This window comes from Diaphorina citri, unplaced genomic scaffold (genome assembly GCF_000475195.1).
Source record: "Diaphorina citri unplaced genomic scaffold, Diaci psyllid genome assembly version 1.1 scaffold1217, whole genome shotgun sequence".
Taxonomy (NCBI): Eukaryota; Metazoa; Arthropoda; class Insecta; order Hemiptera; family Psyllidae; genus Diaphorina; species Diaphorina citri.
Genome location: NW_007378646.1, coordinates 17,054 through 87,909, shown reverse-complemented (window position 1 = coordinate 87,909; position 70,856 = coordinate 17,054). Strand labels below are relative to the sequence as shown.

At 38.9% G+C, this 70,856-nt stretch overlaps 4 protein-coding genes and 3 long non-coding RNA genes across 9 annotated transcripts in view; 2 read left to right on the top strand and 5 right to left on the bottom strand.

Moving 5' to 3' along the window:
- Positions 1-693, bottom strand: part of LOC113469754 — a 1,837-nt gene extending 1,144 nt beyond the window's left edge. The window contains exon 1 of the long non-coding RNA XR_003393080.1: positions 429-693. This is a non-coding gene — a long non-coding RNA (uncharacterized LOC113469754). The remainder of the gene's footprint in view (positions 1-428) is intronic.
- Positions 694-2,533: 1,840 nt separating this feature from the next.
- LOC103514750 (homer protein homolog 2) lies at positions 2,534-14,789 on the top strand. Its single transcript, XM_026827636.1, has 9 exons — positions 2,534-2,750; positions 3,744-3,892; positions 5,252-5,307; positions 6,022-6,226; positions 6,259-6,407; positions 6,867-7,060; positions 11,072-11,253; positions 11,967-12,112; positions 13,959-14,789. Exons 1-9 carry the CDS (start codon positions 2,725-2,727, stop codon positions 14,142-14,144), a joined length of 1,293 nt encoding a protein of 430 aa, XP_026683437.1. The 5' UTR covers positions 2,534-2,724; the 3' UTR covers positions 14,145-14,789.
- A 5,269-nt stretch (positions 14,790-20,058) lies between these two features.
- LOC103514748 (PX domain-containing protein kinase-like protein) lies at positions 20,059-24,800 on the bottom strand. Its single transcript, XM_026827635.1, has 6 exons — positions 24,788-24,800; positions 24,259-24,507; positions 23,528-23,748; positions 23,180-23,275; positions 21,983-22,331; positions 20,059-20,309 (listed from the first exon to the last, which is right to left on the bottom strand). Exons 1-6 carry the CDS (start codon positions 24,798-24,800, stop codon positions 20,059-20,061), a joined length of 1,179 nt encoding a protein of 392 aa, XP_026683436.1.
- An 8,536-nt stretch (positions 24,801-33,336) lies between these two features.
- LOC103514747 (choline-phosphate cytidylyltransferase A) lies at positions 33,337-67,058 on the top strand. Of its 2 annotated transcripts, none has more exons than XM_026827642.1 (5): positions 33,337-33,512; positions 33,940-34,030; positions 40,911-41,132; positions 43,409-43,695; positions 66,733-67,058. In XM_026827642.1, exons 1-5 carry the CDS (start codon positions 33,376-33,378, stop codon positions 67,031-67,033), a joined length of 1,038 nt encoding a protein of 345 aa, XP_026683443.1. In that variant the 5' UTR covers positions 33,337-33,375; the 3' UTR covers positions 67,034-67,058. The 2 variants fall into 2 exon arrangements, with proteins under 2 accessions (XP_026683443.1, XP_026683442.1); XM_026827641.1 differs by lacking the exon at positions 66,733-67,058 and adding an exon at positions 45,811-46,318 and having other exon boundaries at positions 33,339-33,512.
- LOC113469753 lies at positions 46,260-66,758 on the bottom strand. Its single transcript, XR_003393079.1, has 3 exons — positions 66,629-66,758; positions 66,490-66,549; positions 46,260-46,627 (listed from the first exon to the last, which is right to left on the bottom strand). It is a non-coding gene; the product is annotated as an uncharacterized LOC113469753 (long non-coding RNA).
- On the bottom strand, positions 48,770-51,455 carry LOC113469752. The gene is made up of 2 exons (XR_003393078.1): positions 50,697-51,455; positions 48,770-49,828 (listed from the first exon to the last, which is right to left on the bottom strand). It is a non-coding gene; the product is annotated as an uncharacterized LOC113469752 (long non-coding RNA).
- On the bottom strand, positions 52,912-65,989 carry LOC103514746 (V-type proton ATPase subunit B). Of its 2 annotated transcripts, none has more exons than XM_026827640.1 (8): positions 65,798-65,989; positions 63,430-63,584; positions 62,319-62,451; positions 57,204-57,303; positions 55,169-55,247; positions 54,335-54,481; positions 53,851-54,030; positions 52,912-53,129 (listed from the first exon to the last, which is right to left on the bottom strand). In XM_026827640.1, exons 1-8 carry the CDS (start codon positions 65,874-65,876, stop codon positions 52,950-52,952), a joined length of 1,053 nt encoding a protein of 350 aa, XP_026683441.1. In that variant the 5' UTR covers positions 65,877-65,989; the 3' UTR covers positions 52,912-52,949. The 2 variants fall into 2 exon arrangements, with proteins under 2 accessions (XP_026683441.1, XP_026683440.1); XM_026827639.1 differs by lacking the exon at positions 65,798-65,989 and adding an exon at positions 64,633-64,841.
- Positions 67,059-70,856: the final 3,798 nt, after the last annotated feature.

Here is a 70,856-nt window from a genome sequence, read left to right as displayed (position 1 = left end):
TGAGTAATAGATCAGTTGCGCTTACTTGGGTAATGTTTCAAAGTCATAGAGCAGGAAAAATGAGGAGAAACGGAATGTTTCTTTTTCTTCTACAACTTCTATATACCAAGATAAATTGATTTAAAAAATGCCGGTAAATCATGAACTTTGATGTCATGGCATACGCTCCCGTAGGCAATGACATCATAATTCATGACTCCCACTTTGTTAGTGCACAAGCATTTCTGTGCATTTTGACGTGAAATGGGACGTCACAACTCTTTGAACTTTTTCATTAGGATGGCAATTAAAAATTGAATTTTCAACCTGATTAGTATTATTATAGGGTCAGGTTAAATACAAAAAGGAGCTTTTCTTTTCCACGGACGTGACTTCTGCATAATTACCGGACATTTAGCTGAAAAAAAGAGATTTTACAAAATACTTACAGCACTATCAGAGAACTTTTGGTAGTCCAAAAGTCACCTTGTAGGTATACTATGGTCTTTTTATCTTCTTCCAAATATTGGATGTTTCCTTACTTATTAGTAGATTTCTTTATCCATGGCAATTTTTGCTTGATAGCGACGGATATTTCTTCAGCTTTAATGTAATAAAACGTCAAATTAATCAAAGAATTTCCCAGTAAAAATGTAAATTTCAAATTGCATTCCTTTCTTTCAATCAAAAATTCAAAATCCTGCACTTTTTAGTTTTTACTTTACTTTTTCAAGTTTTTTAAATTTTCAAATTTTCGCGCTCAGTTTTACCGGTGCGACCCACTAGAAACACCGGACAGACCGAATCCATGGGATTTTTATTAAAAATCCCTTTCTCAAAAGGGAATTTTCCCACACATTGGATTCATTGGAATGGAGGGGTTGCAATTTTTTTTTTTGGGGGAAAATATTATTAATAAAAGGTCGTTTCCTACGTAAAAAGTTGTGAAAAATTCAAACCTGAGGTCAAAACTCCGAAAAGTAACTTTAAAAGGTCGAAAATTCAATTTTTAATTGCCGTTCTATTTATTGTGACGTCAGACTTCAGGTAAAAATGCGCAGAAACGCTTGCGCACAAACAAACGAAGCTAGAGTCATGAATTAACCATTAGATGAAAATGATAACAAGCTCATTATGAAAGCTATAAAATCACTGTCCAAAAATAGTATTCATTCAGTTGTTGACACATGTCAAAAAGAGAAGAAAAAAATAATCAGAACTTGGAAAAATTTGGCTTTCGTATGAACCTGACAGTAGAGTGGTTGGCAATCCACCTTGAGGAAAATTTCATGAGACCATTGAAAATTTAACCTGTCTCCTGTCCACACAGAGTTGATCAACTGTCAATTGACTATGTGTGGACTGTGGACACAGCTTAGCAAGATTTTTCTCTTTGTTTTATTTTTTTCTGTTAATGCATACAGTGCTACATTACTAAAATGGATGCAGCACACAAGGGATCAATATCTCGGTATCTAGAAGTCGTAGAAGAAAAAGAAAAATTCCATTAGTCCTCATTTTTCCTGCTCTATGACTTTGAAACATCACCCAAGTAAGGGCAACTGATCAAATTGATTGCCACGGACTTTTGATTGAATGATTGATTTTGAGAGCTGATTGCTGAACTCTGAACGGCCTAGCTAGTCACGGGTTCGAATCCTGCCACCCCATGTTTTTTTTCTCAAGGACCTATAAGATCATCATTATTATTTATGGTTATGCCGTTATGATCTAATATTTTGCTGATTACGGAGGCTGAATTATTATATTTAGATATCAATAAATATTTATGGATCAATAATATGTATATATAATATAAACTTAATAATATAATGCATACGTGGATTGCGTGGACTTTCGCTGCCGTGCTGTGTACTAGGTACTGTTCGTTTTACACATTCAGTTTCAGTACAGTGAAACGTGATGCAAGTTTTCTGTATATTATGTACCTATCTATCAATCTGAAGGACTTGTCTAATAGCTTTCGACTTCTTATAACTTAAATTTCCAAAAAAAATAATCTTCCAAAAGTTCCAAAATGTCTTCAAAAATTAAAAATTTCGTAAATGTTTGATAGGTATACCTACAACTTTCATAAACTCATACAAGTCAAAACTCAAAACTGTACTATGGATTATGGAGGAATGGAGAAATGATCATTTTTGTTCAAAACAAAAAAGGGAAAAATCTCAACCCTGGGTTTTGTTAAATAAAAAATCCCATGGATTCGGTCTGTCCGGTGTTTCTAGTTTTCAAATTTTCGCGCTCAGTTTTACCGGTGCGACCCCGTTTCAAATCCAGTTTGCGATAACTTCTCACAGGTCGAAATCAGCTGACCACTTCTAATCAATGCACAAAAATTTTTGTAAACAAAACGCCATCTCAAAATCCTGTAGGAACGAAAGGGAAGAACGAAGAAGGAAGAAGGATAGCAATGTTTCTAGTGGTGCGACCCCGTTTCAAATCCAGTTTGCGATAACTTCTCACAGGTCGAAATCAGCTGACCGCTTCTAATCAATGCACAAAAATTTTTGTAAACAAAACGCCATCTCAACTCAAAATCCTGTAGGTCCTGTAGGAACGAAAGGGAAGAAGGATAGCAAACACCCTTTGAAAAGCCATTAAATTTAAGTTAATTTTAATATTTCTAATCTGTTCAACCCTAATTAAAGCTTTCACACTGGTCAATCCATAGTTTTAAGTTAATGTACAGATCTGTCACTCAGGACGTCTTGGGATTGTAGTATGACTTCAGGAAAAGATACTATGGGGTAAGTTTTTGCTGAGTATATTTTCACACCCTTCTATCCTACAGGAGTTTTCCTCGAAAAACTCAATTTGTAACACTGCCCTAGGCATTTTCTTTGTGAACTACCCGTGTGTAGTATGTAAGAAAGAAACCGTCTTTGTGGGTTGAAACATAAGTGGGTTATTTAGTTTTGAGTATTGATTACCCTCGACAACCATCTGTGGTTCGGTTTAACACAACTGAGAAGAACAGCCCAGAGCAAACACGGATTAAAGATTTTACCTTATTTAACAACAAATTAGGTAGTTATGCAGACATTTTAATGAAAATCCTCCCATCAGTCCCATCTGTTGAGCAATCTGGGTTTACAACAAAACTTCCAACGAACTAAAGTATGACTGTTTTTCTTACCGTTTCTTTGCATGTTCTAGTCAGGAAAACGGCAACAGACACTCGAAATGACTATTTAAACACAGCACTGTCTTTATAAGGAAAAGAAATGCACAGAATCATGAAAGGTAGGTGTTTCATTCTTAGAAATAATGATGAATGAAGATACTTCACATCTAAATTGGTGCATGTAGGTAAGTAGATGCTTACCTAGGATTTGTAAAATTACCCTTTCAATTTATTTACTTGTAAGTGCAATGCTTACAAGTCTGTAGGTATCTTTTAGGAATGTCTACCTTTTGACAAATGACTCCACACTCCTGCTCTCCATTTTTCACTCTTTTTGCACAGAAAATATTGTACATGAAATGATTATTATTATTTTTTTCATAGGATGTAGCTACTTGGGTATTGCATGTGCTTATTTAGATTAGAATATACTTTGTTTATCCTGCCAGAATGAGACTGAAAAGTTCCTTCTGCAGTCTAAACAAGATCCTATTTAATTATTTCTTGGGTAAATTTTACAATAAAATTACACATAGATATTAGACCTTGTTTAAGTTATAAAAAAAAGGATAAAAAAAAATATTCAATGTATTTTATGTATTATTGTCTCTTTCAGAGAGCAGCCCATTTTCACATGTAAGGCCCATGTGTTCCACATAGATCCCAAAACCAAAAGGTCGTGGGTATCTGCTTCAAGTTCTGCAGTCAATGTATCATTCTTCTATGACTCGACAAGGAGCTTGTATAGGATTATTAGTGTTGAAGGTATGTCCGTATGTAGTAATAGTAAAATTTGTGTATTACTTAATGCCTGATTAGGACTTGGTCTGGCTGGGGGACTTTAAACAGGAAGCATACCGTTAAAAAAAAAATAGCAAAAGTTGAGTGCAAAGGGCATCCACTCATAAAATTTTGTAACCAACACCAAATGTTAGCCCAACCCATAAGTAATCATCTTTTTGCATGTTCTAGTCAGGAAAACGGCAACAGACACTCGAAACGACTATTTAAACACAGCACTGTCTTTATAAGGAAAAGAAATGCACGAAAGTCCACTTTTTTAAAAGGAAAATCGGCCCGAGAACACAGGAAAATTCGGGAAAATCGAGAAGAGACGGAGAAAACTGACCACTAACAACTCGGAAAAACAAACAACTGAAATTCCTACAGTGTGAAGTTAGCGCAATGCATTCAGCAACGCAGGATGCGCGCGCATTTACTGCTGGAAGTGGGGGAAAGGGCCCGTTTACAAGAACACTTTTCGACTAGAAAATACAGGGTGTTTCGAAAATCATGGTCAGGTCAGTTTTGTTTTCTGATAGGTACCTTAAGGCTGTGAGACTAAAAGATTTATGAGAAATAATGATTTTTACGAATAAAAAATATAGCCAAAATTGGATCCGTTTTTTTTTTTTATATGGAAATAACTGATACCTACACAAAGACAAAATGACGGTTACAAAATCTGTAGTATACAGTATTATCTAATTGGTTACAGAAGTGATAAGAGACATGACTCATGAGCTCATGACTCACATGATAAAGAGGTGCTCTGTGAGCATAATGGGACATCTTGTTTAAAGCTTTTTTTTAAGGTTTGATAGAGGGAATTGTAACAATGGAGGTCTTGCCATCCCAATTCAAAGAGAGCCAACCAAATGAATCGTTCCCAAGAAGAACAGCCTATGTGAAAATTTTCGATTTTTTTTTTTTTTTTCTTTTTCTTTTTTTTTAGAATTGGGGCCTATGTGATCTCCTCGTTTTAATGCACTAGTAAGTTTTAGGGGGAGAAAATGGGAAGTCGTTTTTTTTTTTCGACCAACTTTGCGAAGATTTGAGTAAAATTCCAGAAGAACAACGGCCTATGTGTAAAGTTTTTGCCTCGGGGCAGGGTGTTTTTGCATGCAAAGTAAGTGAGAGTTTCATGTAAAAGGGCCTATGTGTAAAAAAAACATAATTCTGGGATAAATTTTACATTACTGTATTAAAATATCTCTCCTGAAAAGTAACGAAAATAACATAGGCCATTCTTCTTGAGAACAATTCAAATGTTTGGAGAGCCAAGCCAAGTGATAAAGCTTCTGTTTAGGTCTTTAGGATAAAGCTTGTCCCAGTGTGGCAATTGAACCCATAACACAGTGTATGGACTGGGCTTCTCGGCCGAGTCCGAACTCAATAAGGTAAATATGGGCTAAGTTTAGAAGTGTGTCTGTCCAAATTATTTGGGAAAAATATGACAGGAAAAGTTATGAGAATATGCCCCCTAAAATGGTTCACAGAATTTACAGAAAGATACTTACTATTAAACCCAAGCCAGAGGGTTGTAATCCAAGGTTCTTGGACTTCTTGGTTTGATTCTCAAACAAATCAAATCATGGTATCTTTGTGTTAAAGCAGAGAGCTTTCTCACAACTTTGTGGGTATCACAGTATTACAAGTCTTTCATTTATTCAATCATCATATTTATTATCGCTTGTCTCTTCAACTTGTAATGCCGTCACTGGTTGCTACTCGATTAAAGTAGCTACTCAGTTGTCCTCACGAGGCTGAGTGCACCCCGAACTCCAAGCACAGACGCAAAAAAACCTCGGCCCCGCCGGGAATCGAACCTGGACCTCCTGCGTGCAAGCCTAGTGTGATACCCACTCGGCCACGGAGATTGCTGATTCTCGAACAAATGAAAATCTCCCGTAGCAAATCTTTGTGACAAAAAACCTAATACCAGCATCTCATTAGATGGTAAGGCCAAAAACTCCAATTCTTAAGAGTAAGACGGATGCTTTTAAATACTTTCCTTTCATAGATGTTACATTTTACTTACATTACTATGTATTTTTACAACAATCAATATATAAAATAGACCATTTATTTTATTATTCTCTTTTTTTTTTCAGTTCATTGCCAAATTCCAAGAGGTGAAAGAAGCCACCTGTCTTGCATCGAGCAAAGCAAACAGCAATGGTGGCTCAGCGGGTAACACAGTGACTTCAAGTGCTAACGCTAGTCCGGTGACTGTGCGGGGATCCTCGTGTCAGTCCGACTGTCTATTGGAGCCTCCGTCTTCTATAACTCCTACGTATGCTTCTTCCGATGACCACAGTCACTTGCATCGAGCAAAGCAAACAGCAATGGTGGCTCAGCGGGTAACACAGTGACTTCAAGTGCTAACGCTAGTCCGGTGACTGTGCGGGGTTCATCGTGTCAGTCCGACTGTTTATTGGAGCCTCCGTCTTCTATAACTCCTACGTATGCTTCTTCCGATGACCACAGTCATAGTCAGGTAATAACCAATCTTGACCAATTTAATTCATCTGGATCTGAAGTTTGAAAATAAACAATCAGATTGCTCATGACTGGATTCACAAATTCCACAATCTAAGGAAAAAAAAGTTTTTTTTTAGAGAGATTTGAGAGAGGGAACTGTAACTATTAAGGTCTTATCATCCCGAAATCGAAAGGGAAAAGACACGATAGGAAACCGGAGAAAGCCAGCTGTTTCAATATCCCGAATCTGCTGCCTAGGCAGACGTGCTACCAACCCAGCTAACTAGACTTTCAGAAAAGAGTTTTTTACCACCACCGTTCTCGGAACGGCTGGCTTTCTCCTATCCTCTCCTTTTCTCTTCGATTTCGGAACGATAAGACCTGAGCAGTTACTGCTCCCCCTATATCAACAAACCTCTTGAAAGTATGTTCAGATGGGAATAAATTTGGGATTTTCCTCTCCTTTTTTTCCCAGACGGCCGAAAGTCCGAAGCACCACACTCCCGATTGCAATTCGTCGGCGCCCACCGCCAACAGTAACTCCAACTCGACCGGTGGCGGCACAACGGCGGCCAACAATGCCGCCAAACCTCCTGTGATACCGGCAACTGCGGCCGAGAATCAACTCAAATACGAGAACGACAAACTCAAACTAGCACTGGCACATAGGTAAGAAAAAGTTCGAGTGTTGACGTCACACGACTTTCTATTACATTATGAAAGTACGGAGTCGACCTTTTCGATTTTTTTTTTTTTTTATTTTTTTTAAGGGCTTTAACTTTCAGCCAATTCTCTGACTGTTTAAAAGGTACATTATGGCAAGTGTTTGAAAATTAACGTAAAAGTTCCTTGATTATTCGAAAAATCGGTCTAATTTTTACAAAATTGTCACAATCGTGTCCTTGGGAGCATACAAAATATCACTTCAAAAAGCCAAATGGCTAATCCTTAATCCTGTCTTCCTTTTAGAGCAACCAGTTGCCCATCCTATTCTGAAGATCAAATAACTTTAAAGTAGTAAAGATGAGCTTGTGGATTTGATTACAAAACATACCGAGCTAGGAACGCAGGCACTTTTCACCTGTTTAAAAACCGATCCTAAATACATCGATCCTATACTTTATGTAAATAAAGTTTGATTTAATTGTTTAATAATAATAATAATAATACATCGGGTAGTTTTCCTTGAATTTACCTAAATGATGTTTTTGACAACCATCTGTGGTTTGGTTTAACACAACTGGCAAGAACGGCCCAGAGCAAACACGGATTAAAGATTTTACCTTATTTAACAACTCCTGTCTTCCTTTTAGAGCAACCAGTTGCCCATCCTATTCTGAAGATCAAATAACTTTAAAGTAGTAAAGATGAGCTTGTGGATTTGCTTACAAAACATACCGAGCTAGGAATGCAGGCACTTTTCACCTGTTTAAAAACTGATCCTAAATACATCGGGTAGTTTTCCTTGAATTTACCTAAATGATGTTTTTGACAACCATCTGTGGTTCGGTTTAACACAACTGAGAAGAACAGCCCAGAGCAAACACGGATTAAAGATTTTACCTTATTTAACAATAAATTAGGTAGTTATGCAGACATTTTAATGAAAATCCTCCCATCAGTCCCATCTGTTGAGCAATCTGGGTTTACAACAAAACTTCCAACGAACTAAAGTATGACTGTTTTTCTTACCGTTTCTTTGCATGTTTAATGTAATACCAACCTCAGTGGTGCAGTTGTTAACACATTGGACTTTGGATCTAGAGGTTGGTGGTTTGAGTCCAAGTCATGTCATAAAATTTATCTAGGTGAAATAATCGGGGAACAATGTTTGTGACAAGCATTTAAATATGCTTAACACAATTAAAAAATTCCTTAATGCCTGATTAGGACTTGGTCTGGCTGGGGGACTTTAAACAGGAAGCATACTAGCATACCAGCATGAATTTCCCTTGTTAAAAAAAAATAGCAAAAGTTGAGTGCAAAGGGCATCCACTCATAAAGTTTTGTAACTAACACCAAATGTTAGCCCAACCCATAAGTAATCATCTTAGGGCTGATTGAGGGCTGACAAAAACACCAACCCTGTCTGTACATAGGAAAAGGTGAAGAACAAGAATAGGAATAATATGTTTTCTTGTTTTGATTTTGCAGGCACCAAAGCAGTCATCAATAGCACAATCACTTCCGGGATGACCTTCACAAAAACCTCGCAGAAGTTTGGACAATGGTCTGACATCCGGGCAAACACAGTGTCCCTGGTGCAGGCTCAGCTAGACACTCTGCTCGCGTCGCAAGACGCGCAGCGTCGAATTATAGATACCCTGAACCATCAGCTGGCCGGGCGCGTCGCTGAGTTAGCGACCATTCACCGCGAAATAAACACGGCGCTGCAAACTTGATCCTCCAATCAGGGCTCAAGTAGAGCTCCGCCCCCGCATGAGTGGCTGTAGATATGTAAGTAGCCAATGAGAATAGAGGATTATAAGTCCCGCCCCCATAACTTGAGCTGAGCTAAGACGAACCAATTAGAACACAGAATCACACGGCGCTGCACACTTGATCCTCCAATCAGGGCTCATCTAGAGCTCCGCCCCCTCATGAGTGGCTGTAGATATGTAGGTAGCCAATGAGAACAAAGGATGTAACTATCCAATCAGAACACTGGATCCTAAGCTCCGCCCCCAGATAACTAGAGCTCAGCCAAGACGGACCAATTAGAATTGAGAATAAACACGGCGCTGCAAACTTGATCCATCTAGAGCTCCGCCCCCGCATGAGTGGCTGTAGATATGTAAGTAACCAATGAGAATCGAGGATTAAAAGCCCCGCCCACTTGAACTCAGCTCAGTTTGGTAACTGAGTGACTAGCTCAGTTTGGTAACAATGGTAACTGGTGGTCTTAAGGTTGGAATCAGAAAATCGGCTTTTTTTAAAACTGTTTCGAGCATTTTTTTAAATACGTGACAAATGTAAACAGATTTCTTTTAGCTTAGCAGGGAATGCTCTACCATGGCCACTTACAATGGCACATTTTTCCTCCAAGTAGAAGACGCAGAGGAAAGTCAGCTGTTCATCCAAGAGCTGAGAGTGTCCACAGGGGCTCCGGACTCTTTACTACACAATCTGGATACTCACTCGCAAGCCGTATCCTTCCTGGATAAGGATGGAAACTTGACAGTACTGTCCACGGGATCGGCACAGTTTGGACGAATCCTCAACGAAAATGAACAGGTAATTGCTTTGTACTTACTTACTTTTTCCGGACACGTAAAGTAAGTAACTGCTTTGTATTGATTTGTTGAACGATACATAAAATCAAATGAACATATAATCAAATCAACATGGTTCATCAAAGGGTGACATCTTTAGGGTATTTTAAGTACTTAAATATATAAAAAAAAAAACATGAAGGGAAGAAAGAAAAAACCTTCACTTCTCGAGGAATGGAATTTGGGACCTCCCTCATACAGGTCTAGTGTGATAGGCACCGATTCACGAAGATAATGTTCTTGAAATTTAAACTAGCCAGTCACCATCAGGTAGACCTGACAGGTACAACTGAAAAGGTCCGTCTGTCAGGTCTACCTGATACCTGATGAGCACATATCAGGTCTACCTGTCGTCAGGTCTACCTGACAGTGAGTGGCTGGCCTTAGAATTGAATTGAAGAATTGGTAGTAGGTAGGAGGTAAGTAGGATTTTTTTATTTTATTCTTCAGATCAATTCAATCTCGAGCTCAATAAACTTTGAGCTGAACCCTCCTCGTCTAAAACTTTAGCAGAATAGCTGAAGTTTGTGTCGACTGAGGAGGGAACAGCTCAGGTCATTGGCAATTAATTCTTTCATAGATCTTCTTTCTTCTTATGACAATTGCTTCATGTTCCTTTCGAGCTTTAAGCTTCAAGTATGTGGATGATCTTCTCCAGTTTTTCAAGCATTTTTGATTTCCATAATGTTATTTTCAATTTTGTATGTGTACAATTTGTGTGAATAAAATTTATGTCGTGAGAGAAAAATTTTCGTGTTCCTTGCAGTAATTATGTTGTTTTTCATGTTACATTTTCGGAGTTTTGACTTCAGATTTGGATTTTTTTTTTTTTTTTTTTTAAGGGCTTTAACTTTTAGCCAATTCTCTGACTGTTAAAAAGGTACATTATGGCAAGTGTTCGAAAATTAACGTAAAAGTTCCTTGATTGTTCGAAAAATCGGTCCAATTTTTACAAAATTGTCACAATCGTCTCCTTGGGAGCATACAAACTATCACTTCAAAAAGCCAAATAGCTAATCCTTATGCAGTTCTGCAAACGCCAAGAAGTGTGAGATTGAGCTGGCCAATCTCAAATCGAATATCAATCTGTATAGTACCAAAAAAAAAAAAACACAATTTGTAAACACTAAACCTTGCCTTTTCTCTCGTGTGCAGTTCTGCAAACGCCAAGAAGTGTGAGATTGAGCTGGTCAATCTCAAATCGAATAACAATCTGTAGTAGGCACCAAAAAAAAAAAAAAAAAACAATGTGTAAAATCTAAACCTTACCTTTTCTCTCGTGTGCAGTTCTGCAAACGCCAAGAAGTGTGAGATTGAGCTGGCCAATCTCAAATCGAATAACAATCTGTATAGTACCAAAAAAACACAATTTGTAAACACTAAACCTTGCCTTTTCTCTCGTGTGTAGTTCTGCGAACGCCAAGAAGTGGGAGATCGAGCTGGCCAACCTCAAATCGAACAATCTTCGACTGACCAGTGCTCTCCAAGAATCCACGGCCAACGTAGAAGAGTGGAAGAAGCAGCTGCAAGCGTACAAGGAAGAGAACCAGAAACTCAAAACCAAATATATCGAGCTAGAAGCTACCAAAGGTGAGTAGAATGGTATACCAAAACAAAGATAATTATTTTTTTTATTTTTTCGAAGAGGTTTGATAGAGAGAACCGTCACTGCTGAGGCCTTATCGTCCCGAAAGTGAAGAGAGAAGAAAGACAGGATAGGAGAAAGTCAGCCATTCCAAGAACCAACTTTATCTGTTTGGGATAAAATCCGCCCCGGGCGGAAATCGAACCCGCGACCTAGCGCTTACAAGGTAGACGCGCTACTATCCAAGCTAACTGGGCTTGTTGTGGAGAAGTTTTCAGCTTTACTGATTGATAATTTTATTATTAATGAAAATCCTTAATATTTTGAATCCATAAGTAAAACAATTTAGGACGATTAGAATATTTAGATTTTCAATTTTGACTAAGTGCACCCCGAACTCCAAGCACAGAGCAAAAAAAAAAAACTTCGTCCCTATCAAGCCTAGTGGATAATAATAATAATAGACTCTTGAGTGGAAGGTAACCACTAGGTGAGGTTAACGCCGGAGGCGTTCTCTACCACCTAACCCGAGCTCCATTATTATGTGGTCAAATTCTCAAATAAATGAGGATAAAATTCCATACCTCGGCTGGGATTGAACCCACGCCCTCCTGATTACCAGGCGAGCGTCTTGACCACTACGCCACCGAGGCAGGTTACCCACTCGGGCACGGAGACTGCTTTTGATTTTCAATTTTGTCTCTTCCTGTGTTTTCAGGTGTCTCAGAGGCGGCCGTCGAGCTAAGGAAAGAGCTGACCAGCGTGCGTTCCAAGAACGAAACTTTGGATTCGGAACTCAAATGTCGAGATGAAGAAGTGAAGAAGTTGACCAACGCGAAACATGCTGTCGAAGATAAGTGCAAGGTAAGTGGCTTATGTCGAAAAAATTTGCATCATGCAAATTGTTGAAGAAGAGAGAAAATAGAACGAAGAGATATCAATACAAGTAGAGAAAACAAGCAGGGTCTGTCCCTCCGGGAATTTTTTAGCCCGTAGTGATTAGAGAAAATCAGTACCTATGTACCTACCTAATTTGTTTAATATTCAGTTTATTATTATTCTTGATAATTAAATTTACAAAATATGTACCTATCTAACAACGACAGTGATAGACTCTTGAGTGGAAGGTAACCACTAGGTGAGGTTAACGCCGGAGGCGTTCTCTACCACCTAACCCTTAGAGCTCCATTATTATGCGGTCACACTCTCAAATAAATGAGGATAAAATTCCATGCCTCGGCTGGGATCGAACCCACGCCCTCCTGATTACCAGGCGAGCGTTTTGACCACTACGCCACCGAGGCAGGGTACTCGGGCACGGAGACTGCTTTTGATTTTCAATTTTGTCTCTTCCTGTGTTTTCAGGTGTTTCAGAGGCAGCCGTCGAGCTAAGGAAAGAGCTGACCAGCGTGCGTTCCAAGAACGAAACTTTGGATTCGGAACTCAAATGTCGAGATGAAGAAGTGAAGAAGTTGACCAACGCTAAACACGCTGTCGAAGATAAGTGCAAGGTAAGTGGCTTATGTCAAAAAAATTTGCATCATGCGAATTGTTGAAGAAGAGAGAAAATAGAACGAAGAGATATCAATACAAGTAGAGAAAACAAGGTAGAAATTAAATTTACAAAATATGTACCTATCTAAAACAACGACAGTTCCTGATAAGTACTCACTGTACTTAAAAAGGAACAAAATGATTACTTGATTGTTTCCGCGGCTGGCTGTTGCGGGGCCCACTCAGCCTTGTGATCAATGAGTAGCTATGTATAGGTATAATATAAATGTACATAGCGACCGGTGCCAGCATGGTAGGTAAACACTTAATGTTAAGGATTATTGAGACTTTTGGAAAATCGAGTTCCTGATAAGTACTCACTGTACTTAAAAAGGAACAAAATGATTACTTGATTGTTTCCGCGGCTGGCTGTTGCGGGGCCCACTCAGACTTGTGATTAATGAGTAGCTATGTATAGGTATAATATAAATGCACATAGTGACCGGTGCCAGCATGGTAGGTAAACACTTAATGTTAGGCATTATTGAGATTTTTGGAAAATCCTACTATCCTGCAGTGAGCACCAACAATTGTGACATTAGAAATGAGTGAAACAATTGAGTGTGAGGACGGAGCAGGAATGGTACAGTTGGATAATTGAATAAAATATCTATGTTGGCACACTCAAATAAATATAAATAAATAAAGTAATACGATGATGATGTATTTAACATTTTACACGCAAAAAAAAATTGTGACATTATAACACAAAGAAATTGCATTTATTAAAGACCTTTGCACAGTTATACAGTGACGATAAAGTCTGAAAATATTATTTAGGCTTACTTTATCATGGACACTCGTTGCTATGTTGAAAGCCCAGAAGAGGTTAGGTAGTAGAACAGCAGCGGGAGACACTAAAAGTTCACCGAAAAAAAGACGGAAGAACACGCGAAGAACAGAAGGTTACGAAAAATAATAATGTAATGATTCTTTTCCGTTTCGTTCATTCCCCTAAAGTCTGAAAATATTATTTAGGCTTACTTTATCATGGACACTCGTTGCTATGTTGAAAGCCCAGAAGAGGTTAGGTAGTAGAACAGCCGCGGGAGACACTAAAAGTTCACAGAAAAAAAGATGGAAGAACACGCGAAGAACAGAAGGTTACGAAAAATAATAATGTAATGATTCTTTTCCGTTTCGTTCATTCCCCCAGCTTCTTTCTCAAGAGAACGCAGAGTTACAGGCGGCCATCTCCCTGGTGCAGGCTCAGCTAGACACTCTGCTCGCGTCGCAAGACGCGCAGCGTCGAATTATAGATACCCTGAACCATCAGCTGGCCGGCCGCGTCGCTGAGTTAGCGACCATTCACCGCGAAATAAACACGGCGCTGCAAACTTGATCCACCAATCAGGGCTCGTCCCGAGCTCCGCCCCCGCATGAGTGGCTGTAGATATGTAAGTAGCCAATGAGAATAGAGGATTATAAGCCCCGCCCCCATAACTTGAGCTGAGCTAAGACGAACAAATTAGAACACAGAATCGCACGGCGCTGCACACTTGATCCTCCAATCAGGGCTTGTCCCGAGCTCCGCCTCCGCATGAGTGGCTGTAGATATGTAAGTAGCCAATGAGAACAAAGGATGTAACTATCCAATCAGAACACTGGATCCTAAGCTCCGCCCCCAGATAACTAGAGCTCAGCCAAGACGGACCAATTAGAATTGAGAATAAACACGGCGCTGCAAACTTGATCCTTCAATCAGGGCTCGTCCCGAGCTCCGCCCCCGCATGAGTGGCTGTAGATATGTAAGTAACCAATGAGAATCGAGGATTAAAAGCCCCGCCCACTTGAACTCAGCTCAGTTTGGTAACTGAGTGACTAGCTCAGTTTGGTAACAATGGTAACTGGTGGTCTTAAGGTTGGAATCAGAAAATCGGCTTTTTCTTTAAACTGTTTCGAGCATTTTTTAAAATACGTGACAAATGTAAACAGCTTTCTTTTACCTTAGCAGGGAATGCTCTACCGTGGCCACTTACAATGGCACATTTTTCCTCCAAGTATGGATACTATAGAAATCTATATGGTCAAAGTCAAAAACCTGACTGATGTCGTCTTAGGACTTTGGATGAAACTTCTTTAATTGATTTTATTTTTAGAATAGGGTTAGCTTTAGGTAGATCCTAGATTTTGGTAGCTTTAAGGTGGATTTAATCAGCAACTTTTGGCAGCTCTTCCACCCCCCAACTCCATAGTGTAATAAATATTTTATCTAAAAATTAATAATGTAATTGTAGATTTTTCGCTCTGTTCGCTTTAACCGGAGGCAAAATAAATTAAGCTGTCACTTTTGTCTCTCTCTTGGAGGGTTTCAGCAGTTATTATAATATATAAGTTCTGTGGGTCAACTTGATAAGGAGAACCAAAAGGCAGATATATTTTGCAGAACTTCAAAGAAAAACTTCTTTGATTTTATTTTTAGAATAGGGAGCTTCGAAGAAAAGTTTTTTGAAACTTTTGTCTCTAGTTGAAAGAATTCCATACCTCGGCTGGGATTGAACCCACGCCCTCCTGTTTACCAGGCGAGCGCCTTGACCACTACACCACCGAGGCAGGTTTTTTGTAGGTAATTTCGTTCAGGGCAGGCACACTACTATCGTGATAATAGTGTGTTTTTACACCTTAACGCGTTGAAATAGGTGTACTTCCAATCGAAAAATCTATATGCGAAAACTTTTTTTTTGCCAATGTCGGGCATCGAACCCGCAAATCTAATTTTCACAAAAAAAAACACACACTTTGAACACTGTTTTAGTTTTTAAAGTTAATCTGAAATCCGAACTTGCAAAGAATGCACACTACAGGAGGTAAAAAAACAGGTGGATAAGCTTTGTTGTTTGTTAAGCGTCGATAAAATTGAAAAAAAAAAAATCATCTCTTCACAACTCTCTTTAAAAGTAGCCCCTCCCCTGTAAATATAACAAAACATGAAAACTTCAATAAAAATGACTCTGTCTGAAACTAAAACAATTTGCGTTTTAATTTTATATAATTTTTAGTAACATGAATTGAAGGACTGGAGTACACGTAAAAAATACACACAAAATCGGCGAGTTGAAAAAAATGTCAATGTTGGGCATCGAACCTGCGACCTTTTGCATGACAAGCAAGCGCATTACCACTGAACTAACCGCGCCCTCTTAAACGTGAAACCTCCCATTTAGACACCAGACAGTAAAGGTAGAAGTAGAAACACATTACATTACCGTATTCCATACCTCGGCTGGGATTGAACCCACGCCCTCCTGTTTACCAGGCGAGCGCCTTGACCACTACACCACCGAGGTAGGTCTACACCTCGATAAAATGTTGACTTTTGAGTCTGTTCGAAGACTACATTACAATTTACAATCGAATAGAATTAACCTTGTTTATCCTGCCTAAATGGGACTGAAAAGTGAAAAGTCCCTTTACGGAGAACACTTTGAGCTAGTAGATTCGGGGGCTCTATTGTTTTGTAACATTTGTAGACAGAAACCTTACAACCTCGTAATTCTCCATTTAGTGTCATAATTTAGGTAACGTAAGTTTTAATTTTATTTAGCTAAATTCCAGGTGGGAATTTAAGTTGAATTCCTGTGAGAATTTAGTTAAATTTCGATTGAGAATTTTAGTTAAATCCTAAAGAGTCCGCATACTCAGGTTTATTCTAGAGAAAAGCTGTGAGTCCATATACTATCCCATTAAGAGGATACCAAGAGGTGCCATCAAGGCCAGAGAGCTAGCTCAGGGCCCCTAAATCGTAGGGGTCTGATGAATAAATTCCAATTGAGAATTAAGTTAAATTCCAATTGAGAATTAAGTTAAATTCCAATTGAGAATTAAGTTAAATTCCAATTGAGAATTTTAGTTGAATTTCGGAGTTTTTTTAAAAGCTAAATGAATGGAATTCTCAATTGTAATTTATTTTTCTTCAGAATTGTTGCTAAATTCTATAAGAATTGTCTATTTTTATGGGATTTTACCTGAAGTCCTTTAGGAATTGGCTATTCTTATCCACAGTAAATTGTCCTTAGGACAAAATAGACAACAGCAAAAGCTCGTCACTCATGGCCACAGATATTAAACTCGGTTTTGGGCTGTATTTTTTGTCCTCGAACCCGGGTCCTCCACGTGCAAGACAAGTGCAATGACCACCAAGCAATGGGAGCTTTAGTTTTAGTTAGTAGGAAGCAAATGTTTCTTTTACGCTCGATTATTTTTAAGTGTTCACTTTACTATTTTCACTTGCCAAAAAACAAAGCCATACTAATTAGACACATACATACTTAATTATTTATTTGATATAGGTCCTTGAAATTTATTTAATTTATTTATTTGATCTTTTACGCTCGATTATTTTTAAGTGTTCACTTTACTATTTTCACTTGCCAAAAAACAAAGCCATACTAATTAGACACATACATACTTACTTAATTATTTATTTGATATAGGTACTTGAAATTTATTTAATTTATTTATTTGATATAGGTACTTGATTATTTAATTCGATTTTATTATTTATTTGCTACAATGTAGGTAGGTACTTGAATTTTTATTTAATTTTTTTACTGTAGAACCTTGATTATTTCAACCGATTGGGACCGCGGGTGGTTGAAATGATCGAGGTTGAAATAATGACTTTCTATGATCTTTTCCTCTGTTAAGATAGGATATCCTTTGAAAGGTAGAAAAAAAAACAATGGAGTTGAAATAATGGAAGTTGAAATAATCGAGGTTTTACTGTATTAGATATAATTGTGTAGGTACTTGAATTTTTATTTGATAGGTAGGTAAGTACTTGATTTTTATTATTTAATTCGATTTTTGTTTGTTATTACCTTTTTTTTACACTTGTTATGACTTATAAAAAAAATCTCTTTATTTGTTTCATAAAAGAAAGATAAATCATCACTTAGCAAACAACAGAGCCTTTGTACCATTTTTTGAACTTTTCTGGAAAAGGGGGAGTTTTTTTACTGATTTTTTTCCACTGAGAGCCCCAAAATACTACAATCTGACTTAAGTACCTATTTTTTATTTTATTTTTTTACCTATCACCCGTTTTTAGCAATTTTGTCAGACTGTTTTTTTAGTTTTTACTCAAACTGTAGTGACTTGCAAACATGTATACCTACCTACCATACCAACCAACCAACCTAAAAATCTAATTTTCACAAAAAACACACACACACTTTGAACACTGTTTTAGTTTTTAAAGTGAATCTGAAATCCGAACTTGCAAAGAATGCAAACTAGAGGAGGTAAAAAAAAAGAGGGGGATAAGCTTTGTTGTTTGTTAAGCGTCGATAAAATTGGAAACTATTTTCCAACTCTTTACATCTCTCTTTAAAAGTAGCTCCCCCTCCCCTGTAAATATAACAAAACATGAAAACTTCAATAAAAATGACTCTGTCTGAAACTAAAACAATTTGCGTTTTAATTTTATATAATTTTTACTAACATGAACCGAAGGACTGGAGTACACGTAAAAAATACACACAAAATCGGCGAATAATAATAAAAAAAAATGTCAATGTTGGGCATCGAACCTGCGACCTTTTGCATGACAAGCAAGCGCATTACCGCTGGACTAACCGCGCCCTCTTAAACGTGAAACCTCCCATTTAGACACCAGACAGTAAAGGTAGAAATAGAAGCACATTACATTACCGTCACGTCACGTCACGTGAAGTCATGGGGTGTCAGAAAGATGTAGTTCAAATATTTCCCATAATACAGTTACAGTTCCCCCTGTCAAACCTCTTAAAAAAAAAAAAAAAAAAAAATGATTCAAGTTTGACGATAGTGGAGCTTCTTATTTATGCTATTACGGCACTGGTAATTTATGGCTGAGTTAATCCACCTCGGACATTACTACCTAGAGTTAGAGTTGAATTAAGAACTGATTGAGAGCGAAGGTCAGCACAATAGGTATGTAACCTGGTGTTATATTGACTATACATGACCTGATGTTAGTAATGTTCAAATCATATTGACTGTTCAATGTACCTACATGACTGATGATGTCAGTGATATTGACTACATGACTAGGCTCATGTATGACCTGATGTTATGACTGGCCATTTTTTATTATCACATCTTTTACTTGCTCAAAAATTGGTGAGCCAGCACCGATAGCTCGGTCGTTAGAGCATGGCTCCTACCTGTTCTTACGTCGCGGCGACCCGGTGCCGCGGGTTCGATTCCCGCCCAGCGCGGATTTTTCCCCGATGGGGAAACATTCGTTCCTGGATCGGCTGGCTTTCCTCTTTCCTGTCTTTCTTCTCTTTTTGCTCTCCGGGACGGCAGCACCTCTAAAGAGTCCGCATACTCAGGTTTATTCTAGAGAAAAGCTGTGAGTTCATATACTATCCCATTAAGAGGATACCAAGAGGTGTCATCAAGGCCAGAGAGCTAGTTCAGGGCCCCTAAATCGTAGGGGTCTGATGAGGGATATTCAGGTACATAATTATGTCGTTGTACCCTACTTCCTGAGACGGACTTGACCATGGTCCCATTCAGGTACCCTCAAAAGAGCCAGTGTTATTGTCTGTGGCTTGACAGGGCTGGTTTTGTCTCAGTTTTACGTCCTCCAGCGAGACAAAGGGAGTACTTATAACAGCCTGAAATTTCCCTTGCTAAAGAAATAGCAAAGTATTAAGCGTTAATAGTGTTAAGCATACTTAAATATGCTTGTCACAAATATCGTTCCCCAATAATTACACCTGAAAATTTTTATGACTTAACTTGGACTCGAACTATTAAACTGAGCATTTACTTACATGTCTGTGATCAACAGCCAGTCGATTCAATACTGTTTCATAGAGCACAGGCAAATATTTCTTCATTTGAGTGCTTATTTTCACTCTGGGTTTGGTCTGGTTTAGATTGTTGTTCATATCATGTTTAATTTATTAAATTGTTGTTCATATTTAATTTAATTTAGTATTACTTACGTGTCTATGATCAACAACCAGTCTATTCAACACAGTTTCATAGAACAAAGGCAAATATTTCTTCATTTGATTGCTTATTTTCACTCTGGGTTTGGCCTGGTTTAAATTGTCGTTCATATTTTGTTCAATTTATTAAATTGTTGTTCATATTTTGTCCAATTTGGCATTACTTACATGTCTGTGATCAACAGCCAGTCGATTCAACACTGTTTCATAGAGCACAGGCAAATATTTCTTCATTTGATTGCTTATTTTACCTCTGGGTTTGGTCCGGTTTAGATTGTTGTTCATATTTTGTTCAATTTATTAAATTGTTGTTCAAATATTGTCCAATTTAGCATTACTTACATGTCTGTGATCAACAGCCAGTCGATTCAACACTGTTTCATAGAGCACAGGCAAATATTTCTTCATTTGAGTGCTCATTTTCACTCTGGGTTTGGTCTGGTTTAGATTGTTGTTCGTATCAGGGACATATCCTTGAAAGAGGGGTAAACTTAGGATGTCTTGAAGGGAGGGCAGACCAGACTGTAGGGCTTTTGAAGAGAGGATGGATTCTAACAGGGCACCTGAAACAGAGAATGGTCACAATAGATCAGTTGCGCTTACTTGGGTGATGTTTCAAAGTCATAGAGCAGGAAAAGTAAGGAAGAACGGAATTTTTCTTTTTCTTCTGCGACTTCTAGATACCGAGATAAATCGATTTAAAAAAGAGCGGTAAATCGTGAAGTTTGACGTCACGGCATACATTATCTCTTCTGTTTCTTCTTCTTCCACTCGTACTACTACTTTCTGTCCTTTGTAAAGTTGTCGAATAAGGCGTCTATCTTTCCAGTTCAAGTCGATTTCTCTCAAAACTCTCAACAGTATATTCCAATTTACTCGATCAAAGGCTTTCTCCCAATCTACAAAACACACATATAATTCTCTGTTTACGTCCAATATCCTCTCTGATAACATTCTCACGCAAGTTATAGCATCCCGGGTTCCTCTTCCCTTCCGAAAACCAAATTGATCATCTGCCTTGACCACTACACCACCGAGGTAGGTAGCGCCTTGACCACTACACCACCGAGGTAGGTATTCCATACCTCGGCTGGGATTGAACCCACGCCCTCCTGTTTACCAGGCGAGCGCCTTGACCACTACACCACCGAGGTAGGTATTCCATACCTCGGCTGGGATTGAACCCACGCCCTCCTGTTTACCAGGCGAGCGTCTTGACCACTACACCACCGAGGCAGGTTTTTTGTAGGTAATTGTAGGTAATTTCGTTCAGGGCAGGCACACTACTATCGTGATAATAGTGTGTTTTTACCTTAACGCGTTGAAATAGGTGTACTTCCAATCGAAAAATCTATATGCAAAAACTTTTTTTTTGCCAATGTCGGGCATCGAACCCGCGACCTTCTGGCGGTGTTACATGGGTGTATTACCTCGTCTTCAAAACTTCCTTTTCAGGTCCCGTTGAAATATTTCCAATCAAAATACGAACACATGCATAGTCTCAAGGCATTTGATTGGTCAATTTTGACTTGAGACTGATCTAAGAACGATCATTCTTGTTCATAAATACGAGTGTAAATTTTACGTCACTATAACCACTAAGATTTCGAGTGACGGGGGATTTCACCCCTTAACTTCAGTGATCCATAAGGAAGAACCTTTTAGGGCTCTATTTTCAGTGTGCTTTATTTAAGACCGCGTTTTACGAAGTCAGAGTTGGCTTCAATTCTGGATTGAACTGGGTAGGTATTCTTTCGAGTGACGGGGGATTTCACCCCTTAACTTCAGTGATCCATAAGGAAGAACTTTTTTAGGGCTCTATTTTCAGTGTGCTTTATTTTAGACCGCGTTTTACGAAGTCAGAGTTGGCTTCAATTCTGGATTGAACTGGGTAGGTATTAAGAACAGTTCAATCACAGATTGATCTCAATTCTGATTTGATAAACCCTGCTTTAAGTTGTATATTTGTGACTTACCAGTGTGGTAGTTCATAAAAGATGAGTGTTTCACCGCCGTTTTTATTTCGTATCAACGAAACAACTGCTACATTAGACTCATGTGGTCTGTGTCGTAGCATGCCCATCCCGTAGTATGTCCCTCATCAGGTGGGCGATAAGAGACACAATACTTCCCATTTAGATACTGGGTCAACAATAGAACACCAAGACCGCTTTTATTTTAAGTGGTAGAATTCTTAACATGAGCTCTTCCATCTAACGGGACTTACTTTGCTTACCTGAGGACGGTGTTACAGAATCACTCCCGGACTCATCAGGGGTGGCAAATCTTAGACTCGTTGGGGCCCGAACCGGGGCCCTTCCGCTACCCACACATCTATCCAGCCCTGGCCTGTCATTCATAGACAATCTTCGTTCCAGGGATGGTCTGCCGTTCAGAGATAATCTTCCTTCCAGGGTCGATCCGTCGGAAAAGTTCCGTTCCAGGGACGGTCTATCGATTTTGTTGAGGGAGGGGGTTCGTTCTATTTTGTTCAGGGATGGCGTGCGTTCCATGACGTATTGACTGAGGTCGGAGTCCGCCCCTAGGAGGGATTCCATCCGCTGAAGACGTTTTTCGTGTCGGACCTGTGAAATAGAATAGAAATAAAATAGAATAGAATAAAATGTCAAAGAGAATGGAGAAGACTAGAATAGATTAGATTAGAATCAAATAAAATAGAATAGAACAAAATAAAATAATATCAAATGAAATAGAATAGAGTAGAAGAGACATTGTCTGACTGGGGAACTTTAAACAGGGAGTACTTATCTATTATCTATTATGGGACTGGTTGCTCCTCTCCCAAGAGAGTATGCAATTAACACTGCGACCTCTGTAGATCTATTGTGAACAGTATTTTTTCCCCTGCCCAAGCTGCTATACCCTGGCCTTGATGGAACCTAGAAGTACCCTCACTGGTATATTTCAACCTCCCCAGTTTCTCTAAAATTCACCTGCAGCACCTCTAAAGAGTCCGCATACTCAGGTTTATTCCAGAGAAAAGCTGTGAGTCCATATACTATCCCATTAAGAGGAAACCAAGAGGTGTCATCAAGGCCAGAGAGCTAGCTAAGGGCCCCTAAATTGTAGGGGTCAGATGAGGGATATTCAGGTACATAATTATGTCGTTGTACCCTACTTCCTGAGACGGACTTGACCATAGTCCCATTCAGGTACCCTCAAAAGAGCCAGTGTTATTGTCTGTGGCTTCACAGGGCTGGCTTTGTCTCAGTTTTACGTCCTCCAGCGAGACAAAGGGAGTACTTATAACAGCCTGAAATTTCCCTTGCTAAAGAAATAGCAAAGTATTAAGCGTTAATAGTGTTAAGCATACTTAAATATGCTTGTCACAAATATCGTTCCCCAATAATTACACCTGAAAATTTTTATGACTTGACTAAGACTCGAACTATTAACCTGAGCATTTACTTACATGTCTGTGATCAACAGCCAGTCGATTCAACACAGTTTCATACATCAGAGGCAAATATTTCTTCATTTGATTGCTTATTTTCACTCTGGGTTTGGCCTGGTTTAGGTTGTTGTTCATATCATGTTTAATTTATTAAATTGTTGTTCATATATTGTCCAATTTAGCATTACTTACATGTCTGTGATCAACAGCCAGTCGATTCAACACTGTTTCATAGAGCACAGGCAAATATTTCTTCATTTGATTGCTTATTTTACCTCTGGGTTTGGTCCGGTTTAGATTGTTGTTCATATTTTGTTCAATTTATTAAATTGTTGTTCAAATATTGTCCAATTTAGCATTACTTACATGTCTGTGATCAACAGCCAGTCGATTCAACACTGTTTCATAGAGCACAGGCAAATATTTCTTCATTTGAGTGCTCATTTTCACTCTGGGTTTGGTCTGGTTTAGATTGTTGTTCGTATCAGGGACATATCCTTGAAAGAGGGGTAAACTTAGGATGTCTTGAAGGGAGGGCAGACCAGACTGTAGGGCTTTTGAAGAGAGGATGGATTCTAACAGGGCACCTGAAACAGAGAATGGTCACAATAGATCAGTTGCGCTTACTTGGGTGATGTTTCAAAGTCATAGAGCAGGAAAAGTAAGGAAGAACGGAATTTTTCTTTTTCTTCTGCGACTTCTAGATACCGAGATAAATCGATTTAAAAAAGAGCGGTAAATCGTGAAGTTTGACGTCACGGCATACACTTCGTTTGTTTGTGCACAAGCGTTTCTGCGCATTTTGACGTGAAATCTGACGTCACAACTCTTTGAACTTTTTCATTAGAACGGCAATTAAAATTTGAATTTTCGACCTTTTAAAGTTACTTTTTCGAAGTTTTGACCTCACATTCGGATTTTTCACAACTTTTTACGTAGGAATCGACCTTTATTTAATAATATTTCCCCAATTGCAACTCCTCCATTTAACACCAATAATTGATTATTATTATTATTTTTTAAGATGGGTGTTTTACCACCGTTTTTATTTCGTCGCAATGAAACAACAGCTCTGTGAAAGTAGTTACTGTACTTACGTATATCAACATCAATCTCGTCTGACACCAGATCACAGGTGACACTCTGCAGGGGACATCCTGTACATAGTTCATACAGGATGACTCCGAAACAGTACACATCTATAGATTCCATGCTAGTATACAGGGAGCGGGCTTGTATTAGACAGGGACGAAGGAGAGGTGAGACACCCAGGTGGAGGTTTTCTAGCTCGCTAAGCTGTATGGAGGTGTTGGAAGTGACTAGAATGTTACCCGTGTGTAGATGCCCTAAAATAAAAAATAAAATATAGACCGATTAATAACAAAAAAAATCGAATAAAAAGGGATAGAGAGGTAGCATTGAACTGCAGAGGGAGAAGGTATAGGTATTTTAATTATTAATTTATAATGTCAGAATGAGACAAAAAAATCCCTTAGCCAGCCTAGTTAGCTTAGTTGGTAGTGCGTGACTCAGCACTTTTTGAAAGAATTCAATACTTCAGTACCTTGAGGTCAAAATTCAGTACTTTTCTGGACTGTACCGCACTGATAACCCATCAAAATTTGCTTTTGTCCGCCATTACACATTTTTTTTCTCTCGCGTACCCGCGGAAGGTCTCTCACGTACCCTCGGTTAAGAATCGCTGGTCCACAGGTAAGAACCGCTGTAAGAACTCGGTTAAGAACCGCTGGTACCTCTGCGTTCTGTTCTAATTGGCTTTTTGGTTTACGGGCTTACCAAGAAATTGTTCACTGAATGAAACACACATCAGGAAGTGGACTATTATCATCGGTCGAGCACCGAAATGGCTTGAAATCCAGCGAGTGCGAGGAGCGAAATGTCTTAAGGTAGAACACACTGCCCCCACATAACGTGAGCTCATGGGGAGTCATGGAACGTCAGAAAGATGTTGTTCTAAGGTCTTCCATAAGTAGGTGGTTCCGTTCACGATAGCTACACTGACGTTACCTCACGCTCATGCCATTCGTGTGAGCTCACGTCACGTGATAGTAGTGTGTTTCTATACCTTTACAATCATCTCTTAAGGAATACAATAAGGAAGGTTTCCATTGAGGTTTCGAGGAGAGAGAGAGGAAGGGAGCAGAGAGAGAGCGAGAGAGAGATAAAAGAGGACCTTGACCAACTTAAATAGAGATGCATTTTTTTTACAGGTAGGCAATATAAATTAGTTTACGAAGACAGGTATTATAAAGAAATCGTTCAATAATTATTATCTCCCGTAAAAAGTACATACATACCTAAGTACCAACTCAGTAGTCTGAAAACTCCTGTTTGGAGCCCCAAGAAAGGTAATTAAAATATGCATGGAAAATATAACAACTGTTCTCTCTGTTTAAAAAAAAAAAAAAAAAAAATCTCATGGGAAATCGGTCTAAAAATAACTAGAATCATACATGGGTCTATAACAAGTACCTACCATACGTGAAAAATCCTATTGAGGGCCCCCCAGAATAAAGATAATGAAAATGTGTGAGAAATGAAAATGCCAACTGCTCTGGTCCAACTAAAAAAAGTAATCACACTAATCACCTAAGGTCCTAAGTAGACAACATAGAAGTTGATGAGGCGATGCTTGGTTTTATTATTTCACGTGATAGTGTGATACGTAATGAAATCAAGTCTGGTAAGAAAATCATCTGATGAGGGACATACTACGGGTTGGGCATGCTACGGCACAGACCCCCTGAGTTGATGGACGAGCTAAATCTACGTTGTCGAAGCAGTGTGGGCGGTTTCACTTAAATGGTTAACATTAAACAGAAAAGAACCATCCATAAGGCAATTCCCCTTATTGTGCTTCACGCGGTTCAAAAGTGAACACTTATTGATCCCAAGAGAAAGAAGATGAACCCTGGACAAATCCAGTGAACCTCAAATGATTCAAGTTTTTGAGGTTTCACTTTCCTTATCCTATAGGAAGGAATGAAGGAAAGTAATGTAATCGGGTCAAAATTTCGATGGTCAGTTTATGCCTTGAGGTTTCACTTTCCTTATCCTATAGGAAGGAATGAAGGAAAGTAATGTAATCGGGTCAAAATTTCGATGGTCAGTTTATGCCAAAACACGTTTTGAGGTTCCTAGATCCTAAATCCAAAGTTTCAGCCATTGGGCCGTGTGTGTGTCTGTCTGTAAACAAAATATCTCGAGAACGGTAAGAGCTAGAGACTTGAAATTTGGTATGTAGACATGGGCGTACGAAGGGGTTAGCCCAAGTATGTCTTTTTTTTATTTCTATATTCATACAGTTTTCTCTTTCCCTTATCTCTCGTTTCTCTTATCAGATACAACATGACTCATATATAGGTGGGTTCCAGTTTTTTTTACTTTCTATTACATTATTTCTTCTTATCAATCTCCGGTTTTTTATCATACTTATTTCTTATCACTAGTTACGCGTATGGAAAGGGTCATTAGGAGCTAAAATAAAGTATGACTAAAGATGACAATTGATAATATTATTATTTATTTTATTAATAAATATTTTGTGAATCAAGTTAGGTATAATTTTCAAGTCAATATCTAGTAATCGTGCAATCAATTTTTACTTTATTTCAATAATGGAATGATCATTTTTAAATCCAACTAAAACAGTTAAGTCAGTAATCGATTGTTATCGTGCTATGAATTACCTTTGATTTCAATAATTGAATGATCATTTTTAAATCCAACCAAAACAGTTAAGTCAGTAATCGATTGTTATTGTGCAATGAATTACCTTTGAAGAAGTGTTGAATTCAATCGAAGCGTGCAATTTCGATTGGCAATTAAAAAAAAAAAAAAATCATGTTGATTTCAGTGTTTGTGTTGATAACTATTCGATATCACTAACTTAAGTAGGTACCAACTTTGGTAACTATATCGATATTACTAGCGGGTTATTACAGTACCTTTACCTAGTAAGTAAGTATTTTACATATCTAACTTCCTACTAATTAAAAAAAAAAAAAAAAAAAAAAAAAAAATCATGTTGATTTCAGTGTTTGTTTGATAACTATTCGATATCACTAACTTAAGTACCTACTAACTTTGGTAACTATATCAATATTACTAGCGGATTAATACAGTACCTTTACCTAGTAAGTATTTTACATATCTACTTCCTACTTGTTCAATTTTTTCCGTATTGCATTTTTTCGCTCTGTATTCTGTATTAAAAGTGAGAGGTAGGTACCTACTTAGGTACCTAAAAATTCTAAAGTTTATTTATTGGATTTTTTTCGTCAAAAAAAGTTTTACCCGTAGCGTAGGTATGAATCAGAATTTACGTTTGCAAGCTTTAGTTTTTAGTTTCCTTTTCTTCTTGTTCTTCTTCTTCTTCTTCTTCTTCTTCTTCTTCTTCTTCTTCTTCTTCTTCTTTTTCTCCTTTAGGTTTGATAAAAAAAAGGTCTTATCGTCCCAAAATCGAACAGATAAAAGGAGGACAGGATAGGAGAAAGCCAGCCGTTCCGAGACCATTTATAAAGCTCGCCCCACGCGGGAATCGAACCTTGGCAAGTCAGACACGCCACGAGCCAAGCTAACATGACTAAATGAAATTCACAATGTCGATTTTCTTGCCGACCTTGGAACATATAAATCATGTCTGTGCATTTCAGTAGGTACTTGATAATTAATAGTGACGTCAGAGACATGGTAGGTACCTAGATATCTATACACAGTATGGATATTAGGTCTAGTTTCAATAGGTTCATGTGTGCATGTGCAGGAGGTATACAGTCGGACCTGTCTGACAATTTTTTCCCAGTTAAAAAGTTTCCCACTTTTTTGGTGTTAACCCAAAAGTTTTGGTGTTAACCCAAACAGATAAAGGAGAAGTATTGGATGTCTTTCCGCCCATCTGATGAGAGACATAGGTACTACTACGACACAGACCACACGAGTCTAATGTAGCAGTTGTTTCATTGCTACGAAATAAAAACGGCGGTGAAACACTCATCTTTTCTTTTTTCAATATGATTATGAATATGGCCTGATTGATGATGTTTCATAAAGCTCAAAGCAGGTTAAAAACAAAATGATGATTAATTTATGTACAATCGTTATTTACAATTACTATAACCCCATAATGTTGTAGGACTTGTACCTACATAATGACCTTCTTATGACATTGGCCCTGACTGTACATGATTAGCAATATTATTATTAATGTTGATGTAGGTACTTGATTTTGACTTTCCTTATTCTCAAACTCATATTCTTGACGTACTAATCCTACTATCTACCTACAGTCCTACATAATATGAGTAGTAAACTCTCTCATTTCCAGTTTCCTCTAAGGTAGAAAAAGTATTTTATGTGACTTCCTAGATCAAGCGTGCGTGCCGGGAGGCGCGCGAACTTCAAGGGTTTGAAGCGCCAGCCGCCCTATAGTAACACACGAATTTTACTTTACGCCAGCCTAGTTTCTCGTGCCTTGCTCGCTTGCCTTGTAAGCGCTAAATCGTGGGCTCGATCCCCGTCCGGGCCGAACTTTATCCTAAACAAATAGGGTTCGTTCTCGGAACGGCTGACTTTCTCCTATCCTGTCTTCCTCTCTTCGATTTCGGGACGATAAGACCTCCGTTGTTACAGTTCGTTCTATCAATATCAAGATTTTTTTTTGCAAAAACAAACCCATTATTTTCTCAATCAATTGATTAATTTCTTATCACTTTCAAAAAGGTACGTACAGGTACCTATGGGTATGTAATTTAAATTGCTTTGACCTTGATATACCACGTGACTGCTGCCTACCTTCCTAATAGCTATTGCTTGGTTGGCAAAACCCCTACCTACCTACCTCCAATGCGTAAAATAAACATGGAAATATTCGAAGAATTTTTATCAGCATAAAATGGAGCAGTTGCAAATGGGTAAAAATTATAAATAAATGGTCGATTCCTATGTAAAAAGTTGTGAAAAATTCAAATCTGAGGTCAAAACTCCGAAAAAGGAACTTTAAAAGTACGAAAATTCAATTTTTAACTGTCGTTCTAATGAAAAAGTTCAAAGAGTTGTGACGTCAGATTTCACGTCAAAATGCGCAGAAACGCTTGCGCACAAACAAACGAAGCGGAGTCATGAATTATGACGTCATCGGCTACGGGAGCGTATGCCGTGACGTATCTCGGTATCTAGAAGTCGTAGAAGAAAAAGAAAAATTCCGTTGGTCCTCTTTTTTCCTGCTCTATGACTTTGAAACATCACCCAAGTAAGCGCAACTGATCTATTATGTATAGGGCTACAGGTAGATGGGACATTGTGTAAAAGCTAATACTTTATATGGCCTAATGATTTGGCGCTTAACAAACAAACCCGCCTAAAGGGACGGTTTCCAAGCGACGTGTTCTTTGTGCCCCGTTTAACGTGATACGCTAATGTGATACTTTCTTTATCGTCCCGAAAGTGAAGAGAAACAGAAGACAGGATTGGAGAAAGCCAGCCGTTCCGAGAACGAACCCCTCATCTGTTTTGCATAAAATCCGCCCCGGAGGAGAAAATCTGTCCGAGGCGGGAATTGAACCCGCGTCCTAGCGCACAAGGCAGACGCTAAGTGAACTAGGCTGACTTTCAAAGTTTTATGTTGTTCACAAAAAAATATAAAAATTTCCCTAGGAGGGAGGGGCTCATAGTCAGCCCTGAAACTGTGTCCGGCCCTGTGTAAGGCAAGGAGTTTTAATTCAGGACCTGATGACCTTGGGAAGGTACTAAAAGAGTTTGTCGGATTGTAATCAGTGGTTTCGGAGTAATGCTTACGCCTATTCTTAATTCATGTGAAAATTCATTAACTATTAAAAAAACCAAGTTGGTGGAAACCTAATGAAATCTAAAAAACTGATTACACAAAATTCAACTGATTGGCCATAAGGAGTGCGAAAATTAGCTGACTGACCACTAGGCAATACGCAAAACGGCGGTTTGCATCGTTTGGTGAAAGAAAATTTCGGAAAAGTCGTACCATTTTCTAGTAGTACAGGAAAAACCACTTTCGGGATCATAAAACTCAACTGATTGGCAATAAGAACTCCTTAAATTAAATGTACTCGATTCTTGTAATTAAATGTAATTAAATTTTTTACACTAGTTAGGTATGCAGATCATTTGAGGCAAATTGATTTGTTACACCTACTGTAAACTGTTGATTCCCATTTTATTTTAATCATACTTGATTTTAAAATTAAGAATATCCAAGGACCAAAATTTAAAGAATTTTTCATTCTATGTTAATTTTATTTTGGTTACATACTTACCTATTTTTTGCTATTCTAATGATTAATAAATCTAAATATTTACATCCTTGTATATCTTATAACTTAAACATAAGGTATGTCATCAACCTATACCTAACTGTAACACTACGTGAAGTTGATATCGCTGCCACCAGACAGACCAGATCCACACGGAAACGAAAATTGCCCAAAATCATGGAGGCTTCATCCACAGGTAAGATTTGGGGAGAGAGAAAGAAACAATAAAATTTATTTGACGGACTGCCCAAAGTTTAATAATAATAATAATAGACTCTTGAGTGGAAGGCAACCACTAGGCGAGGTTAACGCCTTAGGCGTTCTCTACCACCTAACCCTTAGAGCTCCATTATTATGTGGTCAAATTCTCAAATAAATGAGGATAAAATTTCATACCTCGGCTGGGATTGAACCCACGCCCTCCTGTTTACCAGACGAGCGCCTTGACCACTACGCCACCGAGGCAGAAAGTTTGGGTTGCAAAACGACACAGCATACTTCTCAGACAACATTCTTCTTCTTTTTCTTCGCCTTTTCCCGTGTACAGACGGGGTCGGCGTTTTTCGTCAGCCTCTCAATCAGCCCTAACTAGGGTAATTGCTTTGGGCTGATATTTGGTTTTGGCTACAAATTTTTCGAGTGGATGTCCTTCGCACTCAACCTTTGCTGTGTTTCTTTAGCAAGGGATATTCAGGCTGGTACACTCCCTGTTTAACGTCCCCCAGCCAGACAGAAAATGATTAATTTGTTGTTTATATTTGCTTCCTCAGGTGACAATATCGATGAAAACGGAGGAGCTTCGAGTCTCATAGACAGTATGGGAGATCACATCCCTAGTTTGAATAACGGCGTGGATGAAGCTCTATTTCATGACAATAATAATGGTACGTGTGTAGACAGCTTATGGTATGGACAGCATTAAGCAAAAAAGAATCTGTCAATCAAAAAAAAAAAAAAAAAAAAAAAAAAAAATTGGTGGTGGGGGTAAAAGCTTCGTTTGATTCTCTTTTTAAACAATTTTAGACAGTCTACATATATAGGTAGTTAAGATGGCTTCTAGGGTAGCGCGTCTGCCTTATAAGCGCATAGAGCGCATAACACGTCTGAATAGAACCGTATTATCGCCCAAAGCGAACTTTATTCTAAACAGATAAGGTTCGTTCTTGGAACGGCTGACTTTCTCCTATCCTTCCTCCTTCTCTCTTCGCTTTCGGGACGATAAGACCTCAACCTTGTTATTCAGTTTGCTCTGCCAAACCTTTTTACTAGAGAGGTTGCCATTTTCCTGTGACTGACAATTTTTTCCCAGTTAAAAAGTTTCCCAAAGTTTTGGTGTTAACCCAAAAGTTTTGGTGTTAACCCAAACAGATAAAGGAGAAGTATTGGATGTCTTTCCGCCCATCTGATGAGAGACATAGGTACTACTACGACACAGACCACACGAGTCTAATGTAGCAGTTGTTTCATTGCTACGAAATAAAAACGGCGGTGAAACACTCATCTTTTCTTTTTTCAATATGATTATGAATATGGCCTGATTGATGATGTTTCATAAAGCTCAAAGCAGGTTAAAAACAAAATGATGATTAATTTATGTACAATCGTTATTTACAATTACTATAACCCCATAATGTTGTAGGACTTGTACCTACATAATGACCTTCTTATGACATTGGCCCTGACTGTACATGATTAGCAATATTATTATTAATGTTGATGTAGGTACTTGATTTTGACTTTCCTTATTCTCAAACTCATATTCTTGACGTACTAATCCTACTATCTACCTACAGTCCTACATAATATGAGTAGTAAACTCTCTCATTTCCAGTTTCCTCTAAGGTAGAAAAAGTATTTTATGTGACTTCCTAGATCAAGCGTGCGTGCCGGGAGGCGCGCGAACTTCAAGGGTTTGAAGCGCCAGCCGCCCTATAGTAACACACGAATTTTACTTTACGCCAGCCTAGTTTCTCGTGCCTTGCTCGCTTGCCTTGTAAGCGCTAAATCGTGGGCTCGATCCCCGTCCGGGCCGAACTTTATCCTAAACAAATAGGGTTCGTTCTCGGAACGGCTGACTTTCTCCTATCCTGTCTTCCTCTCTTCGATTTCGGGACGATAAGACCTCCGTTGTTACAGTTCGTTCTATCAATATCAAGATTTTTTTTTGCAAAAACAAACCCATTATTTTCTCAATCAATTGATTAATTTCTTATCACTTTCAAAAAGGTACGTACAGGTACCTATGGGTATGTAATTTAAATTGCTTTGACCTTGATATACCACGTGACTGCTGCCTACCTTCCTAATAGCTATTGCTTGGTTGGCAAAACCCCTACCTACCTACCTCCAATGCGTAAAATAAACATGGAAATATTCGAAGAATTTTTATCAGCATAAAATTATGTATAGGGCTACAGGTAGATAGGATATTATGTAAAAGCTACTTTATATGGCCCAATGATTTGGCGCTTAACAAACAAACCCGCCTAAAGGGACGGTTTCCAAGCGACGTGTTCTTTGTGCCCCGTTCTTGCTTGGTTGGCAAAACCCCTACCTACCTACCTCCAATGCGTAAAATAAACATGGAAATATTCGAAGAATTTTTATCAGCATAAAATTATGTATAGGGCTACAGGTAGATAGGATATTATGTAAAAGCTACTTTATATGGCCCAATGATTTGGCGCTTAACAAACAAACCCGCCTAAAGGGACGGTTTCCAAGCGACGTGTTTTTTTTTCACCGTTTAACGTGATACTTTTTTTTTTTTTTTTTTTTTAACTCGGTTTCATCTACTATCGTAGTGCTATGTCGTTAGTTTGAGTCCAAGCCAAGTCTAAAATCACATTTGTTTGTATGATTACAGCAAGTCGTAAGGTGCGTGTATACGCGGACGGGATCTACGATATGTTTCATCAGGGACACTCACGACAGCTGATGCAGGCCAAGAATGTATTTCCCAACGTGTATCTAATAGTGGGAGTGTGTAGTGATGCGCTCACACATCGAAAGAAGGGCCGCACTGTTATGAATGATATAGAGAGGTGAGTAGAATAGAATATATCTTATTTCTACTGCCTGTATTGGACTTAGTCCCTTCATCCCGGTATCAGCGTCTAAAGCTAAAAACAGAGTGAGGTGGAGAGCATAGAGCAGGGCTGTCCAACCGGTCGATCACGGTTTGATTTCATAGTCGATTGCGACCAGCATACCCAGCAGCGTTTGAACCTGACAATATCATCTTACACACCCGATTACTCCAAACTTGTGGACCAAATTCAGAGTCGAGTCTCTCATTAGGTAATTCAATCGCAAGACTGTATTGAAAATTCAAGTCAATCTCCCTCTAAAAAGGTTGGGCACCCAGGGCATTGATCATCGAGCAAAAAGATCTATGCACTTCGCTCCACTGTGTTTTCAGTAGGCTAAACTCTGGTAATGTAGCTAATGGTTGTCTTGATTTGTGTGCAGGTATGAAGCAGTAAGACATTGTCGTTATGTAGATGAAGTAGTGAGAGATGCACCCTGGGAGACTGATGATGAGTTCCTTGCTAAACATAAGGTAAGTAGTGACCAGTGTTATTATAGGGTTAGGTTAAACGCAAAAAAGAGTTTTCACAATTAGAGCAGTGATTAGTGTTATTATAGGGTTATGTTGAACACAAAAAGGAGCTTTCTTTTCACTGTCGTAGCTTCTGAATAAGTACCTACCTACCGAAAATGTTGGTGATTGTATTGAAAAATCTCGGAAAATTATGATAAGCAGAATCATTTCTTCTACTTGTGAACAACAGAAAAACGAACGTTGTAATATAGTTAAAAATTAAAACCCTTATTTATTTCATCCAAGTCATTACAGGTATACGGGACCCAATTGGTAGTAAGCCCGGGACCCAATTGGTAGTCGACTACCTTAAGAAAAAAGGTCATGAGACCGAATTGGCGTTCTTCCTCAATTTCTTTGACATTCCTAAGTCCCTACCTATGGTAGTTCCAATATCCGGTCTCCAGTCGACCGTATTATCAAGAACAGAGGCCTATCCTATACCTACCAAGTCCGATAATTATTTATAAGACTTAGTAAACAATGAAGTACCTAGGTATGCATAACTTGATGACTCCTAGCGAAGTACTGTACCTACCTACTTTTAAACGCAAAAACGGCAAATTTTCAGGCATTTTTTTTTCTATTCAAAAGTCATCGGCAGCGCTGCCGGGTCGCGCTGCCCGGCAGCTAGGATCGGAATGCCACCTTAAGTGAACTAGGCTGACTTTCAAAGTTTTATGTTCACAAAAAATATAAAAATTTCCCTAGGAGGGAGGGGCTCATAGTCAGCCCCGAAACTGTGTCCGGCCCTGTGTAAGGCAAGGAGTTTTAATTCAGGACCTGACGACCTTGGGAAGGTACTAAAAGAGTTTCTCGGATTGTAATCAGTGGTTTCCGAGGAATGCTTACGCCTATTCTTAATTCATGTGAAAATTCATTGACTATTAAAAAACCAAGCTGGTGGAAACCTTATAAAATCTACCTACGAAACATGTAGTAGATATATGTCGAGCTACGTAGTAGATAGATATGTTCAATGAAGATGAAGAAGAGTAGCTACGTTTTAAAAATGTATGGCTAGACTGGATTTTTTACTGAAGTAGAAAAAGGTAGGATGTCCAAGCTAAGCCTACCTATTTAGCCAACATTCCTTGTGAAAAAGGAATACATTAATATCTCATTTAATTAAATTTTTTACACTAGTTAGGTACGCAGATCATTTGAGGCAAATTGATTTATTACACCTACTGTAAACTGTTGATTCCCATTTTATTTTAATCATACTTGATTTTAAAATTAAGAATATTCAAGGACCAAAATTTAAAGAATTTTTCATTCTATGTTAATTTTATTTTGGTTACATATTCCTATTTTTTGCTATTCTAATAATTAATAAATTTCCCTTTTCTCTTTGTTTCAGAATTTCAAGCTTGTGAAAAAGACAGCAATACCTCATCTCTCTTACGAAACCAAAGAATTCAATTAAGACTTTAAGTTTAACCTTATTTAAAAACTTTAAAGACGTCTGAATAATTTCCCCAAGGACTTACCAAGTTGAAATTTTCAAACAATACCACAACCAATTTGAAAGAAAAAAGACTAAAAAAAAATAAATAAGACAAAAAATAAAATAAAAAATAATCTTTGAAGTTTCAAGTATTTGAAGAATCCTAGAAAAATCAAAGACATATTTTTTTATTTTTTTTTCGTGTGTAATTTTGGCCACATAAGCCCCCTCCACACGCCATCTACCCCTGTTCAAAATCCAGTGAGGCCCCCCAGACTATGCAATAATGGCCACATCCACAAGTGAAATTGATATCGCTGCCACCAGACAGACCAGATCCACACGGAAACGAAAATTGCCCAAAATCATGGAGGCTTCATCCACAGGTAAAATATGGGGAGAGAGAGAAACAAACAATAAAATTTATTTGACGAACTGCCCAAAGTTTGGGTTGCCAAAACGACACAGCATACTTTTCAGACAACATTCTTCTTTTTCTTCGCCTTTTCCCGTGTACAGGCGGGGTCGGCGTTTTTCGTCAGCCTCTCAATCAGCCCTAACTAGGGTGATTGCTTTGGGCTGATATTTGGTTTTGGCTACAAATTTTTCGAGTGGATGCCCTTCGCACTCAACCTTTCCTAGTTCTTTAGCAAGGGATATTCAGGCTGGTACACTCCCTGTTTAACGTCCCCCAGCCAGACAGAAAATGATTAACTGTTGTTTATATTTGCTTCCTCAGGTGACAATATAGATGAAAACGGAGGAGCTTCGAGTCTCATAGACAGTATGGGAGATCACATCCCTAGTTTGAATAACGGTGTGGATGAAGCTCTATTTCATGACAATAATAATGGTACGTGTGTAGTCAGCTTATGGTATGGACAGCATGAAGCAAAAAAGAACAATCCATAAGTGGAATTGCCTTACGGATGGTTCTTTTCAGCTTAATACTGGCCATACGGAAGACGACGAAGATGATTCCGATACCGATAATTCCAATTCGGCCGCCGACAACGATAAAGCGCGCACGTAGATCTGACCTTTGGGGGCTTTTTGGCCACCCCTTTGCCTGTATAGATTTTCAGAGGAAACCCGCCTGGTTTTGTGAAGGGACTTCCTGATTTCGTGAAATATTAGAGACCCTTTCTGGTTTAGTGATGGAACTTTGGCACAAAGATGACAAATTGAGAACCAATGGTATTGTCGAAATCTTCATTCAAGAATCAATCAGCTTCCCGATTATACAGAGGACGAGTTAGAAGTTAGGTCAAGCCTCTCTTTCGCTTCCCATCTTTTCAGACGTGGAATATCAGCCAATCAAATGTGAAGGAGTTGAACGTTAGACACCGCCTTTAACGCTCTTCCTTCTTTCCAGACGACGAATAGCCAATCAGATCGCGAGGGAAGTATGAAATTAAAAAAAAAAAAAATCATTTGATAGAGAGAACTGTAACTGTTGAGGTTTTATCTTTCCGAGAGCGAAGAGAGTAACAACATCGAGCGCGAAGCCAGCCGTTCCGAGAAGGAACTTTGAGGATATAGTTTGCCACGGGCGGTAAAAGTCCCTTTATTCCAACAATGGGCTACCACTATTATTGTTGTCGAATTGTTAAACAAAGTTGTGCATAAAATTATCTACCATGGCTGGGATTTGAACCGACGCCCTCCTTTCTGCCAGGGGAGTGTCTTGACCTCTACACCACCGAGACAGGTATATTGAAACGGACAAATTGACTATTTGTAGTTAAAACTTGAAACTCGCTTCATTCATTAACTCTACATTTGGTCCCGGTTTCACAGATTCCCCGAAAAAGGCCGTCTCCTATCCCTCTCTGGAGCTGCAGGAATCCACCTCCTCCATCTCCATCACTAAACCAGCCCCGTTCAGCGACGAACCAGAAGCAGTGGAGGAGAGAAACCAATGTAACTACGAGCAGAGAATAACCTATGATGACGCAAAACAAGGCAAAGGTAAGGCTTGGGAAAGGGTACTTTATCTAATAGCATAGGACCGAAAAGTCCTTTTTGGTCTGCAATTTCAATACTCCTCGTTTATTGAATGTCAGCTGCGCCGGCGCAATGGTGAAAGCACTTTGAATGCACCAATAGACATTGGATCACTGAAGTTGATCAATGTTTAGGCAATCGCGAGGTGTTGAATTTTTCCCGGTCAAGCTTAGGCTAGGTGAGGTTAATGTAAGTAGGCGGGTAGCTTGCCGCCAAATGTTGAAGCTCCCCCAACATTTTTTTTTAACTCGGTTTCATCTACTATCGTAGTGCTATGTCGTTAATTTCCCCATCCGTGGCACAAGTTCCGGCTTTTACGGATGGGTGTATACCATTTGTTAACAATTTATTTGATGAGAGAGTTGTTCTGAATCTCAAATAAATGAGGATAAAATTCCATGCCTCGGCTGGGATCGAACCCACGCCCTCCTGTTTACCAGGCGAGCGTCTTGACCACTAGGCTACCGAGGCAGGTTAGCATCCATCAGCACTTGACGGAACCGGTGCATTTAACATGCTACCACCGCGCCACTAGACGAAATTCGTTAATCGGTTACTAGCTTAATATAATAATAATATTATTATTTAACTCTTTTTATTTGGAATATTTACAAAAGTATAGGTACAATAAATATATACAGAACAACAAGATTAACAAAAGAAGAGAGGAAAAAACAATTACAAAATAATAAATTAATAACAAAAAGTAAAAAGAAAGAAATTAATTAAATTGTAAAATAAACTATCTACAAAATATTCCAACTAAGGGGCGGGATTAATGCCTTGGGCATTCTCTTCCATCCAACCCCAAATACAAAACTATCTACAAAATATTCCAACTAAGGGGCGGGATTAATGCCTGGGGCATTCTCTTCCATCCAACCCCAAATACAAAACTATCTACAAAATATTCCAACTAAGGGGCGGGATTAATGCCTTGGGCATTCTCTTCCATCCAACCCCAAATACAATTTGATTTATTAATTAAATTAGCCAATCTCACAATATGTGTGTTCTGTAGCTCAAGAGTTGGAATGTTAACGAGTAAAACTTGACATAAAGAACACAGAGAATGAGAGAGCAGATATACATACTCGTATACATACTTTGTCGCTGGTTTTGAGAGAAGAGAGTGAGCGGGGCGCTTGGTTAGGAGATGGTGGCCGAGCCTATTCTGTTCGGCCGGGCTCGGGTTCCTTCGTATCTATCACGGAGTTTGGAACGTTGTGGATACCTACTCTAAATACTTAAATCGCGATACCGGCGCGGACAATGTGTGTCCAATTTTAGGCACTTTTCAGTCCTATCCCAGCAGGATAAAAAAAGGTTGTGTTTTCCTTTCTGAAACGGAAACGATTCGAATGGTGCGCCATCTCAAATTTCCTATGGTTTACTACAGGCGCTGTCACGCCAAAAGAGAGGAAACGTGCTTCAGAAGAGAGGACATTCCGATAGGAAAATATTACATAAGGTATGTCATCAACCTATACCTAACTATAACACTAAATATTTACATCCTTGTATATCTTATAACTTAAACATAAGGTATGTCTATTATTAAATATGTTTATATTAGACATCCTAGGTTATAATGTTATGAAATAGGTAACTACAAAACTTATTACCTTTATAGGGCGGGAATCGAACCCGCGGCCTAGCGCTTACAAGGCAGACGCACTACCAACTAAGCTAACTAGGCTGGCTCTTATTACCTTTTCGTATATAACTTAATTATAAGGTATGTCACCAACCTATACCTAACTATAACACTACGTATTTACATCCTTGTATAACTTAAACGTAAGGTATATGTATCATCCATCATTAAATTACCTCTCCTTCTCTCTTCGATTTCGGGACGATAAGACCATAGCAGTTACAGTTCCCTCTGTCAAACCCCTTAAAAAAAATGTACATGTACGAACTGAAAAAGTCCACGGAGATGGACGAAACTCGAGTCGGATAAGATCAAAACCGGAACGTGTATCCATTGTATCATATAAAGGTAATAAGTTTTGTTGTTACCTATTTCATAACTTTATAAGGTATGTCACCAACCTATACCTAACTATAACACTACGTATTTACATCCTTGTATAACTTAAACGTAAGGTATGTGTATCATCCATCAATAAATTACCTTTGTAAACGGTTTTTAGTGACGAGCTTTTTACACACCATTCGGTGACAAGCTACCCGTCTCCTCACATCAACCTCACCCAGCTTGAGTGGAGCCCGGAAAATCCATCAGCATTTGACGGAACCGGTGCATTTAACATGCTACCACCGCGCCACTAGACGGCTTTTTACACACCATTCGGTGACAAGCTACCCGTCTCCTCACATCAACCTCACCCAGCTTGAGTGGAGCCCGGAAAATCCATCAGCACTTGACGGAACTGGTGCATTTAACATGCTACCACCGCGCCACTAGACAAAATTCTTTAGACTCTTGAGTGGAAGGTAACCACTAGGCGAGGTTAACGCCGGAGGCGTTTTCTACCACCTAACCCTTAGAGCTCCATATAGCTTAATATAATACTAATACAATTTGATTTATTAATTAGCCAATCTCACAATATGTGTGTCCAATTTTAGGCACTTTTCAGTCCTATCCCAGCAGGATAAAAAAAGGTTGTGTTTTCTTTCCTTTCTGAAACGGAAACGATTCCAATGGTGCGCCATCTCAAATTTCCTATGGTTTAGTACAGGCGCTATCTCGCCAAAAGAGAGGAAACGAGCTTCAGAAGAGGTGACATTCCGATAGGAAAATACGACGAAACAAACAAAACAGTTTTCCGTCATTACTTGATCAGTTCATTCTAATGCCCCATCCGTGGCACAAGCTCCGGCTTTTACAGATTATTATTTTCGAATAACAAATAATATCGAATAACAAATACAATTTGATTTATTAATTAGCCAATCTCACAATATGTGTGTCCAATTTTAGGCACTTTTCAGTCCTATCCCAGCAGGATAAAAAAAAGGTTGTGTTTTCCTTTCTAAAACGGAAACTATTCCAATGGTGCGCCATCTCAAATTTCCTATGGTTTAGTACAGGCGCTGTCACGCCAAAAGAGAGGAAGCGAGCTTCAGAAGAGAGGACATTCCGATAGGAAAATACGACAACAAAGTAGTTTTCCGTCATTACTTGATCTCTTGATCAGTTCATTCTAATGCCCCATCCGTGGCACAACCTCCGGTTTTTTACAGATTATTATTTTTTTTAATATCGAATAACAAATAAATGGAGGAATAAAACTAAAATAATTATCGAGGAATAATTATTTAATTAAGAATCTTCATTAATTAAAATTTTTAATTTTAAATGGAGGAAACTTATTAAATAATTCTAACAATCTGTCATGCCTCCCACAGATCGACTTCATCGCGCATGACGACATCCCGTACATGTCAGAGTTCGGCACGGATGTGTACGCACACCTCAAAGCGCGCGGCATGTTCGTAGCCACGCAACGCACAGAGGGCGTGTCCACGTCGGACATAGTGGCACGCATCGTGCGTGACTATGATATATACGTGCGACGCAACCTGGCACGCGGCTACACGGCCAAGGACCTGAATGTGTCCTTCCTAAATGTAAGTGGGGAAATATTTATTGAATACAGTTGATATAGTTTGTTATAGGGTTCAAATGTGGAAAATAATGTTACTATTTCCTTTAGATGGAAAAGATGGAAATAAATTTGTTATTTAGGAACAGAATGTGGAAAATATTTAGTTGTTAGGGAGCAAAATATGGAAACAAATTTGTCTCTATTTAGGGACAAAATATGGGAATTAATTTGTTTTTTTTTTTTTTTTTTTTTTTTTTTCGAATTAGGCGCTTTAACACTTTTGTGATAAGGTTTTATGAAAGTCGCTGTATAACTGCTAAAGTCTTTATCGTCCCTAAATCGAAGAGAGAAGGGAGACAGGATAGGAGAAAGCCAGCCCCGTTCCGAGAACGAACATTATCCGTTCAGGATAGAATCCGCCCCGGGCAGGAATTGAACCCGCGACCTAGCGCTTACAAGGCAGACGCGCTACCATCCAAGCTAATTAGGCTGGCAACGACCAAGATCTTTAGTTTTACCTTCCGTTCGGCGACAAGCTGTCCGTGTACTCCAGATTGAGTGGGGGGTCGGGAAAAGTCACATGACTTCCCAGATGGTCATCCATCCGAATACCAACCTCCCTCAACGTTGCTTAACTTTAATGGTTCTAACTTTGTCGTAAACGGCGTAAACCCTAAGGCTACCTCGAAAATTAAAACAAAACCTTTGTGAAATCTAAACACAAATCACTAACGGTCTTTTATTTCATAGATGAAAATAAAATTAGAGAGAGTTGTTCTGAAAAACCAATAAATGGAAACTTATAAAATATATATATATAAAAATATAAAATAATTCGAGTCCAAGCCAAGTCTAAAATCACATTTGTTTGTATGATTACAGCAAGTCGTAAGGTGCGTGTATACGCAGACGGGATCTACGATATGTTTCATCAGGGACACTCACGGCAACTAATGCAGGCCAAGAATGTATTTCCCAACGTATATCTAATAGTGGGAGTGTGTAGTGATGCGCTCACACATCGAAAGAAGGGCCGCACTGTTATGAATGATGTAGAGAGGTGAGAAAAACCATTCTAAGTTTAGACTACAACGCAGAATAAACACGCACCCAAGGAATTCAATTTAAATGCTTCAAAAATGCCATTTTCGAAGGTTGAAAAAACTTATTTGCAGATGAAATTTTTATTTTTATTTATTTATGAATGTCGGCAAACATTTTTCTCGTCGATATCATTGTGGCCTGAATGAGATTAAAACTGTTTTGAGGTCCATTCGATTTTTTTTTTTTTACATATGGTTGTCTAAAAGGGAAAACCCTCGTAAACTCTTTCGTAAAAAGAAGGAAAAATCGCAATGAAACTTTATTTTGTATTTATATGTATATACTTTTTGTTACCATCAGTTAATAAAGTTTGATCCAATTGTGTAATTATAATAATAATAATAATGAAGAAAAGGGATCAACCTTCTGAAATTCGTATTTTTACTGCCTGCATTGTACTTGGGCCCATTATTCCGGCATCAGCAGTCTAAGGCCAAAAGCAGAGTATAGTACATCGAGCAGATAGACGAGAGTGTCGATAAACCGCTTTTAAACCGCATAGAACTGAGAGTAAATGACGACGTAAAACCGCATAGAGCTAAGAGCAAAAATCTGGTGTGAACATCACACGACTTTCCTTATCCTATTGAATGATGCTTATTTGTAATAAAAAATCTGGTGTGAACATCACACGACTTTCCTTATCCTATTGAATGATGCTTATTTGAGTGTTCTTTTACCCTAACTTTTACATATCTCTAACCGTTTTGTCGCTATAGCTGAAAACCGCCAAAAAACGGTCGAAATCTGTCCAAAAGCGGTCAAAATACCGCCAAGCGCAGCAACCATCTCAACCCAACGTTTTGTGTTGCATCTTTGTCACATTTGTGAACTACACGGTAATTTTTTTTTTTTTTTTTTTTTTTTTTTTGTAAAATATGGAAACAAATTTATTATCTATTTAAGGGCAAAAAGTATGGAAATTAATTGGTTTTTTAGGGCCAAAATACTTGAACTAATTTGTTATTTAGGGAAAAAATATGGACAGTATGTTTTGTGACAGAAAATTATAATTATGTAAGTGAGGGAGAAAGTGTGAAAAATAATGTGTTCATTTGTGGCGAAAGTGCTAATCCCAACGTTTGGGAAGCAAAGGTGCCCAAATTTCATCGGCAATTGCGAACTTTCTGTCCCACTCAACCTCACCCTATTATTGTCCATTATTCTCTCCTATTCCATGTTACTCCCCAACAGGAGAAGAAGTTCCGGTTCCAGAACAAGATCGAAGAGTTCAAGGACCGGTCGAAGCGCGTGATGGAGAACATTGGCGAGCGACGTGTCGACATGATTCAGAAGTGGGAAGAAAAGTCGCGCGACATTATCGACACGTTCCTGCTGCTGTTCGGTCGCGAGGGGCGACTCAAACATATGTGGAACGAAGGGAAGGGGAAGTTTCTGCAAGCGTTCAGTCCACCTGCGTCGCCCACGAGGAGTAGAGGCCGGGATTCGTCCAGCCCGGAGATTAATTATGAGGCCACAAGGTAAGTTGAGAAGTTGTTTAGTTTCTGCAAGCGTTCAGTCCACCTGCGTCGCCCACGAGGAGTAGAGGCCGGGATTCGTCCAGCCCGGAGATTAATTATGAGGCCACCAGGTAAGTTGAAAAGTTGTTTTGTTTCTAATTTTCTACTCTTGAGTGTTTCTAATTTTCTACTCTTGAGTAATTATGAGGCCACCAGGTAAGTTGAAAAGTTGTTTTGTTTCTAATTTTCTACTCTTGAGTGTTTCTAATTTTCTACTCTTGAGTGTGAAAAATTGGGGACAGTTTATACATTTCTTTTTTTACTCTGAAAGCCTCTTTTGAATGTTGGAGAAAAAAATCTCGAGATTTTTTGGTGTCAGATATAAAGCTCATCTTGGAAAAGTTCCAAGGTCAATTTGTTTTTGTCTTTTTTTTTATTTTCTTTTCTTTATTGGTTACTGAGTTACTACTTATTTTTTTCCTGTAGTTTGCTTCTCATTTTCTTTCTTTCTTCCTCTTTTTCTTTTCTTTTTCTTACTCTTGAGTGTTTCTAATTTTCTACTCTTGAGTGTGAAAAATTCGGGACAGTTTACATTTCTTTTTTTACTCTGACAGCCTCTTTTGAACGTTGGAGAAAAAAATCTCGAGATTTTTTGGTGTCAGATATAAAGCTCATCTGGGAAAAGTTCCAAGGTCAATTTGTCTTTGTCTTTTTTTATATTTTTCTTTTCTTTATTGTTTACTGAGTTACTACTTATTTTTTCCCTGTAGTTTGCTTCTCATTTTCTTTCTTCCTCTCTTTCTTTTCTTTTTCCTACTTTTCTATTATTATTCTTGATATTCTCTTAAAAAATTGAGACAGTCTGCATTTCCATTCCTTCATTCTGAATGTTTTTCAAACTATTTATTTCTCAAGGCTCTCCTCCTGACCACAGCATAAATGGCTTTCTCCTAACCTGTCTTCCTTCTCTTCCTTAGCAGTTACAATTCCCTCTATCAATCCTATATAAAAAAAATATTTTTTTTTTTTTTTTTTTTTTTCTTCTTCTTCTTCTTCTTCTTCTTCTTCTTCTTCCTTCTTCTTCTTCTTCTTCCTTCTTCTTCTTCTTCCTTCTTCTTCTTTTTTTCTTTATTGGTTACTGAGTACTACTTATTATTTTTTTTCCTGTAGTTTGCTTCTCATTTTCTTTCTTTCTTCCTCTCTTTCTTGTCTTTTTCCTACTTTTCTTTTATTATTCTTGATATTCTTTCTCTTAAAAAAAATTGAGGCAGTCTGCATTTCCATTCCTTCATTCTGAATGTTTTTCAAACTATTTATTCCTCAAGGTTCTCCTCCTGACCACAGCATATGGCTTTCTCCTAACCTGCCTTCCTTCTCTTCCTTAACAGTTAAAGTTCCCTCTATCAATCCTGTATAAACTCAAGTAATAAATTCACCCCAAAACACGATAACCTTACATCTTATACAAATGTCTGCCTTCCTATTAAAAATCCGAAGAAACTTCTACCAAAAAACATAGTAAGTAACAACTTTATAATCTTTATACTGACAGAACTCAAGTAATAAATTCACCCCAAAACACGATAACCTTACATCTTATACAAATGTCTGCCTTCCTATTAAAAATCCGAAGAAAAAAAAATGGAAAACTATTCATCGATTTCAAACAGGCTTTTGACTTACTACTTATCAAACCAAACACAAAAACATAGTGTCCTCCAAATAATCAATCCGAAGAAAGCACCAAATGGCCACCAAAAAAACACAAAGAAATGGAGGGCGAAACAAAAAAACAAAGAGAGGAGTCCCTCAGGGAACCGGGCTGGGTCCGCAGAGTACGAAAAAACGTGCTACTACTCCAGATCACGCGGGAAAAAAGTGTCTCTCTCGCGAGAAAAAATCAAAACACGAGACACATAAAACTTGGCGGTTTTGACTTACTACTTATCAAACCAAACACAAAAACATAGTGTCCTCCAAATAATCAATCCGAAGAAAGCACCAAATGGCCACCAAAACATCCGTGTACCGCCAAGTATTGTTCAAACCTGTATAAAAAAAAAAATATTTGTTGCTCACTCTGACTTTAATAATAGCACATCTCTCACTCGCGCCATATTTTGCACCTGCTTTCAGCTCCTCGTCACCCCCTCCCCGCAAGGCGCTGCGCCTCGATTATTCTTCTACCTCTCCCGGGGTTCGACCTCGGGTCAACGGCTACTCGACCTACTCCCGACTCATCTCGGAAGACGACGAAGATGATTCCGATACCGATAATTCCAATTCGGCCGCCGACAACGATAAAGCGCGCACGTAGATCTGACCTTTGGGAGCTTTTTGGCCACCCCTTTGCCTGTATAGATTTTCAGAGGAAACCCGCCTGGTTTTGTAAAGGGACTTCCTGATTTCGTGAAATATAAGAGACCCTTCCTGGTTTAGTGATGGGACTTTGGCACAAAGATGACAAATTGAGAACCAATGGACCCAATGGTACTGTCGAAATCTTCATTCAAGAATCAATCAGCTTCCCGATTATACAGAGGAGGAGTTAGAAGTTAGGTCACGCCTCTCTTTCGCTTCCCCTCTTTTCAGACGTGGAATATCAGCCAATCAAATGTGAAGGAGTTGAACGTTAGACACCGCCTTTAACGCTCTTCCTTCTTTCCAGACGTCGAATAGCCAATCAGATCGCGAGGGAAAAGAGTTGAATGTTAGACCACGCCTCTTATAGCCTCCTCTTTCCAGACGAATCACCAATGAGATCGCGAGGAGTAAAACTTCTCTCCCCCTCTTTTTAGACGTGGAATATCAGCCAATCAAATCGCGAGAGGAGTAAAACCTTCCCCTCTTTACAGACAACGAATAATCAATCAGATTGCGAGGAGTAAAACCTTCTCTTCCCCTCTTTTTAGACGTGGAATAGCAGCCAATCAAATCGCGAGAGGAGTAAAACCTTCCCCTCTTTTATACACAACGAATATCCAATAAGCTGCGAGGAGTAAAACCTTCTCTTCCCCTCTTTTTAGACGTGGAATAGCAGCCAATCAAATCGCGAGAGGAGTAAAACCTTCCCCTCTTTACAGACAACGAATAATCAATCAGATTGCGAGGAGTAAAACCTTCTCTTCCCCTCTTTTTAGACGTGGAATAGCAGCCAATCAAATCGCGAGAGGAGTAAAACCTTCCCCTCTTTACAGACAACGAATAATCAATCAGATTGCGAGGAGTAAAACCTTCTCTTCCCCTCTTTTTAGACGTGGAATAGCAGCCAATCAAATCGCGAGAGGAGTAAAACCTTCCCCTCTTTACAGACAACGAATAATCAATCGGATTGCGAGGAGTAAAACCTTCTCTTCCCCTCTTTTTAGACGTGGAATAGCAGCCAATCAAATCGCGAGAGGAGTAAAACCTTCCCCTCTTTACAGACAACGAATAATCAATCAGATTGCGAGGAGTAAAACCTTCTCTTCCCCTCTTTTTAGACGTGGAATAGCAGCCAATCAAATCGCGAGAGGAGTAAAACCTTCCCCTCTTTACAGACAACGAATAATCAATCAGATTGCGAGGAGTAAAACCTTCTCTTCCCCTCTTTTTAGACGTGGAATAGCAGCCAATCAAATCGCGAGAGGAGTAAAACCTTCCCCTCTTTACAGACAACGAATAATCAATCAGATTGCGAGGAGTAAAACCTTCTCTTCCCCTCTTTTTAGACGTGGAATAGCAGCCAATCAAATCGCGAGAGGAGTAAAACCTTCCCCTCTTTACAGACAACGAATAATCAATCGGATTGCGAGGAGTAAAACCTTCTCTTCCCCTCTTTTGTAGTAAAAAGGATGAAAAAAAAAAAAAAAAAAAAAAAAAAAAGGAATGCAACCTGGTTTTGTTTTTTTTTTTTTTTTTTTTTTTTTTTTTTACGAAATTTCATTTATTATTGCCCGATATACAACGTTGAAAAAGTTCACGATTCTAAGCAATCAAGCAATGTACAGACAAATCTACAATTTTATTTATATAGATAGTATAATAGTGCCCATTTGGGCATTGAGCCATGTTCCTCTCAATTTGTCTACTTTTAAGCTTCAGGCCGACATTTTTTTCCCCCATACCAAATTTGGATGGATTGGTGCGTGTTAAGATGCGAAAGAAATTACTCTTTTGCTGTTGTAAGGGACCCTCATGTCTGTGAGAAAAAAAAATGGTTGAATGGAGGGAGAAATTTACTGTCGGGCTAGTTTAATTAATTGTGGTCGGTTATGAAAAATATTCTAATATACAGGGTGGTCGGAATTTTTTTTCTTAATATTCAAACCATAGATCCAGGAGGTCGATGTAAGACTTTTTACTGCATATGCTCATAGAGTAAAAAAGTCTTATATTGACCTCCTGGATCCATGGTTTGTATATTGAGAAGAAGAAAATCAGACCACCCTGTATAGTACTAAAACTAAAACTAAAACTTGTTTCTGTATGTATTATGTCCATTGAGCTATGTATTATCTCAATATGCCTAAGGCCAGCGACTCACTATCAGGTAGGCCTGATCAGGTATACCTGACACCTGGTGAGCACACACACTATCAGGTAGACCTGACAGGTACGACTGAAAAGGTCCGTCGGACGGGTCTTCCCGATGGGCACACACTATCAGGTAGACCTGATCAGGTGTACCTGTCATCAGGTCTACCTGATAGTGAGTGGCTGGCCTAACTTGTAAGCTTCAGAAGCACAAACCAAACCTATTCATTATTATTGTTTATTCTAAAAACCATATACAATAAAATATGGATTATTTGCGAGTTATTATATTTATTTATATTCAATTCTAGCGTTTTTATTTTATTAAAGTCACTGTAAAACTGCTAAAGTCCCGAAATCGAAGAGAGAAGGGAGACAGGATAGGAGAAAGCCAGCCGTTCCGAGAACGTACATCATCCGTTCAGGATAGAATCCGCCCCGGGCAGGAATCGAACCCGCGACCTAGCGCTTACAAGGCAGACGCACTACCAACTAAGCTAACTAGGCTGGCTTGCTTAACTTAAATGGTTTTAACTTTGTCGTAAATCCTCAGGCTACCTCGAAAAATTAAAACAAAATCTTTGTGAAATCTAAACACAAATCACTAACGGTCTTTTAATTTCATAGATGAAAATAAAATTAACTTTAAAATATTCTAAATAACAATTTTATTTTACAAAGAGGTGTTTTCTGGGCTAAGAATTAACAATATGATTTTCTCTATAATAAAAAGAAATTTTACAAATGCCTTAAGATACATTTCTTGTGCTTACTTAGATGATATTAATGCACTTTGCCCAAACTCCACTTTTCAGGCTAGTTTAAAAAATGTTGAAATAGAAGATCTCGCATCTGATTCGTGGATTAATTCCAACCAATCACAAGATAAATCTTCTGTTTGAATATTATTTAAATTAAACTAGCCAAAAAATATTGTGATTTCAGGCCTTATTAAAGTTAAATAACTTATTTTACGTATAGAATCATTGAAGGTAGGCGACTAATGAAACTTTTCCAATTTGAAGTTTGAAGGCATTATTTTTCCGGCGCGAACGACATGTACAAAACATTGTTAAAGCGCCTAATGGGAAAAAAAGGCATTATTTTAAAATAATTCAAGCTTTCACTGAAAAGCCTTTGCTAGAAACTTCTCAAAAAAAAAAAACGATCGTTTTATTATATCTATAAAATATTAAAATAGGGATATTTTATCATAAATCTTTATCTTTTAACATATTGGAGGAAAATAGAATGAAAATGCTTCGAAAAAAAAATTGTAAAACCCAAAGGAAACTTAAAAATTAAAAATCTAAAATGTACGCCTACAAGTAGTTATTGTTTCGAAAAGAAATAGTCTCATTCAAATTCATGGTAAAAAAAAAAACAGTTTGAATTCCAGAGAAAACCAAAATGTAAATGGTTTTCAATTTATTCGTCTTTTAATTTAAGATTGCAGAAACACAAAATAAAGTAATGAAAAATATAACTAAAAATAAGGATTTTTTTTTTATTAAGGATTGATTTCACTTACTTTTGGCCAATTTAACTCAATTTTGGACAGAAAGGATCTGATTGGTCGAAAGCCGAATCGGCAATCGACCAATTAGACACGAGTATATTTCAACGAGCCAAAAATAACCTTGAAACTAATCCCATGGATGGCACCAGGAACGAATATTCTAAAAGACATGGCTGGTTTCACCAATGGCAAACGGAGTTTTCACTAATGGGAGATTTTTTGACTGCCCAAAAACGAGTCATTCATTAGATAATTTTAAATTTTAAGGGGTAAACATTTAGTACTTTTATCATTTTATCTTTTACTTTTAACTCTTTTAAAACTAAAATTATCTATAATACCTAAATAACTCCTTTTTTAATCAAAAAATCTTTCATTACTGAAATTTCCTATTACCTCATGGGTAAAACCCGCCAATAATCTTCATCGAAAAAGCAAAGAAAATGCACTGAAAAAAGAGTCTTTTCCAAAGAGAACTTCGTCCCTAAAACAAACGTACCAATTTGATTCTGAACGCTAACTTAAAATGTAAAAAAAATGTACTTGAAAACATTTAAATGGAATGTTTGAAAACAAATAACAGAGAAGAAGAAGATGAGGCGAAGTATGACAGTGGACAATGATAATAAACATTTAAGTACTTCCCTTATTATAGGATAAGGAAAGTAAAAACACACGAGATGCTTTGGACCATAGGCAAATGGTGTTGAATAGCCATGTTGTTAAATATTTTACAACTGAATGGCGGAAAATCGGAACCTAAAAAGATTTCTAAGGAACACGGTCACTTGAAAAAAGTTTTATTCGATTTCCAAAATACATGCTATTCCGAAAGTGTATAATTTCTCTTCTTCCAAAAAACATAGTAAGTAACAACTTTATAATCTTTATACTGACAGAACTCAAGTAATAAATTCACCCCAAAACACGATAACATTTAATCTTATACAAATGTCTGCCTTCCTATTAAAAATCCGAAGAAAATAACCTTGAAACCAATCCCATATGGATGGCACCAGGAACGAAAATTCTAAAAGACATGGCTGGTTTCACCAATGGCAATCGGAGTTTTCACTAATGAGAGATTGACTGCCCAAAAACGAGTCATTCAATAGGTAATTTTAAATTTTAAGGGGTAAACATTTAGTACTTTTATCATTTTATCTTTTACTTTTAACTCCTTTAAAACTAAAATTATCTATAAAGGTAATACCTAAATAACTCCTTTTTTTCATCAAAAAATCTTCCATTACTGAAATTTCCTATTCACTCATGGGTAAAATCCGCCAATAATCTTCATCGAAAAAGCAAAGAAAATGCACTGAAAAAAGAGTCTTTCCCAAAGAGAACTTCGTCCCTAAAACAAACGTACCAATTTGATTCTGAACGCTAACTTAAAATGTAAAAAAAAAAAAAATGTACTTGAAAACATTTAAATGGAATGTTTGAAAACAAATAACAGAGAAGAAGAAGATGAGGCGAAGTATGACAGTGGACAATGATAATAACATTTAAGTCTTTCCCTTATTAGATATAGGATAAGGAAAGTAAAAACACACGAGATGCTTTGGACCATAGGCAAAGGTGTTGAATAGCCATGTTGTTAAATATTTTGCAACTGAATGGCGGAAAATCGGAACCTAAAAAGATTTCTAAGGAACACGGTCACTTGAAAAAAGTTTTATTTGATTTCCAAAATACAAGCTACCTATTTCGAAAGTGTATAATTTCTCTTCTACCAAAAAACACACAGAGGCCCCAACTAAAAAATAAAAAAAAATCGAAAATTTTCACATAGGCCGTTCTTCTTGGGAACGATTCAAATAAGTTATCGATTTTAACATTTAACTCGACGTTTTATATTCTTAAAACGCCGACCCCAAAAAAGATTGATAATGTAAAAGAAAAATGTGACTTTTTGGAAGGTAGCTCGCCTTGTAAGAGCAAGTTCGCGAGTTCGATTCCCGCACTGGACGAAATTTACACTAAACAAACAAGGTTCGTTCAGCTGGCATTTTACAATCCAGTCAATCTTCTCTCTTCGGTCTCAAGACGATAAGACCTGTAGTCAGTTCCATCAAACCTCCTGAACAAAAAAAGCCTGATGGGGGATTTGTAAGTAAGTACCTAGGCATATCTTCGTAGACAATGCCAAATAAATAAAAATGCAAGTATCTACCTTTTTTCTAAGACTTTTTCAGGAATATATATAGGCCATATTTTAGCATTTCTGACGTCATAATATCATACTTTTTAGGGTCATATTTTGGGAAAATAACAATACATACCATCGTTAGGCATAGTAAGGATAGGGATCTGAGTGATCGATCCGTTCCTGCCCTCCACTCTCCCAGCACGCTCATAGATGGTAGCCAAGTTGGTGTACATGTATCCGGGGAACCCACGTCGCCCTGGTACTTCTTCACGGGCAGCTGACACCTAGAGGCGAGATAGAAGGTTAATTTCACGCAGGTTACTCGCAGGCTCGAGAGCTCTACGGAGAAACGGATTAAAATCTCACCCAAAAAGTAAAAAAAAAAAAAAGATAATAATTCCATTCACATAAGTACAAAAAAAATCGGGACAGATTTATTCTACACTCTTCCCAATATTAATCAATGCTTGGCTTCGAGCTTATCGACATTTTGAATTAAAAGGAAACCAACTTTAAAATCTAGAAATTAGAAGGAAAACCTGAGAGAAACTAAAAAAACTGTGACACCCTATCAATTTATCAAATAGTCGCCTTGCCTCACCCCAAAAAAAAAATTGTTGTGATAAAATTCATGCTGGCACCGGTCGCTATGCGCATTTATGTGTCATAGCTACTCATTTTCCTCACGAGGCTGAGTGGGCCCCGCAACAGCCAGTCAGGATACAAATTTCTTGACCCCGCCGGGAATCGAACCCGGGTCTCCCGCGTGCAAGGCGAGTGTAGTGACCACTACGCTATGGGAGCCGACTTTCTAAGACTTTTTCAGGAATATATTCAGGCCATATTTTAGCATTTCTGACGTCATAATGTCATATTTTAGGGTCATATTTCGGTAAAATAACAATACATACCATCGTTAGGCATAGTAAGGATAGGGATCTGAGTGATATCGAACCCGGGTCTCCCGCGTGCAAGGCGAGTGTAGTGACCACTACGCTATGGGAGCCGACTTTCTAAGACTTTTTCAGGAATATATTTATAGGCCATATTTTAGCATTTCTGACGTCATAATGTCATATTTTAGGGTCATATTTTGGGAAAATAACAATACATACCATCGTTAGGCATAGTAAGGATAGGGATCTGAGTGATCGATCCGTTTCTGCCCTCCACTCTCCCCGCACGCTCATAGATGGTAGCCAAGTTGGTGTACATGTATCCGGGGAACCCACGTCGCCCTGGTACCTCTTCACGGGCAGCCGACACCTAGAGGCGAGATAGAAGGTTAATTTCACGCAGGTTACTCGCAAGCTCGAGAGCTCTACGGAGAAACGGATTAAAATCTCACCCAAAAAAGTAAAAAAAAATAAAATAAAAAAATGATAATAATTCCATTCACATAAGTACAAAAAAAATCGGGACAGATTTATTCTACACTCTTCCCAATGTTAATCAATGCTTCAGTGGTGTAGAACTCAAGACGCTCGCCTGATAAACAGGAGGGCCTGGGTTCAATCCCAGCCGAGGGATGGAATTTAATCCTCAATGTAATTTGAGAATTTGAAATAATAGTAGTAGCCTACTGCTGGAGTAAAGGGACTTTCCAGTCCTATGCGAGCAGTATAAATAACATTTTTTTTTCTTCTTCTTATCTGAAAATCAGCCTAACTAGAAATTCAAAGACAGTGTTAAGTTGATACCAGAAAAATAATCAGAAATACCTTCAAAATATTCAAAAAATAGGCTGACAGAGTCAACAGGGAGCAGTACTACAAAAAAATTTCAGAAAACAACATCTAAGTACCTAAGTAAAAAAGTTGATACCAGAAAAATAATCAGAAATACCTTCAAAATATTCAAAAAATAGGCTGACAGAGTCAACAGGGAGCAGTACTACAAAAATTTTCAGAAAACAACATCTAAGTACCTAAGTAAAGGGACTTTTCAGTCCTTAAGATGCTAAACAAAATATACCCATATTCCTTACCTCACGCAAAGCTTCAGCATAAGAGGACATATCCGTAAGGATAACCAACACGTGTTTCTCACACTGGTACGCCAAAAACTCTGCTGTGGTGAGGGCAAGTCGAGGTGTGATGATACGTTCAATGGTAGGGTCGTTGGCCAAGTTCAAGAACAGACACACGTTCTCCATGGAACCGTTTTCCTGGAAGGAGAGAGAAAAAAGGAGGTTAAAAATAAATTAAAAAAAAAAAAATCTGATGAGAAAATATCTAAAATAAATAATCTAAGCCAACCTAGTTAGCTTGAAAGGTAACACACCTGCCTTGTAAGCGCTAGGCCGCGGGTTCCATTCCCGCTCGGGACGGATTTATCCTGAACTAATAAGGTTCGTGCTTGGAACGGTTGACTTTCTTCTATTTCTTTCTTTGATTTTGGGATGATAAGACATCCATTGTTGCTGTTTCCTTGATCATCAAACCTCTTTAAAAGTAGTAAGAAGTACTCACTTCGAAATCTTGTTTGAAGAATCGGGCAGTTTCCATGTTAACTCCCATAGCGGCAAACACAATAGCAAAGTTATCTTCAGAATCATCAAGTACAGATTTACCCGGCATCTTTACCAGACCAGCTTGTCTACAAATCTGAGCAGCAATCTGGAAATTGAACAAATAAATCATGGTAAACGAAGAAACGATTAGGACAATGACAAGCTAAATCAGAGCAAAAATGAGATCGAGAAATGAATAAACATTTATTTAGAAAAATTAAAGAAAAAAAAAATGAGTCAGCAGAGTTTATTTGGAGGGTTGCACACGTGCCACGTGAGCACTAAGTTGCAGATTAACACCAGAGGAAATCTTTATCCTGAACAGATAAGGTTTGTTCTTAGAACAGCTGGCTTTCTCCTATATTGTCCTCCTTCTGTATTAGACTTTGAGTCAATAAGACCTCTTTGAAGGGTTGCGCACCTGCCTCTTCAGCACTAGGTTGCAGATTTGATTAACACCAGAGGAAATCTTTATCCTGAACAGATAAGGTTTGTTCTTAGAACAGCTGGCTTTCTCCTATATTGTCCTCCTTCTGTATTAGACTTTGAGTCAATAAGACCTCTTTGAAGGGTTGCGCACCTGCCTCTTCAGCACTAAGTTGCAGATTTGATTCCCTCCAGTCTTTGACTTTGGGTCAATAAGACCTCTGTTGTTACAGTTTTCCCCATATCTAATCTAGAAAAAAAAAAGTCCAAGTAAGGTATTCCACACATAAAGAGAATTTAATCTCAGCTGCTGGGACTTAAGGCTTTTTTTTCCAAAGTGAGCATAAGGGTATATTGCTCTACTCACTTCATTGTGGGGCAGACCAGCAGCGGAGAAGATGGGAATCTTCTGTCCACGAGCAATAGAGTTCATCACATCAATAGCCCTCTTTCCAGACGAATCACCAATGAGATCGCGAGGAGTAAAACTTCTCTCCCCCTCTTTTTAGACGTGGAATATCAGCCAATCAAATCACGAGAGGAGTAAAACCTTCCCCTCTTTACAGACAACGAATAGTCAATCAGATTGCGAGGAGTAAAACCTTCTCTTCCCCTCTTTTTAGACGTGGAATAGCAGCCAATCAAATCGCGAGAGGAGTAAAACCTTCCCCTCTTTTACACACAACGAATATCCAATGAGATCGCGCGAAGGGAGGAGTTGAACCTGAAGTTATATTTCCCCTCTCTTAACATAACGAAAAAAGTAACCAATCAAAACGCAAGAAGGGAGGATAGGCCCCGCCTCTTACGCCCCTCCCCTCTTTCCAGATGCCTCATCGAGAACCTAAACAAATACAAGGTGAAGCCTTTGAACCTGAAGTTATATTTCCCCTCTCTTAACATAACGAAAAAAGTAACCAATCAAAACGCAAGAAGGGAGGATAGGCCCCGCCTCTCACGCCCCCTCCCCTCTTTCCAGATGCCTCATCGAGAACCTAAACAAATACAAGGTGAAGCCCAATTTATTCCAAATTTTTTAAAAATTTTTTTTTTTTTTTTTTTTTTTTTTTATGGCTCAAATAATAATGGCTGATAGGTAAACAGGTATGAAATCAACAGTGAGCATAATTATGGAAAACGCGCCTGGGACAGAGCCAAAATCTACACAAATGTACACGATTAATCCAGTATTGACTACCTAGTCATACAGAAGGTCCCGCGTTCAAGTTTCACCACTGACCAAAAAAAAAAAAATTGCACTCTTTTTATCCGATTGCAAAGATTTTAATGGGTTGCTCTCTGTTGATCTTGTATTGACCCAGACGTAACAAGTCTAATGTAGCAGCTGTTTCATCATTACAAAATGAAAAGGAAACTTTTTTAGTCGAACACGAGTTAGTATGGTCTTCACCTCATTTACTTACCTTGTGACACGAAGTTCTTTTCGAACTTGGTGAGGAACTCCAAGTACAGCAAGTCATCTGGAGTCAAAGCTTCTTCTCCTACTACAGCCTTCATGGCCTGCACATCCTTACCAATAGCGTAACAAGCGTACAGCTGAAATACAAATTATGGTTAAAATTATAAGACTATCTTCTTTCTGCGTTTGATGCACATTTTCAACACGTAAAGGACCTATTAATTAAGCAGCCCTTTTTCTTCAAGGGTTTTCTCTATCCTGGAGGTTGCCTATGATCATGGAAATTTGAACTTTATTGATACCTGCTCTGAACTGAAAAAAAAAAAAAAATTGAACTTTATTGACACCTGCTCTGAACTGAAAAAAAAAATCTGTGTGAATTTTATAGATTTCTTTCACATCACTTCAAGGCACTCACTTTTACATCCACAATATTCAAGAACACGAAAGTTCGGTCCGAAAATTTCCGCGCCCAGCCGGGATTCGATCCTAAAACCTTCGAGTTAGGAGTGCTCTCAACCACTATGAAAAATAAACATTTGACAATCAATTGGATGAAACCTATGGAGGTTGTGACCTTTCTTGGACTTGAAGAAGAGAAGGAAACCTGAGATGACCTGTTGAATGTTGTTAAAATATCATAAGTAATTCTGTATGTAAAATTTCTGTATGTAAAATGTAAGATGCCTTGCTGAGATGTCAAGATTTTGTGAAGTGCAAATTACAAAGTTGATTTCAGTAACAGGCCTATTTTCAGAGACAGTCAAATTGAAGAACTTGTAATGACAAAAAGTTAATTAGAACCTCAAATTATGCATTCTCACCTTTATCAATGGGTTTTCCACTGCCGTTGAACACTCGTCCTAACATATCCTCTGAGACGGGAGTTCTCAAGATGTCTCCAGTGAACTCACACACTGTGTTCTTAGCATCAATACCAGATGTACCTTCAAACACCTGCAATAAAATTTTATCAATAGCCGAGATACCAGTCTGAATCATTTCCTGCGGGTAGGTTCTGCTGTACGGGTTGATGGGTTGACCTTCAATGTCCAAGTAGTCCTCGGCTAGGATGGGAGGTCCTGAGAAGTGAAAAATAAACATTTGACAATCAATTGGATGAAACCTATGGAGGTTGTGACCTTTCTTGGACTTGAAGAAGAGAAGGAAACCTGAGATGGCCTGTTGAATGTTGTTAAAATAACATAAGTAATTCAGTATGTAAAATTTCCACCCCTCTCTCAAAAGAATTTAGTGCTTGGAAAGATGCCTTGCTGAGATGTCAAGATTTTGTGAAGTGCAAATTACAAAGTTGATTTCAGTAACAGGCCTATTTTCAGAGACAGTCAAATTGAAGAACGTGTAATGACAAAAAGTTTATTGGAACCTCAAATTATGCATACCTTTATCAATGGGTTTTCCACTGCCGTTGAACACTCGTCCTAACATATCCTCTGACACAGGAGTTCTCAAGATGTCTCCAGTGAACTCACAAATAAAACTACCCCTATTATTTCCATCACTTGTTGATAAACAGCGCCTTTATCAGTAAAAACCTAATAATGAACTTTGATAGGCCTTTTAGCTTTTTTTTTTATCTCGGAGTGATTAGATAAAAAAAATTGTGATAAGATGAGGGTTTATGTATTTGAGGGCGTAATGTTAAGGGCATCAGTTTACATAGGGGAGGTCAATAGGAGACTTTTTTAAGCACTATTATTAAGGTTATAGTCCCATGTCTGGCTGGGGGATTTTAAACAGGAAGTAGCCAAAACCAAATGTCAGCCCAAAGCAATCACCTTAGGTAGTTAGGACTGATTGAGAGGCTGATGAAAATCGCCGACCCCGTCTGTACACGGGAAAAAGAGAAGAAAAAGAAGATTTTTGGTTATAGTCCCGAAATGGAAGAGAGAAAGAGGACCTCCATAATTTTCCCTCCTGGATAAGATCAGGATAAGTTGAACAAATAATGAAAAGGTGAAAACACAGATTTACTGAAAAAGTTCCTTGGTACTTAGTGGAAACTCCAACAAGAGAGGCATCATCGTTCCGAAATTGAAGCGAAAACAAGAAAGGATAGGAAAAAGTTCCGAGAACGAACCAAATCTATGAGGATAAAGTGCGCCCTAGCGGGAACCGAACTTGCGACCTAGCGCTCACAAGGCAGGCGCGCCCTCTAACTGGGCTGTCACGCTCAGACTGTCTGACGGACCCAAGTCATACAGACAGTCTGACAGACCCAAGTCATACAGACAGTCTGACAGACCCAAGTCATACAGACAGTCTGACAGACCCAAGTCATACAGACAGTCGGACAGACCCAAGTCATACAGACAGTCGGACAGACCCAAGTCATACAGACAGTCTGACAGACCCAGGTCATACAGACAGTCTGACAGACCCAAGTCATACAGACAGTCTGACAGACCCAAGTCATACAGACAGTCTGACGGACCCAAGTCATACAGACAGTCTGACGGACCCAAGTCATACAGACCCAAGTCATACAGACAGTCTGACAGACCCAAGTCATACAGACAGTCTGACGGACCCAAGTCATACAGACAGTCTGACAGACCCAAGTCATACAGACAGTCTGACAGACCCAAGTCATACAGATAGTCTGAGCGTGAGTGGCTGGCATGACTTTATTCTATAGAGCAGGATTTCAGTCCATTAACCCCCGCACTTATAGATTGAGAAATATTTGGCCTGAAATGTGATGATACGTTCAATGGTAGGGTCGTTGGCCAAGTTCAAGAACAGACACACGTTCTCCATGGAACCGTTTTCCTGGAAGGAGAGAAAAAAGGGGGTTAAAAATAAATTTAAAAAAAAAAATCTGATGAGAAAATATCGAAAATAAATAATCTAAGCCAACCTAGTTAGCTTGAAAAGTAACACACCTGCCTTGTAAGCGCTAGGCCGCGGGTTCCATTCCCGCTCGGGACGGATTTATCCTGAACAAATAAGGTTCGTGCTTGGAACGGCTGACTTTCTTCTATTTCTTTCTTTGATTTTGGGATGATAAGACCTCCATTGTTGCAATTTCCTTGATCATCAAACCTCTTTAAAGTAGTAAAAAGTACTCACTTCGAAATCTTGTTTGAAGAATCGGGCAGTTTCCATGTTGACTCCCATAGCGGCAAACACAATAGCAAAGTTATCTTCAGAATCATCAAGTACAGATTTACCCGGCATCTTTACCAGACCAGCTTGTCTACAAATCTGAGCAGCAATCTGGAAATTGAACAGATAAATATCATAGTAAATGAAAAGATAAAAAAAGATAATGACAAGCTAAGTCGGAGTAGAAATGAGATGGAGAAATTAATAAACCTAGACACCTAAGGTTTGCTCTTGCTGACTAGCCCCTATCCTGCCTCCTCTTCAAGTTTGGATTGATAAGACCTCCGTTGTTAGAGTTCCCTCTATCAATCCTCTTCAAAATAACAGTGCAGTGTGAACAGGTGGATTATATTATGTAGTCTTCAACCTAGAACTACTGCAATTTATATAACAATTTGCAGTCTAGATAGAAAGAAGCCTAATTGTTTCTCTACTCACTTCATTGTGGGGCAGACCAGCAGCAGAGAAGATGGGAATCTTCTGTCCACGAGCAATAGAGTTCATCACATCAATAGCCGAAAAAGTTTTTAAGGCTTATTATTTTTGACCAATTCCTAAAATTGCTTTTCGTTGGGATCTTGAATCTGATTGGTCAGCTAGCAATTGCTTTCTCAATATTGCTTACTTGTGTAAGTTTCAATAATCGATTGGGTAATTATTCAGAACGTGCCGTAAATTTCACGATTCTAAGCATTGTACAGACAAATCTACAATTTTATTTTTATATATAGATAGTAAAATAGTGCCTATTGGGCCATGTTCCTCTCAATTTGTCTACTTTTAAGCTTCAGGCCGACATTTTTTTCCCCCATACCAAATTTGGATGGATTAGTGCGTGTTGAGATGCGAAAGAAATTACTCTTTTGCTGTTGTAAGGCACCCTCATGTCTGTGGGGGGGAAAAAATGGTTGGATGGAGGGAGAAATTTACTGTCGGGCTAATTTAATTAATTGTGGTCGGTTATGAAAAATATTCTAATATACAGGGTGGTCGGAATTTTTTTTCTCTTAATATTCAAACCATAGATCCAGGAGGTCGATGTAAGACTTTTTACTGCATATGTTCATAGAGTAAAAAAAGTCTTAAATTGACCTCCTGGATCCATGGTTTGTATATTGAGAAGAAAAAAAATCAGACCACCCTGTATAATGTACTAAAATTTGTTTCTGTATGTATTATGTCCATTGAGCTATGTATTATCTCAATATGCCTGGCCAGCCACTATCAGGTAGGCCTGATCAGGCATATCTGACACCTGATGAGCACACCCACTATCAGGTAGACCTGACAGGTACGACTGAAAAGGTCCGTCGGTCGGGTCTTCCTGATACCTGATGAGCACACACACTATCAGGTAGGCCTGATCAGGTGTACCTGTCCTTAGGTCGACCTGATAGTGAGTGGCTGGTCCAACTTGTAAGCTTCAGAAGCACAAACCAAACCTATTCATTATTATTGTTTATTCTAAAAACCATATAGGTACAATAAAATATGGATTATTTGCGAGTTATTATATTTATTTATATTCAATTCTTGCGTTTTTATTTTATTATTTTAAAGTCACTGCATAACTGCTAAAGTCTTTGTCGTCCCGAAATCGAAGAGAGAAGGGAGACAGGATAGGAGAAAGCCAGCCGTTTCGAGAACGAACATTATCCCATCAGGATAAAATCCGCCCCGGGCGGGAATTGAACCAGCGACCTAGCGCTTACAAGGCAGACGCGCTACCATCCAAACTAATTAGGCTGGCAACGACCAAGATCTTTGGTTTTACCTTCCGTTCGGCGACAAGCTGTCCGTCTACTCCAGATTGAGTGGGGGGTCGGGAAAAGTCACATGACTTCCCAGATGGTCATCCATCCGAATATCAACCTCCCTCAACGTTGCTTAACTTTTTTTAAGAGGTTTGATAGAGGGAACTGTAACTGCTATGGTCTTATCGTTCCGAAATCGAAGAGAGAAGGAAGAACGGATAGGAGAAAGCCAGCCGTTCCGAGAACGTACATCATCCGTTCAGGATAGAATCCGCCCCGGGCAGGAATCGAACCCGCGGCCTAGCGCTTACAAGGCAGACGCACTACCAACTAAGCTAACTAGGCTGGCGACGACCAAGATCTTCAGTTTTACCTTCCATACGGCGACTGAGTGGGGGGTCGGGAAAAGTCACATGACTTCCCAGATGGTCATCCATCCGAATATCAACCTCCCTCAACGTTGCTTAACTTTAATGGTTCTAACTTTGTCGTAAATACGAAGGCTACCTCGAAAAATTAAAACAAAATCTTTGTGAAATCTAAACACAAATCACTAACGACGGTCTTTTATTTCATAGATGAAAATAAAATTAACTTTAAAATATTCTAAATAACAATTTTATTTTACAAAGAGGTGTTTTCTGGGCTAAGAATTAACAATATGATTTTCTCTAGAATAAAAAGAAATTTTACAAATGCCTTGAGATTTAAGATACATTTCTTGTGCTTACTTAGATGATATTAATGCACTTTGGCACATCCTTACCAATAGCGTAACAAGCGTACAGCTGAAATACAAATTATGGTTCAGATTATAAGACTATCTTCTTTCTGCGTTTGATGTACATTTTCAACACGTAAAGGACGCACTTTTTTGTGAAATTCCCTGACTTTTCCAGTCTCCATGAAATTCCCTGACTTTTCCCGGTTTTCCAGTCTGGTAGACACCCTGTTTGATACAATAACATAGTTATATGTAAAAATTTCTGCCCCTCTCTCAAAAGAATTTTGTGATTAGAAGAATTTAGAACATATTACAAATGAAAAAACCTTTTTAAAATTGAATGTTCTTTATGGTTGCTGAGATGGCAAGGCAATGTGAAATAAGTGGTATGATGGTTTCAGGAACAGGCCAATTTTTATAGACAGTCAAATTGAAGAGCTTGTACTTAATGATAAAAACTTCATTAGAAACTCAAATTATGTATTCTCACCTTTATCAATGGGTTTTCCACTGCCGTTGAACACTCGTCCTAACATATCCTCTGATACAGGAGTTCTCAAGATGTCTCCAGTGAACTCACACACTGTGTTCTTAGCATCAATACCAGATGTACCTTCAAACACCTGCAATAAAATGTTGAAATAAGTTTTGAGTTTCAAAATTTTATTTGGAAATAAAATGATGTGTACAAACACAATATAACATTTATCATTTTTTAGTCTGTCCTTCCTTTAATTATTTATTCTTAAAAAGTTAATCTTTGATTTCTAACTAAGTATTACTATAATTAATTTCCAATTAATAGGTATAATTTAATTTTTAAATGAGAGAAAATCATAAAAAGGCCTTTGAAAAGTTTCAAATTGTTATTTTTAGATACCAAAATCTTCCAAAAGGCCTTCAAAAACATAGTGAGTACCGTACCTAAGCAAGATCTTTTACGTCAGTTCATGCGAGGTCGCATGAACTGACGTCATCACGAAAAAATGGCTGTCCGCGAAAATTATAGGGGCTCAACCAAATGACATTTTTTTTCGAGATAGAGTCCTATTCCGATGTAAAAGTACCCAAAAAGTGCATTGGCGCACTCAAAAACATCCAAAACGGTCCCTAAATCCCCTAAAATGTTGCTCAAAGGTCGCAAAAAAAATAACGTTGAAGCAGCCATGGTTTACAACCTTGCATGAACTGACGTCATCACGAAAAAATGGCTGCCCGCGAAAATTATAGGGGCTCAACCAAATAACAATTTTTTTCAAGATGAGTCCTATTCCGATGTAAAAGTACCCAAAAAGTGCATTGGCGCACTCAAAACATCCAAAACGGTCCCTAAATCCCCTAAAATGTTGCTCAAAGGTCGTAAAAAAAATAACGTTGAACTGACGTCATCCGACCTCGCATGAACTGACATCACATCACGAAAAAATGGCTGCCCGCAAAAATTTTGTGTGTTTCAAAATTCGAAAATTTCAAACGAAGATTTCTCATCTTAGGGAAGCCTCAAATGAAATTTTAAGCATTTCTATTGAGATCAGCGTGTTTCGAACTTCCTTTATCAGCAAAGAAAAAAAAGTGGTTGAGCCCCATTATTATTTGCATACCTGGACCACAGCCTTGGAGCCACTGACTTCCAGCACTTGTCCGGCACGGTAAGATCCATCATTCAGACGGAGCTGCACAATTTCAGCGTACTTGGGGAATTTCACCTCGTCTAAGATGACCAGAGGTCCGTTGACACCAGACACAGTTTTGTATGCTGTGAAAGAGAAAGGGACTTTTTAGAAAAGAAAACGGGAACATTATTTGAAAGAAAAAAAAAGTAATAAATTTGATTTGGTAAAGTTTTAAACTTTTAAAGGTAAATAAATAATCGCCTGATAAACAGGAGGGCCTGGGTTCAATCCCAGCCGAGGGATGGAATTTAATCCTCAATGTAATTTGAGAATTTGAAATAATAGAAGTAGCCTACTGCTGGAGTAAAGGGACTTTCCAGTCCTATGCCAGGAAAAGCTTTTTGTATTTAACCTAACCCTATAATAACACTAATCACTGCTTGTTTGTGCCAGTTCCTTTGGTAGCAATATTCCACGGACATGACTTCTGCACAAGTAGCAAGTATCCTTATTGTAACTGGAAGTATTGGTAGAGGTAGGCATTTCAACTGCTATGGTGATTAACTTTCCTTTATTTTACATTAGAAAAAACACAAAGTCAAAATTACTTGAAACCCCCATTTTTACTTTTGCTATTGTTGAGAACGAATCCTTTTTCTAAATAAAAAATTAATCAAAATTAACAGGAGTAAAAATATCAAATAAAAACTTATGTTATAACCCCACCCCAAGATCATGTATATTACAGACATGGGTGGAGTGCTCATTATAAAACCAACAAAACCAAATCAGAAAAACCCATCTCAAATTGTCAAAATGAAAACTTTCATTTCTAGATTTGGGAAAAGTTGACGGCAAATTTAACAATCAAATAAATATCCCTCAACTTTTTTATCTCAACACCACAAATCCACAAGTGTTATCAGTAAGGAGGTGGCTTGTCTGATAAGGCCACTGAAACCCTGATCTCAGACTTGTGTCTTTTCTGTAGATTTTCTGAGGTAAAACCAATTCAGAGTTGAAACCAACATTTTAGAAAGACCAAGGCACATTTTCAGAAGCTTAAAAACGAATTAAACCTGAGTTTAAGCTTGTATAAAGGTCTTGAATGTCCAACTTCAGTGTGTAACACACCCATCTTAGATAACCCACCATGTCAGCCTTCAAAAGTTCTGCGAAAGCTATACTTACTTATCCGTGGCTGCGATATGTAGTCCCGCGTCACAGCTAGCACATTCTCCCGTAAAGCTTGCTTCGAGCTTATCGACATTTTGAATTAAAAGGAAACCAACTTTAAAATCTAGAAATTAGAAGGAAAACCTGAGAGAAACTAAAAGAAAACCGTGACACCCTATCAATTTATCAAATAGTCGCCTTGCCTTGCCTCACCCCAAAATTTTGTTGTGATAAAATTTGATGATTGGGAATCAAATCAGCTGATTTCGAGAAAGATGGCGAACGTCGTTTTTAAAATGCCTGGCGGATTGCATAACTGCGAGATAAATGGTGGGCGTTTTTTGTGATACGTATTCTGGATTTCCAGAGTGACCTTTCTTTACCTAGGTACTGACAGTCAGCCATGTTACTACATGTTAGCTTGGTTGGTTGCGTGTCTTCTGCCTTGTAAGCGCTGGGTCGCGGGTTCGATTCCCACCCTTGGCGGACTTTACCCAAAACATTTCAGGTTCGTTCTCGGAACGGCTGATTTCCTCCAATCATGTCCTCCTTCTTCATGCTATTTCGAGACGAAAAAAATTCTGTCTATCAAACCTCTGTCCCTCTCAATTCTTTTTTACTTTTTTTTTAATATAAATTTAGTAGGTAAGTGAAGAAAAAGAAGAACCTTAACATATTCTACAACCCTCATAGGAATTAAGACTTATTCACTTATTGAGACTGTGTGCCTATGAGGGGGTTGGAGTGCTCATTATAATCCAACAAAACCAAATCAGAAAAACTCATCTCAAATTTTCAAAATCAAAATTTCCATTTCTAGATTTGGGAAAAGTTGACGGCAAATTTAACAATCAAATAAATATCCCTCAACTTTTTTATCTCAACATAACAAATCCACAAGTGTTATCAGTAAGGAGGTGGCTTGTCTGATAAGGCCACTGAAACCCTGATCTCAGAGTTCTGTCTTTTCTGTATATTTTCTGAGGTAAAATCAATTCAGAGTGGAAACCAAGGTTTTAGAAAGACCAGAGGACATTTTTAGAAGCTTAAACGCGATTTTATTCTACGTTTAAGCTTGTATAGAACCCCTGAATGTCCTACTTCAGTGTGTAACACACCCATCTTAGATAACCCACCATTTCAGCCTTCAAAAGTTCTGCGAAAGCTACTTAGTACTTACTTATCCGTGGCTGCGATATGTAGTCCCGCGTCACAGCTAGCACATTCTCCCGTAAAGCTTGCTTCGAGCTTATCGACATTTTGAATTAAAAGGAAACCAACTTTAAAATCTAGAAATTAGAAGGAAAACCTGAGAGAAACTAAAAAAAAAACCGTGACACCCTATCAAATAGTCGCCTTGCCTCACCCCAAAATTTTGTTGTGATAAAATTTGATGATTGGGAATCAAATCAGCTGATTTCGAGAAAGATGGCGGACGTCGTTTTTAAAATGCCTGGCGGATTGCATAACTGTGAGATAAATGGTGGGCGTTTTTTGTGATACGTATTCTGGATTTCCAGAGTGACATTTCTTTATCTACTGACAGTCAGCCATGTTAGCTTGGTTGGTTGCGTGTCTTCTGCCTTGTAAGCGCTGGGTCGCGGGTTCGATTCCCGCCCGTGGCGGACTTTATCCAAAACATTTCAGGTTCGTTCTCGGAACGGCTGATTTCCTCCAATCATGTCCTCCTTCTTCATTCTATTTCGAGACGAAAAAAAATTCTGTCTATCAAACCTCTGTCCCTCTCAATTCTTTTTTACTTTCACTTATTTTTAATAAATTTAGTAAGTGAAGAAAAAGAAGAACCTTAACACATTCTACAACCCTCATAGGAATTAAGACTTATTAATCAAATCGCGAGAGGAGTAAAACCTTCCCCTCTTTTACACACAACGAATATCCAATGAGATCGCGCGAAGGGAGGAGTTGAACCTGGAGTTATATTTCCCCTCTCTTATTATAACGAAAAAAGTGACCAATCAAAACGCAAGAAGGCAGGGAGGAGTTGAACCTGAAGTTATATTTCCCCTCTCTTAACATAACGAAAAAAGTAACCAATCAAAACGCAAGAAGGGAGGATAGGCCCCGCCTCTTACGCCCCTCCCCTCTTTCCAGATGCCTCATCGAGAACCTAAACAAATACAAGGTGAAGCCTCTCTCCTGCCCGGAATGCCAGAGTATCGTATGGTGCACGGGGATATTCGAAGATGAGCACGGCGCATGCGCACCGGAAAGTGTCGAAGAGAAGCGAAGTTCGGCGAAGTGGTTTCTCTTTGCTCCGAAGAGCGCGCTAGGGAGTGTAGAGTCTCAGTCGTGCGCTGACCGTCTTAGCGTGATGATCGTGCTGGTACGGTATGCCCTCGTGTGTGGGTTTGTCGGCGCGTTGTTGTATTGTCGACGACGTATTACGGTTTAGATTCCTTTTTTTTTTCGAAGGTCACGAAGTGAGTTTAAACTCGGTTTAAGTTTAACTCGGATTGTAAATAATGAAACAAAAAAACAAAGAGAGGAGTCCCTCAGGGAACCGGGCTGGGTCCGCAGAGTACGAAAAAACGTGCTACTACTCCAGATCACGCGGGGAAAAAAGTGTCTCTCTCGCGAGAAAAAAAATAAAACACGAGACACATAAAACTTGGCGAGAAAGAGTGCCTCTACCGCACGAAAAAAAGTTGATACACAAGACACCCAACGTTTGGCGGGGAAAGAGTGCCTCTGCCGCGCGAGAAATATCAGCAACGCGAGACCCAACGGAAAGATGTTTGGCGGGCGGAGAGTGCCGGTCCCGCGGAGGAAACTTGAACAAAGAGAGGAGTCCCTCAGGGAACCGGGCTGGGTCCGCAGAGTACGAAAAAACGTGCTACTACTCCAGATCACGCGGGAAAAAAGCGTCCCTCTCGCGAGAAAAAAATCAAAACACGAGACACATAAAACTTGGCGGGAAAGCGTGCCTCTACCGCACGAAAAAAAGTTGATACACAAGACACCCAACGTTTGGCGGGGAAAGAGTGCCTCTGCCGCGCGAGAAATATCAGCAACGCGATACCCAACGGAAAGATGCTTGGCGGGTGAAGAGTGCCGGTCCCGCGGAGGAAACTTAATAAAAGGCTAGACGGGGGAGGGGAGTGTTTACTTGGCGCCAGTGTGGCGTGAATCCCGGGGATAGAATTCGGCGAGCGTGGAGGCGGGAATACGCTTGAGCATCTCCTTGGGGAAGATACGGAGCAGCTGCCAGCCGATGTCCAGGGACTCGTACACCGTGCGGTTCTCATAGTTACCTGGGGGGAGAAACATTCAACCAGGTTAAGAAAATATTAACATCAACATTTAAGTAACAAGGGTAACATTTTAATGGGTTGCTCTCTGTTGATCTTGTATTTACCTAGACGAAACGAGTCTAAAGTAGCAGCTGTTTGCTGTTTCATTGTTACAAAATGAAAACGAAACTTTGTTAGTCGAACACGAGTTAGTTTGGTCTTCACCTCATTTACTTACCTTGTGACACGAAGTTCTTTTCGGCGGGTCATGTCTTCACCAATAGCAGACTTCATCAGACGGGATAGAGAGGGGAGCACGTTGATTGGAGGATAGATCTGTCTATCCACCAATCAACAACTAGGTCACTCACCTGATTGGACACATCTGAATGGTCCTTGCGGGTCATGTCTTCACCAATAGCAGACTTCATCAGACGGGATAGAGAGGGGAGCACGTTGATTGGAGGATAGATCTGTCTATCCACCAATCAACAACTAGGTCACTCACCTGATTGGACACATCTGAATGGTCCTTGCGGGTCATGTCTTCACCAATAGCAGACTTCATCAGACGGGATAGAGAGGGGAGCACGTTGATTGGAGGATAGATCTGTCTATCCACCAATCAACAACTAGGTCACTCACCTGATTGGACACATCTGAATGGTCCTTGCGGGTCATGTCTTCACCAATAGCAGACTTCATCAGACGGGATAGAGAGGGGAGCACGTTGATTGGAGGATAGATCTGTCTATCCACCAATCAACAACTAGGTCACTCACCTGATTGGACACATCTGAATGGTCCTTGCGGGTCATGTCTTCACCAATAGCAGACTTCATCAGACGGGATAGAGAGGGGAGCACGTTGATTGGAGGATAGATCTGTCTATCCACCAATCAACAACTAGGTCACTCACCTGATTGGACACATCTGAATGGTCCTTGCGGGTCATGTCTTCACCAATAGCAGACTTCATCAGACGGGATAGAGAGGGGAGCACGTTGATTGGAGGATAGATCTGTCTATCCACCAATCAACAACTAGGTCACTCACCTGATTGGACACATCTGAATGGTCCTTGCGGGTCATGTCTTCACCAATAGCAGACTTCATCAGACGGGATAGAGAGGGGAGCACGTTGATTGGAGGATAGATCTGTCTATCCACCAATCAACAACTAGGTCACTCACCTGATTGGACACATCTGAATGGTCCTTGCGGGTCATGTCTTCACCAATAGCAGACTTCATCAGACGGGATAGAGAGGGGAGCACGTTGATTGGAGGATAGATCTGTCTATCCACCAATCAACAACTAGGTCACTCACCTGATTGGACACATCTGAATGGTCCTTGCGGGTCATGTCTTCACCAATAGCAGACTTCATCAGACGGGATAGAGAGGGGAGCACGTTGATTGGAGGATAGATCTGTCTATCCACCAATCAACAACTAGGTCACTCACCTGATTGGACACATCTGAATGGTCCTTGCGGGTCATGTCTTCACCAATAGCAGACTTCATCAGACGGGATAGAGAGGGGAGCACGTTGATTGGAGGATAGATCTGTCTATCCACCAATCAACAACTAGGTCACTCACCTGATTGGACACATCTGAATGGTCCTTGCGGGTCATGTCTTCACCAATAGCAGACTTCATCAGACGGGATAGAGAGGGGAGCACGTTGATTGGAGGATAGATCTGTCTATCCACCAATCAACAACTAGGTCACTCACCTGATTGGACACATCTGAATGGTCCTTGCGGGTCATGTCTTCACCAATAGCAGACTTCATCAGACGGGATAGAGAGGGGAGCACGTTGATTGGAGGATAGATCTGTCTATCCACCAATCAACAACTAGGTCACTCACCTGATTGGACACATCTGAATGGTCCTTGCGGGTCATGTCTTCACCAATAGCAGACTTCATCAGACGGGATAGAGAGGGGAGCACGTTGATTGGAGGATAGATCTGTCTATCCACCAATCAACAACTAGGTCACTCACCTGATTGGACACATCTGAATGGTCCTTGCGGGTCATGTCTTCACCAATAGCAGACTTCATCAGACGGGATAGAGAGGGGAGCACGTTGATTGGAGGATAGATCTGTCGGTTGTGCAGCTGTCGGTCGACGTAGATTTGACCCTCGGTAATGTACCCGGTCAAATCGGGTATAGGATGGGTGATATCTGCAGGGAGAAGATGGAATTGAGTTAGGTGTATTATTAGCGGGGGGCTACATTTGGGAAAAGCATTTATGCTAAACACAAAATTCCTGTTCGCATTTCAGTTGGATTTTAGGATTATTGAGATATTGGGAAAAATCCTACAATGCTGCAGTGAGCACCAAAGTTGTGACATAATAACACAAAGAAACTGCATTTACATATTTTTACATTTTACACCTAACCCTATAATAACACTAATCACTGCTCGTTTGTGCCAGTTCCTTTGGTAGCAATATTCCACGGACGTGACTTCTGCACAAGTAGCAAGTACCCTTATTGTAACTGGAAGTATTGGTAGAGGTAGGCATTTCAACTGCTATGGTGATTAACTTGTCTTTGTTTTATATTAGAAAGAACAAAAAAGTCAAAATTACAGGAAACCCCCATTTTTACTTTTCCTACTGTTGATGATGAATTCTTTTTCTAAATGAAAAATGAATCAAAATTAACAGGAGTAAAAATATCAAATAAAAACTTAAGTTATAACCCCACCCCAAGATCATGTATATTACAGACATGGGTGGAGTGCTCATTATAATCCAACAAAACCAAATCAGAAAAACTCATCTCAAATTTTCAAAATCAAAATTTCCATTTCTAGATTTGGGAGAAGTTGACGGCAAATTTAACAATCAAATAAATATCCCTCAACTTTTTTATCTCAACATCACAAATCCACAAGTGTTATCAGTAAGGAGGTGGCTTGTCTGATAAGGCCACTGAAACCCTGATCTCAGAGTTCTGTC

What these genes read in the sequence shown, in the direction of transcription:
- LOC103514750 (XM_026827636.1), top strand. Translation starts at nt 2,725, where the DNA reads ATGACTTCAGGAAAAGATACTATGGG. An exon ending in TAGGATTATTAGTGTTGAAG is followed by an intron (nt 3,893 to 5,251) that starts GTATGTCCGTAT and finishes AGTGTGGCAATT; the next exon opens with GAACCCATAACACAGTGTAT. An exon ending in AAACTAGCACTGGCACATAG is followed by an intron (nt 7,061 to 11,071) that starts GTAAGAAAAAGT and finishes TCTCGTGTGTAG; the next exon opens with TTCTGCGAACGCCAAGAAGT.
- LOC103514748 (XM_026827635.1), bottom strand. An exon ending in TGGCTGTTGATCACAGACAT is followed by an intron (nt 22,332 to 23,179) that starts GTAAGTAAATGC and finishes TCTATTTCACAG; the next exon opens with GTCCGACACGAAAAACGTCT. An exon ending in TTCTGTAACACCGTCCTCAG is followed by an intron (nt 20,310 to 21,982) that starts GTAAGCAAAGTA and finishes TCTCTGTTTCAG; the next exon opens with GTGCCCTGTTAGAATCCATC.
- LOC103514747 (XM_026827642.1), top strand. Translation starts at nt 33,376, where the DNA reads ATGTTTCATCAGGGACACTCACGACAGCTGATGCAGGCCAAGAATGTA. An exon ending in GTTATGAATGATATAGAGAG is followed by an intron (nt 33,513 to 33,939) that starts GTGAGTAGAATA and finishes ATTTGTGTGCAG; the next exon opens with GTATGAAGCAGTAAGACATT. An exon ending in AGTTCCTTGCTAAACATAAG is followed by an intron (nt 34,031 to 40,910) that starts GTAAGTAGTGAC and finishes TGCCTCCCACAG; the next exon opens with ATCGACTTCATCGCGCATGA.
- LOC103514746 (XM_026827640.1), bottom strand. Translation starts at nt 65,876, where the DNA reads ATGTCGATAAGCTCGAAGCAAGCTTTACGGGAGAATGTGCTAGCTGTG. An exon ending in TGGAAAACCCATTGATAAAG is followed by an intron (nt 57,304 to 62,318) that starts GTGAGAATACAT and finishes TTCACTTCTCAG; the next exon opens with GACCTCCCATCCTAGCCGAG. An exon ending in ATGCTGAAGCTTTGCGTGAG is followed by an intron (nt 53,130 to 53,850) that starts GTAAGGAATATG and finishes TCTCGCCTCTAG; the next exon opens with GTGTCGGCTGCCCGTGAAGA.